This window comes from Pan paniscus, chromosome 8, assembly GCF_029289425.2.
Source record: "Pan paniscus chromosome 8, NHGRI_mPanPan1-v2.0_pri, whole genome shotgun sequence".
NCBI lineage: Eukaryota > Metazoa > Chordata > Mammalia > Primates > Hominidae > Pan > Pan paniscus.
The window spans coordinates 35,778,707-35,850,795 of NC_073257.2; the positions used below are offsets into that span (position 1 = coordinate 35,778,707).

The window sequence follows — 72,089 nt, forward strand, 5'->3', positions numbered from 1 at the left end:
TTCCAGATAATCAAACCAAGGCCCAGAGACTGGTTTGTCCAAAACATCTGTATCTGCTTAGGAGAACACCTAGAAATTGAACCCAGAGCTTATCCCATGCTATTTTTTTCTATCGAACCATTTATTTAAGTCTTCATTCACTGCCTTTAGAGCTTTAAAACTATATTTTATATATATTAGATATTCCAGTTGGTTAGTTTCTAGGAATTCTCTAGATTGAGGTAGAACAAAAATGAGTATCGACATTGAACTTTGGGCAGATGGAAGCAGATAAAGTATTTTCAGTGCAGATTAATTGTGCAAAGCTTATTCCAGTCCCTCATTCTTTCCCAAAGGGTTTTTTGGTAGGGAAAAGCAAATTGGCTTTTGCACTTATCTCCCATTTTTTGGTCATTCTATCTTATCTTTTAGGGATTTTATTATCAAATTTATAGTTTGCAGAGAAGTGTGTTGGATATACAAAGAGTCAAAGTTATAGAATTTTGCCTTTCCTAAAGATTCTCACAATCAAATTCAGGACATCAGATATACACTGTGTCAACTTCATGAAACAGAAAATCCCAGTAACAGTGATTTAAACAAAATATAGATTTATTGGTCTCTCATGTAATTGGAAATCTGAAGGCGGGCAATCCAAGACTAGCATATTGACTCCACACTGTCTTCAGAATCCTGGGCTCCTTCATGTCTTCTACTTCTTTAAAATCAAGATGTGGGTCTCATCTTCATGTATACCAGAAGATTGCCAGTGCTCCAGCCATCATGACTAATTTCCAAGCAGAAAGAAAAGACAGAGCAAAAGTCCAGTGCTGAGCCAGCTCCTCTTTAACTAGTTTTCCTGGTAGCTCCCAGTGATGTCTGCTCCTATCATTGCCCATAACAGCATCATATGATTGCCACCAACTACAAGGGAGCTGACAGATGTAACATTTTAGCTAGGCATATTGCTACTCTTAATAAAATCAAAGATCTGTTTGTAAGTAGAGAGAGTGGATATTGGCCAGGCAAATGATAGTCTCTACCACTCAGTGTACAAAGTAAAAGGGAAAACATAAAGTAGAGTTTTGTTCAGGCTAAGACCATGTGTCCAAGAATGTGAGGTTAATGCATGGCCTTGATGGTTAAGTTGGATTTAGATAAATGGTGGTGAGAAGAGGGGACATTTTAAGACCAGTAAGGGTTTGATCACAGATGAGGTAAAGGTCCTCCTAGCAGGTGTAAAGGAGAATGGTGGTAGGGAGGGAGGGACTTCCTCTGTGCTTAGAATGTCTTTCTGGGAGTGTGAGGATATGTAGAAACGCAAGGATAGATTGGTTATCAGCTCTGTTTACCAATTACCGTTGTCCTCATTAAATCTTCAATAACAACTAACGTTTATTAAAACCAAGTATGTACCAAAGGGTTTGCTAGGTGTTTTAACGTATGTTGTATCTAATCCTTCCAATAACCCCATTTTGGGGATAAGAAAACTGATTGGTCACAGGTTGAATACTTGATCAAGCTCATGCATCTTTTAAATTTAAGATATTCTGACTTGAATGTGTTTTACACCAGACTCCATGATTTTTTTCCCACAATGTCACAATGTTAAGTTAATTTATTAACTTTGCTTGGGATTGGGGGTGAAGGTGGGTGAGTTAAACTGGTATTCCTTGATATTTTCTAAATTCTAAACTTTAGGGGAACTTTACAAACTCTTCAACTAACTAGCAGTGTGATCATAGACAAGGTACTTAACCTCTCTGGATTTGAATTTGTTTACTTATTACTCAGATACAAAACCAGACAGATACTATAAGAGAGGAAGCTTTCAGTCCAACATCCTTCATCAACACAGACACAAAAATTCTAAAAAAATGTAATCCATGATACATAGAACATAACCCAACAATACATGAAACAAATAATAAAACCGACAAAGCAGGCTTTATTGAAGAAATACTAAGTTGGTTTAACGTTTGAAAATCAAGTAACAAACTACAAAAAGAAAATAGGAAAAAGGTATGATTATATCAGTAGCTGCAGAAAAGCATTTGACAAAAATCCAACATCCCTTCCTGATAAAAACTCTCAGTAGACTACAAATAGAAATTTCCTTAATCTGATAGAAAATTTATGAAAAACTTATAGCTAATATCATACTTAATGGTAAAAGGCTGAATACTTTTCCTCTAAGATCAGGAACAAGACAAGGATGTTCACTCTCAACATTTCTATTCAACACTGTGCAGGCTCTAGCCAGTGCAATAAGGCAAGAAAAAGAAATCAAAGACATCTGTATTAAAAAGAAAGAGTAAAACTCTTTCTACACAGATGACATGATTTTTCTATGTAGAAAATCTGATAAAATCCATAAAATGTTACTAGAACTAAGAAATGAGTTTAGAAAGATTACAGAATACAAGATCAATATACAAAATCTACATACTAGCAATCAGAAATTGAAATTGATAAAACAATACCACAGCATCAAAAATATGAAATGCTTTAGGATGAATCTATCAAAAGATGTGCAAAACCTATACAGTGAAAACTACAAAACACTACTAGTAGGTGTTAAGGAAGACCTAAATAAATAGATAGGCATATCTTTATTCATGGGTCAAAAGATTCAATATTGTTATGATATTAATTTCCCCCAAACTTATGGATAGAATCAATGCAATCCCAATCAAAACTTAAGTAAGATCACGTGTAGAAATTGACAGACCGAATCTAAAATTTATGTTGAAATACAAAAGACCTAAAATAGCCCAAACAACCTTAAAAAAGAACAGAGGTACAGTACCAATGCTAGCTGGTTGCAAGTCCAGTCATCAGGATATTGTAATATTGATGTAAAAATAGACAAATTAATTAATGGGACAAAATAGGAAGTCCAGAAATAGACACAACACATTGATAGGAAACTGATTTTTGACACAGATTCAAAAACAGTTCAGTGGAGAAAGAGTAGTCTTTTAAAAATTGGTGCTAGGAGCCAGGCCTGGTGGCTCACGCCTGTAATCCCAGCACTTTGGGAGGCCGAGGCAGGCAGATTACCTGAGATCAGGAGTTCAACACCAGACTGGCCAACATGGTGAAACCCTGTCTCTACTAAAAATACAAAAATTAGCCAGACGTGGTGGCACACGCCTGTAATCCCAGCTACTCAGGAGGCTGAGGCAGAAGAATTGCTTGAGCCTGGAAGATGGAAGTTGCAGTGAGCCAAGATTGTGCCACTGCACTCCAGCCTGGCCGACAGAGACTCTGTCTCAATCAATCAATCAATCAATCAATAAAAATGGTGCTGGAACAACTGGATATAGATATGCAAAAAACAAAACAGATAAACAAAACAAAACAAAAATTTTGGCCGTATATAAAAATTAATTCTAAATGGGTCAGAGACCTAAATGTAAAACCTAGAACTATAAAAATTTTAGAACAAAACATAGGAGAGAATCTTTGTGATCTTGGATTAGGCAAAGATTTCTTAAATATGATACCAAAAAAAAGAACAATCCATTAAAAAATTGATAAATTGGGCTTCATCAAAATTAAAAACTGCTCTTCCCAAGACAATATTAGGAGACAGAAAAGACAAACAAGAGACTGGGGAAAAAAAATCTTTGTAAAGCATATGTTTGATAAAAGATTTGCATCCAAAATATATAAAGTGTTCTAAGCTCAATAATGAAACAACTCAACATTAAATGGGCAAAAGATCTGAACAGACACTTCACCAAGGAAAATACACTCGCTGCAAATAAGCACATGAAAAGATGCTTAACATCATTAACGATTAGAGAATGCATAATAAAGCCACAATGAGCTACCACTACACAGAACCGGAACATCTACAGTTAAAATCTCTGGACTTTCAAGTGTTGGCAAGGATGAAGAACAACTGGAACTCGCATAGACTGCTAGTGGGAAGGTAAAGAAAAAAACCACTTGGGAAAACAGTATAGTAGTTTCTTAAATGGTTACACCTACCTTACGACCTGGGCATTCCACTTCCAGGTATTTACCCCAGAGAAGAAAAACCGTATATGTCTGTACAAAGATTTGCACAGGGATGTTCCTAGCAGCTGTAGTTCTAATCAGGAAAAATTGAAAGCAGCCTAAATCAAGTGCTGACTAAACACACGGTGGTATATCCATAAATGGAATACTGCTCAGGAAGGAAGGAATGATTGTTCCATGCAAAAACACGCAGGCATGTCAAAGTAACTATGTTGAGTGAAAGAAGCCAGACAAAATCAAGTACATATGGGATGATTCCATTTATGGACGACTCTAGAAAATGCAAACTAAAACAGATCAGTGTTTGGGCTGCGGATGAGTGGAGTGGGGATAGGTGGAGGGGGGCAGGGCGAGGGAGGAGCAGGAGTGGGAGGAGCTGGGAGATGCAGAGATGGGTTGGGGAGGGTCTCATGGAAGGGAAGGGAGAGAGGAAGGGAGAGAGGAAGGGGGAGAGGAAGGGGGAGGAAAGGCGAGGGGAAAAGGAGAGGAAGAGGGAGAGGGAGAGAGAGGCAGAGTGGGAGGAAAGAGGGGCGGGGACCTGGGAGGGCCCAGGGCACATAGTGGGAGGAGCAGGAGGGAAGGAGGGAAGGAGGGAGGGGCAGGGGAGGGAGAAGAGGGGGAGGGAGACGAGGGGACTGGCGGTGTGGGCGGAGCGTGGGGAGGGAGGCCGACTAGCGCAGGCGGACGGGAGAGAATGGGGGAGGGGTGGGATGGGGGCAGGGGCAGAGACGGGCAGAAGGCAGAGGGCAGAGGGCGGAGCGGCGCCGGAGCGGGCGTCATGGCGCGGCTCCTCTGGTTGCTCCGGGGCCTGACCCTCGGAACTGCGCCTCGGCGGGCGGTGCGGGGCCAAGCGGGCGGCGGCGGGCCCGGCACCGGGCCGGGACTGGGGGAGGCAGGTAGGACGCGGGTCCCGCAGGCCCCGCCGCCGCCTACGGCTTTCGGCTTCATTTCACCGGCTGCACCCGGGAGCCTAGGGCCGGTCCAGGCCGGGCGCTGCCCTCCTACTAAGCCCTCCTCGGCGCGCCCCTCCCCCCACCCCCCAGCCCGAGGATCTGGGACAGTGGATTGTAAACTTGGTGGCGGCAGGGTGGGGACTGACCCCTGTGAGAATCCAAGGAAATGAACAAATGATCCCCCTAAATGTGCGCATAATTTTTTTTTTCTTGGCTCGGGGAGTGGGGGCATAAGTGGGGCTCGGGGGCCCCTGACCCCTATCGGGGACTCCAGGCGAAGGCCCGCGGCCTGGGCTGTAGCAGCCCGGCCCGCGCGCCCCTGCGAAGGCCCCTAGTATTTTGCATTGCAGCCCTCTTCGTAGTTCCGCGGGCTTCCTTCCAGCATCTGAGAAGCAGGCAGTTCAGACTTGGGGTTCCTGTGGGTGTTTCCTGCCCTGCTGACTTCCCATAAATGTGTCTAAGAGCCAGGGAGACTGGGTTGATCATTTGTTCCTTCTTTAAGGTGACAGCCATTGTTAATGACTGAGACAGAGACCAGGGCGAGCGTGTCTCTCTCTCTCTCTCTCTCTCTCTCTCTCTCTCTGTGTGTGTGTGTGTGTGTGTGTGTGTGTGTGTGTGTGTGTGTGTGTGTTTCTGCTAAATGCTTTTGGATCCTCTCTTGGATCTGGGTACCTGCACATTTCACCAAGCAGGAAGGAGTCACCTCGGGAGACCTGTGCCAGCTACCCCTGTATTTCAGTTCTATTTCAGGGTAACTTACTGCCCCAGGGGATTGGATTCCTGGGCGGTTGCCAGACTGACCCACTCTGAATCCAATTTTATATGTGTTCATTGAAGACATTCAGAGATACCCAACTGATGAAAATGTACCAACTCATTCTGAGCTCTTTTTAGCCCCTGAACTTTTCGAAATGCGATATTGAAAGAATACGTAACTAAATAAAAGCGTTGGCGTTGTGGAATGTTAGCTCATCCGACATGACTTCCAGCTATGGCCTTTCTAATCACTGGTGTCTCTAGTCAGTCTGATGACATTTGTTGTGAGCCTACTGTGTGCCAAGCATTGTATTGCTGAGAACCACAGGTGATAGAAACAGGTCACAGTTACCGACGAGCTCTCTATAACCCCTTGAAAAAGGATGGTGGTTTTAGCGGTAACTACTTCATGGCTGTAATTGCTGCTGTCAGAAGCAGCCTAATGAATTGCCCTGGGATCTGAAGTTCTCCAGCAACAATAAAATTTGGCCAGCCACCAGTAGGTAACAGGAGCTGTGTACCTTATCAGACACCCCTCCTGGGAATCTATTCGAAGGAAATAGTTCAAAAGAAGAACAAAGAGATATATGCAAAGATGCTTTAAGCACTAGTCTCTTACAAAATGGAAACTGGCTGTAACCCAAATCAGTTAAGAAATACTTACGTAAATCATGAAAATTCAATCCAACAAACTGTTAGGCAGCCATTAAAAATGATAAACAGGGAGTAGTTCTGTGGTGAAGGGCTTGGGTATGAATAGATGCAGATTTTGAGTCTTGGCTCTCGGTTACTTCCTGGCTCTGTGTCTGAGCTCAGGCTGCTATTGCAAAACACCGTGGACTGGGTGGCTTCAACAACATTTTCTCACAGTTCTGGAGGCTGGGAAGTCCAAGATCAAGGTGGGAACAGATTTGGTTCCTGATGCAGACCTGCTTCCTGGCTTGCAGTTGACTGCCTTCTCACTCTGCCTTCAGGTGACTGTCTCAGGAAGGACCACTAATCCCTCAAGAGAGCCTCACCTTTATGATCTAATCTAAAACTAATAACCTCCCAAGCCCCACCTCCACATACCATCTCATTGGGAGTTAGGGCTTTAGCATATGGGAGTGGGGAGAGGAGCAGGGAGAACATATAATATTCAGTTTGTAACAATGTCTTTGGACATGTTTCTTGAATTTGGAAAGTTTAAACTTCAGATTTTTTTTCCTTCTGTCAAATAAGGATAATGATAATGGTAGGGTTGTTGTGAAGAATAACTTTTTAATTAAATATTTTGTTACAATGCTTGACACTTAGGCACACAATAAATGTTAGTTATGATTACATAAATAAGTGGAAAGGACAAAAATGTAGCTACATTTAACTTACATCATGGGCTTAGGGAGTGTTGAGAGAGAGGGAGACATTGGGAGGGGGGAAATGAGAAGATATTGAAATGACAGTATTTTTTCCCAGTGCTGCAATTTCTCATATGCTTAGAGTGATTTTTTTTAATCCAGATTGACAAAGAGCAAACTGAAAAAGGAAAGTAAGAAATATTCTGGAGCAAAAAATCTGTTGCTTCAGGAAAATATTCTTTCTAGAGATGACTATGCTAGGAAACTGTCCTGGGCATAGGGTTAAAATAGTCCAGGCATTGGTGGGAGAGACTAGTTCTGCAGATCAGAATGGGCTGGGGATTCTTTTAATACCAGTTTCTAAAGAGTTCCATTAGATTCAACACATTATTTATCAAAATGGAGTGGGCTTATGTGTGACAATTGGCAGTATAGCAACTGTGGCCAGGAAGGTTAGCAAAATCCAAAGGAGGCACCCAGTAGGTGACCATAGGACCAAGAGTGGATTTCCTTAGGGGTGAAAAAATCGAGGCCCACCCCGTGGAACTTCTGACCAACAAGATATATGGCCTGTGCAAATCACAGCACACAGAGAGAAGGGAACTCCAAGGAATTTGAGTTTATTAAGGCATAATTCAAAGTAAAGCTGTGTAGTTATCTCATGCAATAGCAGCAACCGATAAATGTTTTCATAGTGAAGATAGCAAGAGAATGTAGAGGGAATCTGGAAAATGTGTAGCCCCCAAAGGATGAGCACGTGGTGCAGAGGACAGAAAATACCTGCACACACACAGAAAAGGACACAGCCAGTGTTGAAACCTCTCTCTAGCCACGGTAGCCAGAAGACTTGACTCATTCCCAAGGCAGAGACCTTGTCGTGTATCTAATTTACACGTGCCTAAATTGCTGTTTGATAAAACTGCTCAGAATTTACTCATACTGTAATTTTTATTTAAACTTTGGTTGTTTTCTAAAGCCCCAGTGTGTTCATTTGCTAGGGATCCCATAACAAAATATCACAGGCTGGGCAGCTTAAACGATGGAATTCATTTTCATACGGTTCTGGACGCTGGAAGTCCAAGGCCAAGACTTGTCCTGAGATTTGTCCTGAGACCTCTTTCCTTAACTTGGGGATAGTTGCCTTCTTGCTGTGTCCCCAGGCGGCCTTTTCTCTGCTGTCCCTTCCTCTTATGAGGACACCAGTCTTATTGGACCAGGGCCCCCTCTTAATGGCCTCATTTTGACATGATTGCCTCTTTAAAGGCCCTGTCTCTAAATGCAGTCACATTTTAAAGTACTGGGGATTAGGACTTCAACATATGAATTTGGAAGTTGGGGGGCAGGGAGTGTCACAATTCAGCTCATAACATCCAGGTCAAAGAAACCTCTTAAAGTGATATAGCCCACATATAACCTGACCTGGGTGTACCCAACTGAGCGTTCGTCATTTTGCTATCAAAGCAAAGTCTGTCTGCCCTTGACTGAGCCTTCTAGGCTGGCAAATTCTGCAGCTAAATGTTGCATAATTGGTGCTTGAACAAGAACTAGTCTACACATTATTGCCTACCCACTAAAGTTTTCGCACACATTAAAAATAGTGTAAAAGGTCCACATTGATAAGGATTAAAAGAACCATTAAAAATGTCCTTTCCATATTGTACTTAGATGAAGGCTTAATTCTTTTGGTTAGCAATTTAAATACTAGTTATATATTTTAAACTTAAAAAGAAAATATTATGGCGTGGCACTGTGTCACGCACCTGTAGTCTCAGCTACTTGGGAGGCTGAGGAAGGAAAATCGCTTGAGTCCAGGCGTTCAAGGCTGTAGTGTGCTTTGATCATGCGTATGAATAGCCATTGTGCTCCATTCTGGGCAACACAGTGAGACTCGGTCTCTTAAAAAAATTAGGGCAGAGGGAGAAGGTGGTGTCTGAAGAACAGATAGTCACTCTCTAATACGTGTAACAAAATATAGAGGTGTGGGAGAGGGAGCTGGGAACCCAGACCAACTCAAGCCTTAGGTTCAAAGCGAAAGAAGTACATGTTTTAAAGCTCAATTCATGAGAGTCCCACTGACTTTTAGCTCTTCTCTAATTCCCACTTTCCAGTATCAGCTACTATAGTGTACTGCCTGTTGAGTCACACTAAGGACAGTGCTTCCAGGAGACAATAGGGTTTTTTTCTAAGCCCATTCCACTTCCTGCCTGAAAGGAGACAGGAAGATAAAGCCAGCTTCACAGACTGTAAATTCCAACCTTTGTACCTGAAGTTGGTCCTCTTACCTATCCACAGGGATAATGCAAGATCTTTGCCAAAGCTAAGAGGAGGGTGTTTTATCATGATGCGTTTAGTCCTTTCCTTGACAAATGTCAATGATAGCCAGAGATTAGGTGTCACAAATTCCCCCACGGGACCAGAGTTTAGATCTGGGAGGAGGAACCCAGGACATACACTCTTTCTAGCAAAGCTTGTTCTTGCTCTTTTTAGTGCCTCTGGCTAAAGCATTCTCTTTTTAAGTCATTTGAGGTGGCCAAGAAGAGACAGGATCCTGAACAGAAGTGGCAAAAAAACAGACAGGAAGAGGCTTGTATTAGTTTGTTTTCACAGTGCTATAAAGAAATACCAGAGACTGGGTAATTTAGGAAGGAAAGAGGTTTAATTGGCTTACGGTTCCACAGGCTGTACAGGAAGCATGGCTGGGGAGGCCTCGGGAAACTTACAATCATGATGTAAGGTGAAGAGGAAGCAAGCACATAAGCAAGCACATCTTACATGGTCAGAGCAGGAGGAAGAGAGAGAGGTGGAGGTGAACTTTTAAACAACCAGATCTCTCGATAACTCACTATCACGAGAACAGCACCAAAGGGGAAATATGTCCCCATGATTTAATCACCTCCCACCAGGCCCCACCTCCAACAATGAGGATTACAATGTCACATGAGATTTGGGTGGGGACACAGAGCCAAACCATATCAGAGGCAGTCACTTGTTCCACTGTGACAAGATGGAAAAAGGGTAGATGTAGGTATTAGTAAGTGTGATGGTTTGGTAGCAAGAAGGTTTGTGGCTTTTGATTTTGCAAAAGTGAAATCTGTTGAGAGGAAGGGGAGACGTAGTAGATAGAGACCATGGTTTGAGGAAAGTGGAAAAGGTTTTTTGTTTTGTTTTGTTTTGTTTTTAATTTCAATAGCTTTTGGGGGAACAGGTGTTTTGTTACATGAATAAGTTCTTTCTTTAATGGTGATTTATCAGATTTTGGTGTACTCATCACCCGAGCAGTGTACATGGTACCCAATGTGTAGTCTTTTATTCCTCATCCCCCTCACACCCTTTCTTCTCTGAGTCCCCAAAGTCTATTGTATCATTCTTATGCCTTTGCATCCTCATAGCCCAGCTCCCACTTATGAATGAGAATATACGATGTTTGGTTTTTCATTCCTGACTTACTTCACTTAGAATATTAGTCTCCAATTCCATCCAAGTTGCTGTGAATGCCATTATTTTGTTCCTTTTTATGGCTGAGTAGTATTCCATAGTGTATATATATATATATATATATATATATATATATATCATCATTTCTTTATCCACTAGTTGATTGATGGGCATTTGTGTTGGCTCCATATTTTTGCAATTGCAAATTGTGCTACTATAAACGTGTGTGCAAGTATCTTTTTCATATAATGACTTCTTTGCCTCTGGGTAGATACCCAGTAGTGGGATTGCTGGATTAAATGGTATTCTACTTTTAGTTCTTTAAAGAATCTCCACACTGTTTTCCATAGTGGTTGTACTAGTTTACATTCCTGAGAGTGGAAAAGGTTTAAAACACTCATTGCAGAGAAATGGGAAGAGAGCTGACTGGGGAAAGATGGTTCCATGGTTCACTGAAACCCCAGTGAGATGAGTAACTTTGAGTTTATAAGGACAACCCTCTCCCCAGGTGGGGGATTTTCTCCAGTAGTGCTTGATGGTACAGGGGTAGCCATGGAGAAGATAGTTTTTTAAATAAGCTTTTTTATTTTGGAATAATTTTAGATTTATAGACAAGTTATAAAGACAGTACAGAGTTCTCAAAACCCCTCATCCGGATCCCCCTGGTTATCTTCTGACATCATCATAGTACATTTGTCAAAACTGTCTCTGTCTTTCCTTGTTTTTCATGACCTTTACAGTTTTGGGGAGGACTGGTCAGGTTCCTTGTAGAATGTCCCTCAGTCTGGGATTGTTTGATGTTTCTCCTCACAATTAAACTGGGATTATGGGCTATTAGGAAAAATCTCATAGAGATGCAGTTCCTTTCTAGATTCATGTGCTCTTCCCCATCTCTCTCCCCAACACTGAGACACACACGCGCAAACGTACACTCACACACTCACACTTACTTATTTATATTTCTCTTGCTAAACCATTTGAGAGTTGCAGACATCATGACACTTTACTGCTAAATATTTCGGCATGTTTCCTAAGACCAAAGATGTTTTCCTACAAAACTGCAAGACAGTTTTCCTCTCAGGAAATTGAGCACCCTTTTCTAATACACAGTTGATATTCAAATTTCCCACCATATACCAACAATGTCTTTTATAGCTCTTGTTTTTTTTCTGGGATCTAGAATTTAATAAAGGGTCACACATTGGTTTTAGTTGTGGACAGTCCTTCTTTTGGATAATTTCCCTCAATTTTCACTTATGTGATTTTTTCTTCATGAGACACTGGTTGAATGTTTTCGGCAGGAAAACTTTACTGGTGATGTTGTGTCCTTTCCAGGGCATCACATCAGGAAGACAGGATGTCACTTGTCCCACTGTTGGTGATGCTAACTTAGCCTACTTGGTTAAAGTAGTGGCATTTTCTTTTTTGTAATTAATAAACTTTGGGGTTGTATTTTGAGAAGATGTGACTATCTGTTCCCCAGTAGTCTTTCACCCAGGGGTTTTAGAATCCTCTGATGATTTTTACAAAATGGTGATTTTAAAAATTCTATACTTCCTTCTTCATTTATTACTTGACATTCTGCATGATAACTCTGAAGGCCATTGAGCAATAGTAATTATCACATAAATACATTTTGTTTTGTTCCCAAAGTGTCGAATACCCCAAAAATCATGTGTTAACTGAGGTATATTCCATAGGAATTTCAGAGATCTATTTTCATAGCAAAAAGAAACCCCTGTAGTCTTATAAAGAGTATATTTAATAAAAGATACCTCCTAGGGGAGCCCTTGTGTAAAAATAATAACAGTAATAAAAAGAAAGAAGAAAACTTTTAATATATTAAATAGCCTAAAAACCTTTTAGCAAAATGTAAGCAATCAACTATATGTATCACTGGAAATGCAGTATTGTTCAGTATTATAAACTGGAGAGGAGATAAGTCTTTTCTTGCCGAAGGATAATTTAGGACTTTTTTTGTAACCTAAAATGAATTTCAACTGTAACTTCTGACGTGTTTGATATATAGGTGCTGGCATCACGGGCATTCAACGTTTCATCTTCAGTGTCATAGTCAGATTACTAACCCTTTGGGCCTCTGTTTCTCATCTGCAAACTGAAGAGTTGGACACATTATAAAATCCTTTCAGATTCTTAATGTTGGATGATTAAAAACATTTATTATAGGAGTTGGGCTTCCTACTCCCTTTGGCTAAAGAGAGTATTGCTCTAGTTACTTGGTTTACACTCACGTGAATAAATGTAGTAATATAGATGCCAAGGTGAGTAGGAAAGAAGAAAACAAAATATGGACAAAAACCATGAAGCATCATAATAGATTATGGTAGGTCTGTTTCTCTTTCAGGACTATATGCTATGGGAGTTTCTTCTTTTGTTCCATGCAAGAAGATTTTTAAAATAGAGACCTCCCTTGACAAAGAAAATCAGAGATATCCTTATAAACTAGCAAGGGAGAAGAGTTTAATAACCGACTAGCTCACAGTTCTTTTCTGCCCAATGCCTCAACTACTTCTGGCTAGATTCTGACAGCAACTGCTCCTCTAAAAGTCATCAGAGAAGAGAAGATCAGTTTCTACCCTTAGGTACCCGAAGGGAATGTATTCTGCATTCTTTCATATTTCAGCTGCCTCTTTCACTTTTGTGCCCCAGGAAGACTAGAAAACTGGCTCTCTACTTCTTGTTAATTTCTTATTAAATTAAATAGTCAATGAAGGCATTTTGTGCCTGAGCCTTCTGGTCCCCATGAAGAATAAACTCGTGGGAGAGAGAGGAAGGGACTGGATTATTCTGCTGGGTGACAGTACACTTAGGGAAAAAGGCCAAGGAAGAAAAGTCCATCAGGCATTTTTGTTTTAATTTTTAAAATTCCTGTTTAACAATACAGGGTCTCTTGCAACGTGTGAGCTGCCTCTTGCCAAGAGTGAGTGGCAAAAGAAACTAACCCCAGAGCAGTTCTACGTCACAAGAGAAAAGGGAACGGAACCGGTAAGCTAAGCTGGTTTACAGTTTTCTGATTGCATGTGTTGGCAGTGAGGGGGCAGTTGGAATAGGTCCAGCTATGAAACCCAGCTGCCAAGCAACACTCCACAGGCCTGGTCTTCCTCTTCCATTGTGCCCTTCTCGGGGTGTTGATATCCATCGAGTTGTAGAAACCTGAAACTTTTCTCTGGACACAGCATCTCTATTCTGACTCCTAAATAACCTTCCTGTCATTTCACTTCCATGCACCGCTGTCACCTCCCCGTGGGGCCAAGTCACCATCACCTTCTCTGTGCATGGCCATTCTTGCTCCAGCCAACCCATTCTCCACACTGCAGCCAAAGAGTTCTTTGGAAAACACAGATCTGACCATATCACTCCCCAGCTCAAAACCGTTGGTGGCTGCCCAGTGCTTTCAAGGAAAAAGAAAAGTATGAGATGGCTAATAAGGTCCTAACGGCCCCTGGCTCCCACCCCTATCCTCAAATCCAGCCATCTTCCCTCTTGACCCGGTACTTTGGCCACACCACCCTTGAGCTCTCACATGCCCTGGGCTCCCTTCTCTTTTAAGGCCTTTGCACCCAGCTTTCCTTCTTCTCTCCCGTCATCCCTCCCCACACTCTCCACCCATTCATTCAGACCTACCTTGTAGCTCTCGGCCCAAATCTCACTTTCTCTGGCAAACCTTCTCCTAGCCCCCAGCGAGGGTTGCTTCTAGCAGAACTCTTCCTTCATAGCATTTGCCATCACTGCTGTAACCCCTGGCACCTAACGTGGTGGCTGGCCTAGTAGGCATCCGAAAAATCAACTTTTGTGAATGCTGAATGACTGCCGGGTAAGAGGTGGAAACATTATTTAAACTGCATTTGGCAATCTCAGCTTTCATTCATTTTCTGAGAGAACAACCCTCAGTGGTTCCTCATTATAACACCACTTTTTACAGTGCTACATTTATCTCTCTCTCTCTGTGTGTCTATGTGTGTGTGTGTGTGTGTGTGTGTGTGTACAAGTTTCTGGGGTACTTGAGAAAATTTGTTACACATATATAATGCATAGTAATCGAGTCAGGGTATTTAGGGTGTCTGTCACCCGAATACAATACATTTTTGTTAAGTGTCATCCTCCTACTCTGCCATCAAACACTGAGTGTATTCCTTTTCTCTTACTGTATGTTTGTGGACTTTAAGCCACTCCTCTTCATCCTCCCCCTACCCCCTGCTTTCCAGGGTAGGAAACCCCCTTTCCAGGCTCTGTTATCCATTTTTCCACTCTCTACCTCCATGTGTTCAAATTCTTTAGCTCTCACATATAAATGAGAACATAGTGCCGCGTTTCTTAACAAGTGGTCTGTCTTAGACCCAAATATAGCTACTGGAATGTAGCTTTTTTGAATTGAACTTTGTTATTAGATAATTTTACTAGTGAAGCAGATCCCACAGAGTGGACCCCAGCCCTGTGGCTTCAAACATAGTAGAGTATGAATGTTTTTTCCTTTGTCAGCACCTGCAAAACTCATGTCACTACCCACATGCACTGCCATTGTAATCATGGTCTCACCCTCAGTTTTTCCAATGCTAAAGTCATCAGAAGGGCCAGCACATCCCAGTAAAGTCCCCTGAAATGCTGGTATTTTTGAAAACTTCCTGTAGGCGGGATTTTACTAAAGCCCTTGTTGGGAAAGAGACTACATTAGCCATTTGTGTAGATTGCACAAGGGAACCACATGATACTCTGTGAGCAGTTGTATGTATTCCCAGAGTATTCTAAGCCAACCCTAATTCTCAGGTACAGAGCCAGGCAGGGCTTGGTACATAGACAGACCCTAGAGATGAGCTGCCAGATGTTTAGGAAAATAAATCTGTGGGCTTCTCAAACAGATGGTGCAATATACTCTCTGCATTTGGCCATTTGACAAAATGAGCATCATTCATTATTTTAACTAATGTTATAAATCCCTTTCCATGGATCCATTTCCACGTTTAACTTTTTAGAGTATTGCAGAAATGTAAGCCTTCATTAGCTTTGTTCACCTAAGAGAAGAGAAATAAAACATCGAAGGCTTCTCTTTGGTGACTCTAAATTAAAATTCACTCCTGCATGTTTTTTCTTGGGCAACAGTAATATGCTAGCACTCTGCTAGACCAACGAATAAATTTACAGGATGGCTGAGCAATAACTGAAAGTCAAGTATCAATAGAAGGGAGGTTTTGTGCAGGTCATTCTCTGTCTACTCTCCAGATCCACTCTCCGCGGGCTCCCCTGCTCTGAGCTCTAGGAAGAGTGAGCAGCTCCCTTTCCCCCAGCTATTGATTCAGTTTAGCCAGTGGGAGACAACAGTGAGATCAAAAGGTGGGATGGAGAAATCGCTAGGGCCCAGCGTTCTCTCTGTGGGGCTGCAGGATGGCAGTGGCTGTGTTCCTGTACTGCAGGTGGCAGCTCTTGTAGGCAGCCCTCCCCTGCAGGTGCAGCCTCACCAGGTTCTGGTCACTCCCTCTTCCTTTGTCCCACAGGCCTAGTGGAGGCCATGGCTTCTCAGAGTCATTAGCCCAGGGATGCATTGCCCTCACTTGTGGATTTCCATTGGCCCCGTCTGCACCTTTGTAAACAGTCCTGTGTGAAGTTATCTGCAGTCATCCCTCTTGAGTGTGTCATCTGTTTCCAGCAGGTGTGTTGTATTGACAAGATGGAATGGTGAACTGCCATTGGTCCAGCACACCTTGCAATCCCAGGGGAATCTTGAACATCATTCTCTCTCTGACCCTGGCCCCTCCCTGTGCAGCCAGGCATTTCGATTCTCTCTTCTAAGTATTCTTGAATCTCTTCTCTTTCTTTTATTTCCACTGCTCTGCCTGAGCAGGAGCACACTCCAGGCCTGCATGTGTGATGGAGGTCGGATTGCCCTCTGCCTCTGGTGGCATCTTGCCCCATTCCAGCTCATTCTTTACCTGAATGTCAAGCGATCTTTCTAAAAACCAACTCCAATCAGGCGTACACCCAGTTCACAAGTTTCCAGTAGCTTCACATTTCCAGTAGGACACAGTTTAAGCTGTTTGTCGTGATCTAACCAACCCCATCTGGCCTGGTCTCACCTGCCTTCCGGCATCATCTCTCTCCATCCTCCTCTTTGCCCTCTTCTTTCATGTGGGCCTTGCCCAAGGTATTCTGCCTGCCAGAAATACTCTTCCATTTCCTCATTCAATTAACTCTTACTCTTCAAAAGTCAGCTTAGTGTTGGCATTTTTCTATAATAAACAACCATCAGTTGTGCAATTTAGAATAATAATAAAAGGTTAAGAAATAAAAAGACTTCCTCCCATCTCAGATAATATCTGATACAGACAGCCTTTGTGGAAACTCCCCCCTTCGTAGTGAAGGGTACAGCGCTACCCGAACTCCATGCCATCTCTATCATAGCTGTCACCACATGGTATAAATTGTCAGCTCACGTGTGTCTTCCTCCCACTTAGGGAGCAAATTCTTTGAGTGCAGAAACTGTTTTGCTGCCCACCTCTGCAACATTAGCACCCAGCTCAGCCTGGGTTTATATTAGATTATCATGTCAATACTAGAAATGAGATAGAAGCTGCATTTAACCCTAAATAAGTTACAGGACTTGTATAAAATTGGAGAGGGAGGGAAACATCAGGAAGCTAGGCAAGGAGAGAGTCGGTAGATGTCATTTCAGAAACTATGTTGGCTGAGTATTCCTTTTCATTGATTTTTTTTTTTTCTTGAGATGGGGTTTTGCTCTTGTTGCCCAGGCTAGAGTGCAATGGTGCAATCTTGACCCACTGCAACCTCTACCTCCTGGGTTCAAGCGATTCTGCCTCAGCCTCCCGAGTAGCTGGGATTACAGGTGCCTGCCACTACACCCGGCTAATATTTTGATTTTTAGTAGAGATGGGGTTTCACCATGTTGGCCAGGCTGGTCTTGAATTCCTGACCTCAGGTGATCCACCTGCCTTGGCCTCCCAAAGTGCTGGGATTACAGGCATGAGCCACCGCACCTGGCCTTCACTGATGTTTTAATTTTTATTTTGCTTACTGTGATAGCAGTTATCTATCACTTCCTCTGTCCAGCTGCCCCCCTGCAATAATGAAATTATGTTTTGAGTCTTTCCAGGCTGTCTGGATCCTATGAAAAGGCTTTTCTAGATCAGCCTTAGGACTGGCAGTCCTGTTTTGCATGCATTCATCTTCAGCCCAGGTGGGAAGGATGGGAAACTTCCTCTTTTTTTTTTTTTTTTTTTTTTTTGAGATGGAGTCTGGCTCTGTCGCCCAGGCTGGAGTGCAGTGGCACAATCTCGGCTCACTGCAACCTCTGCCTCCCAGGTTCAAGCAATTCTTCTGCCTCAGCCTCCCGAATAGCTGGGATTACAGGCGTGCTCCACCATGCCTGGCATTTTTTTGCATTTTTAGTAGAGATGGGGTTTCATCATGTTGGCCAGGCTGGTCTTGAACTCCTGACTTCAGGTAATCCACCTGCCTCGGCCCCCCAAAGTGCTGGGATTACAGGCATGAGCCACCACACCTGGCCAACTTCCTCTTCTTCACAGCTGCTAACTAGTGCCAGTGTTGGAAGCAGGCATTTGAGGGGACCGGCCATAAAGGACCAGCTCACTACTGTTCGGATTTCTGCAGCTAAGTTTAGGGTTTTAAAGAAGGAAAACATCCAAGTGTACCCAGATGGTAGGCTCAGTAGGTTAATTTGAAATTGTCTTTTATACAGCTCACTGCAAATGTGCTGTTAATACTACCACAGGGAATCTGGATGTTTAAACTGTGAATTTTTTGAGTTGGGAAGCCTGGAGGGATCTGAAGATTTCCTGAGTCAGCTTTGTCACTTGGTGAGCTGTTCTGTGCTCTGGCTTTCCTCTGGCCCATAGGAGGGGACAGTGCCTGCCGCCAGGCCCTGTGATAGCGGATCTTCATGGTCAGCTTGTGCAAGTGTTGTTTTTTCTTTAATTTTCTTTGACAGGGGAGATGACAAAAGAAATTGGGCAAAAATGATCTTTAAAAAAAAGTCATCAGCCGGGTGCAGTGGCTCATGCCTGTAGTCCCAGCATTTTGAGAGGCCGAGGCATGCAGATCACTTGAGGTCAGGAGTTCGAGACCAGCCTGGCTAACACGGTGAAACCCTGTAAAAGTACAAAAATTAGCCAGGCGTGGTGGCGTGCACCTGTAGTCCCAGCTATTCGGGAGGCTGAGACAGGAGAATCACTTGAACCTGGGAGGCAGAGGTTGCAGTGAGCTGAGATCGTGCCATTGCACTCCAGCCTGGGTGACAGTGAGACTTCACCTCAAAAAAAAAAAAAATCAAGTTTGAGAAATAACATTTTAAAAAATATTGACTTGGCTCATTCATTGACTTGTCTCCTTGTTCTCCTCTCAGAATACCTCTGAAAACTTGCAAACCCTGTAACCCACAATGAACGCAGTAATTTCATCTAAGTAGTAACCTGGGCACTGAGGGGGTGGGGAATCTAGCTCATTATTTAACATTTATTAAGTATGCTGTGTCCTAAACATTATGTGAAGCATATTAAAGGCAAAATGCCTGATCTCACTGAACTATGCTTTTTATGTATTTATATTCTGTCTTTAATTGGAGATTTCAAAGTATGTTAGACAGTGGACTAGATTCCTGTTGTATTAACTCTTTTAAAAGGGAGACCGAAATCTCACACAATCACAGAGGACAAGACTCTGTTTTCTTGCTTTTTCACCGACTTTGATGCTCTTGGATGAAAAGTCCTGTATGAATACAAAGATTATCAAAGTCATAATTTGAATATTGGGTGCAATAAAGCCCAGGCTGTAAATACATCTGCAGGCTGCTTCATTGGGTACATTATAATTTTCTCTCTGGCGTTATTTGCACTTCGTCAAATTAGTACAGAAATTCCTTGATTTGGGGACTTACCCAGGATTTAAATCTGCTGTTTCAACTCCTGCCAGTAGTATGAGAAATCTGAACGTGACATATCTAATTTACTTTCAGCCTTTCAGTGGGATCTACCTGAATAACAAGGAAGCAGGAATGTATCATTGCGTGTGCTGCGACAGTCCACTCTTCAGGTAAGATAAAGAATCGAGAGCTACGGAAGGAGACCAAACCTCCAGGTTCTTACTGCTCTGTTTCATTTGAGATCTTGGATAAATAAATACCCATAATACCCATTTTGTTTTTTAAATTGCTCTTCTCATTTTGCATTGTTGCTGTAAGGAGAGCTATTCATATAAGATACTTGCCTGTCTTGACTTTTTTTTTCTAGCATTTAGAGCCATTAACAAGACTTCTTAGCTTATATTCTTCCTTTCTCTATCCTCAAGAAATAGCAAGGAAATAAAACTCAGTGGGCACCTTATGATAAAGCTATTAGAGTTTTTTTTTTTTTTTTTTTTTTTTTAGAGGGAAAGTATTTAAAGAAATCTAAACCATGATTATATTTGCTGGGCCATGTGATTAAAACTCTCTCCCAGGGAAAATGGGTTTATAATTTAATTTAGGAAATGTAGAATTTTATGAGGATAGATTCCCCACAATGCTTGACAGTAGCGAATACCATACCCTCTTCTATATAGCTAAAAGTAAATTTATTTGTCCCTTGATTTCAAAGCCTCTTTTAAGTCAATCAGGATCTGAAATCTCTCAACAAAGGCTTTTTTGTTTAGACATGCAGGAAACAGTCTTAAAAAAAAGTAGATTCGATGGAGAAGAAAGGAAAATATCTTTGAAGTCCTATTTTTCAGAACTTCAAAGATGTTTTCCTTTCTTTTGCATCAACCCTAAATTGGTTTAGAATAAAATATAAATCAAGCCAGCTCTGTGCATCGCCCATTAGGCAGTGCTTCCTTCTGTCCTCTGGGCTTTGAGCAGTCTGGGCCTTCCTGCCCGGCTGGCTGCTGATGTGGGCTGCCTTAGGAAGCCGGACCTGCCTGCAAGGATGAGGAGCGATTAGCATCGATTTTCCTCCGTGCTTACAGATGGGCGGGCCTTTGCCCGGATGCATTCACGTTGGCATGGGGGAAACTAGAAGGAGGTTAATTTTTGCACAGTAAAATGTGGGACTCAGGTTTCTGAGACAATAGTTATTTCTTGACCTTTGGTTGTGTTAAAGAGGAGAGGTAGGATTTTGAGATGGCCCATGAGCTTTCAGCCATAGAACCATGCTGCCAGCGTGTCAAGGGCTCCCTTGTTACCGCAGGCACCAGGCAGTGCTCTATCTCCCTCTCTTCGCACTGTGAATACAGAAGATAAATCATCCTCGCAAGAGCATTCTCTTAAATCACAGTCTTCACTCTTCCCCTTCCTTGATGTTCCGGTTTCTGCATCTGAAAAAGGGGGGGCCTTCTTCCCTTCCTTTCACCTTGCAGGCTTAGTTGTGGTGTCAGAATCCTGGAGCCAGGAGGGTCCTGAGTCCAGAGCAGAAAGCTCTGTCCAGTAGAACTTCCTGTGGTGATGGAGATGTCTGTATCTGGCCATGTGGTAGCCGCTCATCACATAAGCTTGTTAAGCACTCAAGGTGTGGCTAGCATGGCTGAGAAGCTGACTTTTTCAATTTAATTTTAATTAATTTAAACTTAAATTTAATTTTAATTAATTTAAACTTAAAAGGCCACATGTGGCCAGAGGCTACTATATTAGCACAGTGCTAGTTCAAATTAAGGAAGTTAAGTGACCAACCCCAGGTCCTGGAGGTTGTGAAGCAGCCAAGACTAATAGGAAAACCAGCCGATTCTCCAAAAGCCCATTGACCAAGTGGCCAGTTTATGAGACTGCCAATTCACCAACCTGATTTGTTTTTGTGTAACCATTTAGTTGTTTGAGTTGAAAAGTTTCCATTTTGCATTCTTAAAGACTTCTGAGTTTGTAGCTCTTCCCCTTTCCTGTTGCTGCTACTGCAGCCGAAGGAAATAATATATTCCTGAAGATTATTTATGTTCCAGAATATACTATTCTTAAAGATGCACTCATTTATGGGAGAGGCAGTAGAATGGTTAAGATTGCCAAGGTGTATATCCTGGCTCCATTGCTGTGTGACCTTGAGCAAATTTCTTAACCTTTCTGTGTCTGATTTCCTCACCTGTAAAATGAAGATAATAGTACCTAATTCATAAGGTTGTTGGGAGGATAATCTGAGTCATGAATTAATACATGGAAAAGCATAGAGCAATGCCTGACATGACTGACTCAGGCCAGGCACTTGATGCAAGTTAGTAATGATGTTTTTGTTGTTGTTGTTTTGTTTTGTTTTTTGAGATGGAGTCTCGCTCTGTCGCCCAGGCTGGAGTGCAGTGGCGCGATCTCGGCTCACTGCAACCTCTGCCTTCCAGGTTGAAGCGATTCTCCTGCCTTCTGAGTAGCTGGGATTACAGGCGTGGGCCACCATGCCCGGCTAATTTTTTGTATTATTAGTAGAGACGGGGTTTCACCATGTTAGCCAGGATGGTCTTGATCTCCTGACCTCAGGTGATCCACCCGCTTTGGCCTCCCAAAGTGCTGGGATTACAGGCGTGAACCAGTGCACCCGGGCGTAATGATGTGTTCTTAAGCAATAGATCCCTCTTAGGGCTGTATACATGAATGCGCTTTTGATCCTGAGGAATTCTGGAGGATATATTCTAATTAATGAGAACATACAAATGCAGACTATATTCCTGAGACTTCTTCCTGTTCAAGAGGAGTTTTAGAAATATATTCTGGTTTTGCCTCTCATTTTCCTTCTCTTTCTGTCTCTGGTCTCCAGTATCTATAGTAGGAAGCAGAGGTACAGAAAAAATAATTCCTTCAAATGCTTGTGTGGAGTGAAAGTGAAGGGAAAGTTGGTCAACCAAAACTAAGTAGTTCTTTTAACAAGTCAATGCAGGGCTCACTCCTTTGAGCTCCCTGCTCCAGCTCGGCTGCTTCCTGCCTGGGACTTCCCTTCATGCTGAGCTGGCCCTCCTGGGATCTGCTCAGCCCCACTAATACTAATTGAAATTCCACTTATTTTTGGATCCCAGATTTCTCCTGAAACCTTCTCTGATAGCACACACTGTGGGTTTTTTTTTAATCTGCTTCAAATTCCTATTAATTTATCAGTATCACACAATTTAGGACCTAATTATTCACCTATTGGATCAAGTATTTTATTTAGTTAAGGAGATAAACTTGATTAGCTTTCGAGTCCCTTGGCCATCTTATGCTTCTTGGACAAGGCTCATGGAAGTTGTTAAAGGATGAATTGTGTCTCCCAAAAAGACATGTTGACGTCTTAACCCCTGTGAGCTGGGAATGTGACCTTATTTGGAAATAGGGTGGCTGCAGGTATAATTAGTTCAGATAAGATCATATTGGAGTAGGGTCAGCCCTAATTCCAAAATCACTGCTGTCCTTATAAGAAGAAGAGAAGCCCAGACAGAGAGGAGACAGCCATGTGAAAACGGAGGCAGAGATTGGTGATCCGCAGCTACAAACCGAAGACTGCCTACCTTAGAAGGTAGGAAGAGGCAAGGAGGGATTCCCTAGATGCTTCAGAGCCCTGTGGACACGTTGACTTTGGACTTCTATCTTCAAGATTGTGAGAGAGTACCACCCATTTTGTGGTACTTTGTTACAGCCACCTTGGAAACTAATACTTAGATGCTCCATAAGTACGTATTGATTGGTTGATTAATAATATCCATCCTGCTGCTTAGACATCATAGCAATGTTGGGACTATCAGAAGCTGTGGTTACGGGCTGAACGTGGTGACTCATGCCTGTAATCCCAGCACTTTAGGAGGCCAAGGCGGGTGGATCACTGCAGGTCAGGAGTTCGAGACCAGCCTGACCAGTATAGCAAAATCCTGTCTCTACTAAAAATACAAAAACTAGCTGGGCGTGGTAGCACACGCCTGTAATCCCAGCTGCTAGGGAGGCTGAGGCAGGAGAATTGCTTGAACCCAGGAGGTAGAGGTTTCATTGAGCTGAGATTGAGCCACTGCACTCCAGCCTGAGTGACAGAGTGAGACTCCATCTCAAAAAAAAAAAAAAAAAAAAAAAGCTGTGATTATGAAATCACTGTGAAAATGTGAGGGAAGTGGCTGCAACTTCGTGAGCACTTACATGCCAGACACTGGGCTCTAGTACTTTGCAAACAATCCTCACCCTCCAATGAGGAGCTATTAAGACCCCCACTTAACAGACGTGAAAACTGAGGCTTAAAGAATTTAACTAACTTGTTCCAGGCCACTTGTCTAGTAAGTGATAGTGCAGGGATTTGGGCTCCACTGCACTCTTCTTGAGAGTGGGAAGCACCCCAGCAATGAAGGAGCCCTCTGGGCATGCGGCAGGTGCCATGCCCAGGCTCTTCATGTGCATCGTTTCGTCAGACCTCTCGGCAGCTCCCCGTAGTGTTATTATCATTCTCATTTCACGTGAGGAAACTGAGAGCTAGGAAGATGAAATAACTTGTCCAGGGTTCTGCAGCTTACAGGTAGCCAGCCAAAATATGAACCCACAGTTTTGGACTCCAGAGCCCACATTCTTCACTAGCTGAGCTTCCATTAAGCCACACGGGCAGCTCCGTTGACATAGGTGCCATCGCCTTTTGGTGCCTGCTTTCCTTATTACAGGTGTAAGTTTCCCAGAAGACATAACCAGCCTCTGAGAGTGATCCCAGCCAGTGTAACTCATGAGTTCCCTTTCCAGAGCCTTGTTCCCAGCCTCATCCACCAGACTTAGCGTCATTCTCCTCATCATCCTATAATTGTTGGAATGAGTTTGGTGCACAGTTTTGGAGAGCTTCTGCCTCTCCAAATCAGAGACCTTTAATCAAAGGTGTCTGGGTCAAGAACACTTTCCAGAATGTGTTGTCACACTCCTAGGGACTCCAGACTCTCTTTCCTTAACTCGGAATGAAGTGACATTGCCCATCACTGCCACTTCCTCTCCTCCTTCTCCCTTTCTTCTTCTACATGAGCCTATTTGGAATGTGTTTATTAAAATCTATTGTGGGATCACATATTTCATGATCACAAATCTTCTTAAAATAAGAGGAAACAGAGCCTGATACTAGTTCACCTTTTACGTAATATCCTGATGTCGTATGTACCATGAGTAACTAAGTAATATTGTTAAAAACCTTCTGTATGCCCCATTCCCTCAAAGGAATAGAAATTCTTCTAAGAGGTTAGGGTTGTCAGTTATCACCAAGTGCCTGTGCTGTTGGTTTGGGACCTGCAGAACTTCCAGAAATCAAGGAAAACCAAAGCAAATAAAACGAAACAAAGTAAAAATCCCTTAGAGTATATGATTCAGAATGGTTTTAGTTCTTCAAGGGCAAACCTTACAATCTGCTAATCACTTAAATATGTATATTGGAATTTCTGATTGGCTTTAATATTTTGGTTCCCAGTCTTAACTTATATATGTTAGGCCTCTCATATTACTTGGTAAAAATCTCCAGATTCTGCTAATTGCATCAATAAAGGTTTATTGTTTCCCATAAAATGCTTTAATGAGTTTTTATTAGCCTTAGTTTCATTTATTTAAAAAATTTTATTGTATTCATAATTCTCAATCAAAATACCTTTAATGATCACTAGTTGATTTATAATGTTGAGGATGGAAAGACTGGGATTAAAAGATACTTAATGATGTTTTTCCCTGAGCAGAGTGGCCAGATGAATGTTTCTGAACCCCTGGAGGAGGGTTGCAAAGAATCCGACCTGAATATGCAGACATTTCTAGCTGGACCCACAACTGCTCACATTCCATAGATTTCTGGTATTAATAATAAAAAAATATTAAAAAATAGCTACCGACTCAAGTGCCATGTGTCAGGTACTATGCTAAGCGCACACACAGAAAGTGAGGTGATAATGCCATTGCTATTGTTAGCTTAAAACAATCGTACAATCTGTAAATTTAGAAAAGGAGACTTTATTTCTTCTAAAGGGTTACAGCCTTCAAGGTGGCCATCCCACAGGCTGGGAAGCGAGCTCCCAGCCAAGAGCAGATGCAGGCACTTGGAAGGGGGAGCAGCTGGGGTAGGAGCTTTATGCTGAGAGGGTTGGCTAAATATACCTATTTAACAGATCACAGGAGGGGCTATGAAAATTTGTGAAGATGGTCCTGACATACACATATTGAACAAACATGCATGTAACATATGACCTATGTTTATTTGGGGGTAGAAACTTAACATTTAAATGTATTATAATTAGATCCTATACATCAAAAGGTCTTTCAGGATATGAAGGCCCACAAGTGCACAGCCTCTGTAAACCATCCAGAACCAGTTCATGGTCTTTTAATCAGGAGAAAGTTACTAAAATCAGTCTCTTGTGCAATCAAAGCTGTAGTTACGGCTGGTGGAACAGAGGGTCTCAGCTAGTCAGTGTCTGATGGTAGATGAGCTGCAATTGCTTCAACACTGCTTATCTCAAGGCCAGTGATTGTTTAGCTGCTAGAGAAGAAGAAAACCCCTGTGGCAGTTAGAGTTGATTCTTTAAGTGTAGGGGTGCATGACTTCACCCTCGCCTGGCATGGCCTTAGGTCCTGTTTATAATTTGGTATATTATTGCCACAAAGAGGCTGTTCTGCCAGTCTTACGATCTCTATTTAAACATTAATGCTGGTCATTTGTTGTGTCTAAACCACAAAAGGGAGGGGGTATAATGAGGTGTGTCTGACCTCCTGTCCCATCATGACCGGAAACTCGATTTAAAGGTTTTTCTGGAGTCCTCTTGGCCAAGAAGGGCTCTATTCAGTCAGTGGGTGGCTTAGAACTTTATTTTTAGTTTATACTTATCTATAGACTAGGATGCTGAGGCTTCAAAAAAGTAAATGACTTGCCAAGGTGATACAGATGTAACAGACAGATCCCAGATTCACACACAAATCTTTCAGAAGTCAAAGCCCTTCCTCTAATGGCTATACTTGTGGTTCTTAAAGCCTGGTCTGAGGACCCCAGAGATTCCTGGGGGGGACCTTTCTAGGGGCTTTTCCAACCACACTTGAGACCACTTGAGGCCACATCCTCTTATACTCCAATCAAAACAACATAGCAACAGACTGAATTCAGAGGCACATATGAAGATTCAGTTGTCTTTTTTTTAAGCTGGATGTTAAAGAGCCTTGCAAAATTGTAAAACAGTGCAACTCTTCTCATGAAATGTTTGTTTCATTTTGAAAAGTATAATTATTTGCCTTAAATATATGTTATGTTAACATATAATAAATTTATTTCAGGTTGAGCATCTCTACTCTGAAAATTCGAAATCTGAAATGCACCCAAATCTGAAACTGTTTTATTTTTTGAGACAGAGTCTCGCTCTGTTGACTGATCTCCACTCACTGCAACCACTGCTTCTTGGGGTCAAGTTATTCTCCTGCCTCAGCCTCCCAAGTAGCTAGGACTACAGGCATGCACCACCATGCCCAGCTAGTTTTTCTATTTTTAGTAGAGAGGGGGTTTCACCATGTTGGCCAGGCTGGTCTCGAACTCCTGAGCTCAAGTGATCCACCCACTTCCACCTCCTAAAAAGCTGGGATTATAGGCGTGGGCCACCACGCCAGCAAAATTAGAAACTTTTTGAGAACCAACATGCTAGTCAAAGGAAATGCTCACTGGAGTATTGCAGATTAAGGATGCTTAGCCATCAAGTAAAATGCAAAATTCAAAAAGATCTGAAATCCGAAACACTTCTGGTCCTAAGCATTTCAGATAAGGGGCACTCAACCTATATTAAAAAAAATTAATGCACACATATTTTTAAATTCTCATTTATAATGTATAATTTGTTAAATGTTGACATACGTAACTCACAGACAAAAGCTCTCAGCAATCCCTATTAATTTTGGGGACACAGAGGGGACATGAGGGGTGCCGAGACCAAAATGTTTGAGAATTGCTGCATCACACAATTGTTTCTGTGGGAGTTTGTGCTGTCAGCTAGGCTTCCTTCTGTGTTCATAGTCTAGGGATTTGATTCTTTGCTACTTTTTCTTCTTAGATTAGTTTTTTTTTTTGGCTGGGTCTAACATTCAGTTCTTCTCTTTCTTCCTTAGATAGAGAGAGCCATTTCCTTGTCACAGCAATTTTTGAAGTCTATTTTCCCAGGGCCATTTAAGGGAGCTTATCCATGAGAGCACTTAGAGGGTGGGTCTTTGGTGAGTGGATTTGCCTGCTGTCCTTCTCCTTGTGCCAGCATCATGAGTCCCTGGGAGACTTCTGGAGGGTTAGGTTTCACTGCAGTGATTGATGCCAGGTACCCAGGCGTATTAATTAATACTAATCATCACCATCACAGCAAGCATTCAGGGAACTTACCGTGTGCCCAGCACTGTGCTAAGCTTTATATCACACTTCAGTTTCCCCTCAAATCCTCAAAACAGCCCTGTAGGGTAGATATTATTCCCATTTGCTAGGTGAGCAAACTGAGGCTTCAAGAGCTGTGGTTTCACACAGCTAAGAAGTGGCCAGAGGCAGCTTTTGAATCCCTGGTCAGGCTTCTGTGTTGAGATAACCTGAAATTCCTGTTGCCAAGCATGACTTTCTCATCAGACCTTACACTTCTGCGCTGCTCTAAGATGATGATGACTTCCTCCGAGCATTAGTATTTCGTTTTGATTTCTCCCCTTTTGACATTTTCAACACATGGGTTTGATCTGTGTTACCTAATATGCAACACAGTTCACAAAACACCATGTGTTTTTAGATCCTTGTTGGATATCCAGAAAGAAGTCTTTAGCATCAAAGGATCAAGAAGTCCTTCCACTTCGAGAGGCAATGGCTTCGATAGTGAAGGTGCAGTGAGGACGATTCCGGGGGGACTGACTGTCGAATAACTGGGCATGGGATCTGGCAGAGGAGAGTGGGAACGGATCCTGCTGCCTGGAACAACACATCGGGGCACCTCTTGGCATGTTAATGACAGTGTCATTAGCAGCTGTAGTATCGTTTATGTCTTCCACAGTTCTGAGAAAAAGTACTGCTCTGGCACTGGGTGGCCTTCGTTTTCCGAGGCTCACGGTACGTCTGGCTCTGATGAAAGCCACGCAGGGATCCTGAGACGTCTGGATACCTCGTTAGGATCAGCTCGCACAGAGGTTGTCTGCAAGCAGGTGAGGTTTCTCATTTTGTTTTACTTTCCCTGACGCTGCCCCCAATGCCACAAAGAGCTCTCTTGTTCTTGGCAAATCTGGTGTCCTTTTATAGGGGTACTTTTGTCTTCAGAACACGTGGGGTTTCTTTTTTGTTTTGCTTTGTTTTGTTTTGTTTTGTTTTGTTTTGAGACAGTCTCGCTCTGTTTTGCAGGCTAGAGTGCAGTGGCATGATCTCAGCTCACTGCAGCCTCCACCTCCTGAGTTCAAGTGCCTCAGCCTCCCGAGTAGTTGGGATTACAGGTGCCTGCCACCACACCCAGTGAATTTTTGTATTTTTAGTAGAGATGAGGTTTCGCCATGTTGGCCAGGCTGGTCTCAAACTCCTGACCGCAAGTGATCCACCTGCCTCGGCCTCCCAAAGTGCTGGGATTACAGGCGTGGGCCACCACACCCAGCCCAGAACACATGGGGTTTCTACACATGCCAATAACGATCACTCTCTCCCTTCAATCTGGGCACTGCAAAAAAGAGAAAAGGCTTCTCCAGCCTCTCTCTTATGTGGCCTTTCCTGGTTCTAACCTTCCACAGAGATGAGAACAGAGGTAGGATCTTCACCTTCTTTTGAGCGGGGATAAGGAGCAGGAAGTCCTTATCCTGTCAGAGTGACTGGCATCTCATCTTTGACTTACCCAGTGTGACTGGCACCTCCATCTCTCCACCCTCCTTTTGCACCCTGCAGCGTGTCACTGGCCTGCAGAGCAATGCTGCGGGTGACGTCAGCACCTCTGCCTTCTGTGAGCCCCGTAGGAGAGAGTGGCTTAAATCCAGATCACAAATTCATTTTGATATCCTTAGCTGCTCACATTTTCTGACTCATGGGTTTTGTAAAACATTAGAGGCAAGCTGATTAAGATAGTGTGGTTTTGCCTTAAGTAATAAATAATAATAATACACTGGGTACTACAATATTATTCAGTACTTACCCAGGAATTATGTTAATGCTTTACATGTAATATATCAATTAATTGTCCCCACAGCTCTCTTATGTAGGTATGATAATTATCCCCATTTTTAGATGAGTAACTGTAAAGGCCCAAATTTAATAACTTGCTCACATCCTATTGATAAAGTAAAACTATTTACCATGACTGTGTTCTGCTTTCTTTCATTTCTTAATTGAATTCGGATGCAATAGACTTTTTCTCCTAACACAGATGTCAGACTCCGGAGTGGAGTGATTCTGGGGGGGTTCGTCTGTCTGGTTTTACATAAAGAGCTTTGTTTGCATTTGGAGATAACAGAGGCTTCTGTCCTTTGCAGTGTGAAGCTCATCTAGGTCACGTGTTTCCTGATGGACCTGGGCCCAATGGTCAGAGGTTTTGCATCAACAGTGTGGCTTTGAAGTTCAAACCAAGGAAACACTGACCATCTTCAAGAGTCCCGTTCCCTTGCCACCCCTTCATGTGCACCCTCAATTTCCACAATTCACTTGAATGACTTGTTTTATTTGCAATAAAACTGGGCTGAATTTGCTGCTGTCTCCAGCGAGTCATTGCTTCTCTTAATTTATTTACCTGGAATCAACTTAATCCTGTGTGTTAGGCTGTTCTTGTGTTGCTATAAAGAAGTACCTGATCAGGATCTGGGAGAATTTGAAAAAAAAGAAAAACTAGAAAAATAAACAAAATTAAAAAGAAAAAAAAATACCTGAGACTGGGTAACTTATAAAGAAAAGAGGTTTAATTGACTCACAGTTCTGCAGGGTGTACAGAAAGCATGGTGCCAGCATTTGCTCGGATTCTGGGGAGACCTGAGGGAGCTTTTACTCATGGCAGAAGGTGAAGGGGGAGCCGGCGTCTCACATGGCAAAGCAGGAGCAAGAGAGAGTGGTAGGGAGGTGCCACATACTTTTAAACAACCAGATCTCTCAAGAACTCACTCACTGTCACCAGGACAGCATCAAGCCATGAGGGATCCACCCTCATGACCCAGTTACCTCCCAGCAGGGCCCACCTCCAGCACTAGGAATTATACTTCAACTTAAGATTTGGAGAGGGAAAACATCCAAACCATATCACCCAACTCCCACTTGGAGTAGAACTTCACAAAACGACAGAGGGACAGCTGTTTCCATCAAACACTTCCACAGCTTCACCTGAGACAAGGGCATGACTCTGGGAACATCAGGAGGCTGATGGACTATTAAGCCAAACAATTCCTACAAAAATTCCCTGCACCTTCCACTGCGTTTCAGTCCTTGACAGACATAAGTAAGGGATCAAGTGAGAAGAGGAAGGAAAATACAGGATCCAAGGAATCAACAATGCTAGCACTGAAGAGCAGGATTACGGAGGAGCTGTGCTCTGGGAGCATATATGGTGATCAATCAGATGCGTGACTTTTTTTTCAAAATTTTAAATGTCTTGAGCATGCTACTTCCAACCATTCTACCCACAAATAAACTGCAATAGGACTTGGTTAGATTTAAATGATTATGAATAAATGTTCACCTTCATACCTTCTGGTTACAAAGCTAAACTTTAAAATGTCCAAATAAAATATTCACTAAAATTTATGTTTGCTTTTTGGCTAAGTCAATGAACATGCTCTTTTATTAAAAAAAACTCTAGCCAGGCGTGGTGGCTCACACCTGCAATCCCAGCACTTTGGGAGGCCAAGGCAGGCGGATCACCTGAGGTCAGGAGTTTGAGACCAGCCTGACAAACATGGAGAAACTCCATCTCTACTAAAAATACAAAGTTAGCCGGGCATGGTGGCACATGTCTGTAATCCCAGCTACTTGGGAGGCTGAGGCAGGAGAATTGCTTGAACCCAGGAGGTGGAGGTTGCAGTGAGCCAAGATCACACCATTGCACTCCAGCCTGGGCAACAAGAGCAAAACTCCATCTCAAAAAAAAAAAAAAAAAAACAAAAACAAAAACCAAAAAACAAAAAACCTCTAAATTAAAAATGACAAATAAGAATTGGCTCACATGGTAGCAGGCATTTGGTTATACCAAGACTAATAGCAACTCAAGTATTTCACAAATCAAGAGTCTTGAATAATTTGTTACTGAAAGTATATAAATCATTCTCTTTGTGACTTTATGGGCAAAAAGGAAACTTGTTTATACTTTTTTTCTCTTTATGAACTTGTTATATATTATTTTACATTTCTTTTAGTAGCAACCATGGAAATTACAACATGCTTCCTTACTTGTTACCATCATATGTAAATTATTACTTATTTTGAGTTCTCCAGGAATGTTAGCCTTAGAACACTTTATTAACATCCTCTCACATTTTGTTTTACTATTCTCATGTATTTCATTTCACACACATTTTAAAGCCCCCAAACCATTATAATAATATACTAAAATATGTACTAATATGTACTAATAATTAGTATATAATGAATCAGTATAAAATATATAATATACACTAATATGTATACTAATAAATATACACTAATATATAACATACTAATATATAATATGTTTTTAGTATATGTGGTTGATACTCATTTATATTTACCTACATATTTGCCTCTTTTGTTGCTCTTTTATTTCTTCCTGCAATTCTGTGTTTCCCTGTGTGATTATTTTTCTTCTGCCTGAAGAACTTCTTTTTGTTTTTCTTTTTTTGTTTTTTTTTGTGAGATGGAGTCTCACTCTGTCGTCCAGGCTGGAGTGCAGTGGTGCGATCTCGGCTCACTGCAACTTCTGCCACCCCCGAGTTCAAAAGATTCTCCTGCCTCAGCCTCCTGAGAAGCTGGGATTACAGGCGCCTGCCACCGCATTCGGCTAATTTTTGTGTTTTTAGTAGAGACGGGGTTTCACCATCTTGGCCAGGCTGGTCTTGAACTCCTGAGCCTGTGATCCACCCGCCTTGAACTCCCAAAGTGCTGGGATTACAGGCGTGAGTCACCGTGCCTGGCCGAACTTCTTTTATTTTTCCCATTAGTTCATATTTCCTAGTGATGATTTTTTTTCAGTTTTTGTTGGTGAGAAAACGTATTTATTCTCCTTTCATTCTGAGGAATATTTTCCCTGAGTATAGAGTTCTAATTTGGAGAATTAGAATTTTTTCCTCTACAGATAGCCAATTATCCCAGCACTGTTTACTGAAGACTTCCTTGAATTTCCTTGACATTTTTCAAAAAATTAATTTCCATATTAGCATGGGTCTATTTCTGGACTCTCTATTCTGTTCCATTGATATATCTATTCCTATGGCATTTATACCACACTGTATTGATTATTATAGGTTTATAGCAAGTCTTGACATTATTATAGGTTTATAGCAAGTCTTGAAAATCTTATGGCATTTATACCACACTGTATTGAAATTATAGGTTTATAGCAAGTCTTGGCTAGTTGTTTTATGCTAAAACAATTTTGAAAAAAGAACACAATTGGAAAAACATAACCAAAACATGTGCATTTCCATATAAATTTTAGAATTTGCTTGGAAATTTCTACAAAAAGTCTTGCTGGAATTTTGATTGGTATTGCATTGATATATCAATCTGGGGAGAACTGGCATCTTAAAAATATTGAGTGTCCCAGTCCACCAGCCTGGTATGTTTCTCTGTTTATTTAAGTATGCTTTAGTTTTTCTTTAAATATTTTGTTGTTTTTACTATGTGGGTCTTGCACATATTTTGTTAAATTAATGCCAAAATATTTTAATTTTCTTAATACTGTCATAAATTGAATTGTTATTTACATTTTTGTTTTCTATTCTTTCACTATATACAGAAATACAATTAATTTTTGTGTTTTGAACATGTATCCTGCAACTTTACTAAATAGACTTATATTAATCCTTTTAACTTTTTTCTGGATTTCTTAGAGCTTTGTACATACAAAATCATGTCTGCAAATAGGACAGTTTTACTTCTTCTTTCCAATTTGCCTTTTTCTTTTTCTTGCCTTATTCACTATCTGGGTCTTACAATACAAATTTAAATGCAAATAGTGAGAGTGGATATGCCTGCTTTGCTTTGTTTGTGATTTTAGGTAGAAAACATTAAATATTCACCATTGAGTTTAATGTTAGCTGTAGATTTTTTTTATAACCTTAATTGGATGAGGAAGACTTCTATTCCTAGCTGTTGAGAGATTTAGTCATGAAAGAGTGTTGATTTTTATCAAATGTTTTTTTCTGCATCCATTTAAATAATTATATGGTTCTTTTTCTGTTTTCTATTCATAGAGTAGATTATATTGATTGATTTTCTGATGTTAAGCCAACCTTGCATTCTGAGATAAACCCCACTTGGATATGATAGATAGTATTCTTTTTACATGTTATTGGTTCTTATTTGCTATATTTTGTTAGGAACTTTTTGTTTCTATGCTCATGAGTAATATTGCTCTGTAGTTCTATTATCTTGTGATGTATTTGATTTTCTAATAAAGGTAATGTTAGCCCCATAAAACGATCTGGGAAATGCTCCCTCCTCTTTTATATTTTGAAAACGTTGGTGTAAGATTGGCGTCATTTCTTCCTTAAATAACTGGTGGAATTCCCCAGTGAAGTGATCTAGATCGGGAGTTTTCTATGTGGGAAAGTTTTTATTATTAATTTAAATAGGGCTGCCAAATTTTCTTGAGGCAGTTTTGGTAAATTTGCTTTTTAAGCCGGGCAAGGTGGCTCATGCCTGTAATCCCATCACTTTGGGAGGCCGAGGCAGGCGGATCACGAGGTCAGGAGATCGAGACCATCCTGGCTAACACAGTGAAAACCCGTCTCTACTAAAAATACAAAAAAATTAGCCGGGCGTGGTGGCGGGTGCCTGTAATCCTAGCTACTCGGGAGGCTGAGGCAGGAGAATGGCATGAACCCGGGAGGCGGAGCTTGCGGTGAGCCGAGATAGCGCCACTGCACTCCAGCCTGAGTGACAAGAGCAAGACTCCGTCTCAAAAAAAAAAAAAAAAAAAAAAAAAAAAAAAAAAAAAAATTTGCTTTTTAAGTAGTATTTTATCTAGATTGTCAAGCTTATCAGCATGGAATTGTTCACAGTATGCCCTTATTATTCTTTTCATGTCTGAAGGACGTGTAGAAAAACCCCTTCTTTCATTCCTAATATTGGGGATTTGTCTCCTCTGTTTTCTTCACTAGTCTGGCTACAGCTGGTCGGTTTTATTGAATTTATTTCAAAAACGTGGCTTTTGGTTTTATTGATTTTTCTCTACTTCTTTTTTTTTTTTTTTTTTTTTTTGAGATGGAGACTCACTCTGTCGCCCAGGCTGGAGTGCAGTGGCACGATCTCGGCTCACTGCAAGCTACGCCTCCCGGGTTCGTGCCATTTATCTTTTCTATTTTATTGATTTTTATCCTTTATCCTTTCCTTCCTTTTGTTTACTTTGAGCATAACTTGGACTTATTTTTGTAATTTCTTAAGGTGGAAGCTTAGATCACTGAGCTTTATTTTTAGACTTTGCTTCTTTTCCCATGTAGGCATTAAAGCTACATATTTCCCTATATGTTCTGTTTTACCCTACATCCCACAAATTTTGATATGCTTTCATTATCATATGTATATGATATATTATCAACATATTTTCTAATATTACTTGTGACTCTTCTTTGATCTAGTGATTATTCAGAAGTATGTTGAAGTCCAGATATTTGAAATTTTCCTGGTTATCTCATTATTATTGAATTCCAGTTTAATCCTTTGTGGACAGAGAACATAGCCTGCGTGATTTTAAACTATTCAAATTTATTGAGTTGTGTTTTGTGGCCCAAAATATGGCCTATCTTGACAAACACACCAGGTGCACTTGAAGATAATGTGTATTCTGCCATTTTTGGTGAAGTGTTCTATAAATATCAAGTCAAGTTGGTTGATAATATTGTTCAAAACTTCTATGTCTTTACTCATTTTCTGGTCTAATTGTTCTAGTAGCTGCTAGGTAGAGATGTTAATATTTGCAGTGATGTTTGTGGAACTATCTCTTCTGCACTTTCATTCTGTCAGTTACTTGCTTCATGTATTTTTGCTTCATATATTGGATGCATACAAATTTCGACTGTTGTGTTGTCCTTGACAATAAGACTTTTATCATTATGGAGTAATGAAATTATATGATAATACATTTCTTATTGTGATATAATTGACATAACATAAAATTTCATATAATATAAAATTCTCCACTTAAAAATATGCAGTGTACATTTTGGCTTAAGTATATTTTGTCTGATATCAGTATAGCCAGTCTAGCCTTTTGATGTCTACTGTTTGCATGGTGTATTTTTCCACCCATTTTCTTTCAACATATTTGTCAATATATTTGCTGGTTCTTCTCTAATAAACATATAGTTGGGTCTTTTTTTTTTTTTTTTTTTGGTCCGTTTTGACAATCTCTGCCTTTTAATTGCATTGTTTAGTTCATCAACACTTACTGCAATCATTCACATGCTTGCATTTGGGATCTGTCTTATTTTTTATTTTTGTCTCTTCTGTTGTTTTGCCTTTGTTCCTTCTTTTGTGATTTTTCTTTTTGAATTCTTTGAATATTTTTCAGAATTCCTTTTTAATTTTCCTGTTTTCATTTAGCTAGACTTCTTAATTTTTTTTAGTGGTTGTGGAAGGAATACACACACACACACTTAACTTTTCACTGGGTGCTTATAATGATTACTTCACTACTTCACATAAAATATAGAAATCTTGCAATCCTATTAGTCCATGTTCCTTTCTATTTTATGGTTTTTATATGTAGTCATCTATAACATTACAAACCCCACAAGACCATGTTATAATTTTTTAAATGTGGTTTATTAAAATAATTAAGAGGTAAAAGGCAAAAAGAAAAAAAAAACTTGTGTTTAGCCAGGTACTTGCCATTACTCATGCTTTTTATTATTTTCAGAGAATCCAAGTTTCTATATGGTTTTTCTCCAGACTGAATGACTTTCTTTAGTATTTCCTACAGTGCAGGTTTGCTGGTAACTAATTCTGTAACTTTTCTTTTAAATGAAAATGTCTGTTTGTTCGTTTTTTTTTTGAGACAGGGTCTTACTCTGTCACCCAGGCTGGAGTGCGCTGGTGTGATCACAGCTCACTGCAGCCTCAATCTCCCAAACTCAAGTGATCCTCTCCCACTTCAGCCTCGCAAGTAGCTGGGACTACAGGTATGCACCACCACACGTGGCTACATTTTCTATTTTTTGTAGATATGAGATCTTTCTATGTTGCCCTGGTTGGTCTCAAACTCCTGGGTTCAGGCGATCCATCTGCCTTGGCCTCCCAAAGTCCTAGGATTACAGGCATAAGCCACCATGCCTGGCCTATTCTTGAATGTTATTTTCATTGGTTATAGAATCTTGGGTTGACAGGTTTTTTGCTCCACTCTCTTCTGCCTTCCATGATTTTTGAAGAAAAGTTGGATGTTACTAGGATTGTTGCTCCCCGGTACAATCTGTCATTTTCCTCTTGCTGCTTACAAGTTTTGCGTGCTATCTCTGGCTTTTGTCTTTTGTTGTTGTGCTGCTATAACAAAATAACGAAGACTGAGGAACTTATAAAGAACAAAAATGTATTTTCTCACTGTTCTGGAGGCTGGAAAGTCCATGATTGAGGCACTGGCAGTTTTGGCGTCTGGTGAAGGCTTGTCTGTTCCATGGTACATAGTTCAGGAGTCAGTCAGAAACGTGGACACACAAAATGTGGGGATCCCCTCTCTTGCCTTTCCCTTGTAAACTTTCCCCCTCTCTTTTCAATGTTCACAATTTCTTGGCTTCACTTTTCTGGCTTCTCAGACCACAAATGCTGCAGGTTTTTTCCATGTTTGCACCCCCACTTCCACTGTGTGCACCACATGGAATTCACTTAGCCTCAGGCTAAAGTCTGGACAGATGAGAACCAATTTGTTCGGCTCCCCATCATCCTTTCTTCATGCCAGCTCACACTTTTCACTAGAGACTGTCTGCTTCTGTTCACTCAGTACTTCAGAGTTGCTTTTGTATTGAGTCCAGGTTTTGCAGTTGTTTTCTGAGGAGCATAGTCCTCTGGAAGGGTGTTAGTCATTGCTCCTACAAGTGGAACCTAAAAAGCATCATGGCCCCTCTGTCCTAGTGCAGGTGCACACAGGCACATGAACCTCCTCCAGATTCATCCCACAAGAGAGCCATTGAGTTCATGGGACTCACCCTGTGGTCATTTTGCTGGTCCCTGAGGACATTATTGGGATGGATAGACTTCCTAGATGGGGAGATCTCACATGGTTTACCTGACTGTGGAGTAAGGACAACCGTGATAAGAAGGATGAAGTGGAAACCCCTAAAACTATGCCACCTCAGCCAAGAGAGTAAACCAGATGTATGACATCCCACTGGGAATGGCAGAGATTAAATTTGGAAAAAGTTAATTAGGATAAAAAAATGAAATAGTGAAGCCAAGGGGGCACCACTGCTTTTCTTGTCCTGGGTCACAGAGTTATGCTTGGCTTTAAAACTAAGTCTAAAATTTGACCCAGTAGGCACTTAAAAAGCTGCAGACCTAAGCTGGGAATGGTGGCTCACATATGTAATCCCAGCTACTCGTGAGGCTGCAAAGCAGGAGGATCACTTGAGCCTGGGAGTTCAAGTCCAGCCTGGGCAATATAGCAAGACTCTTAAAAAATAAAAAATTAAACAACATAAAATTTAAAAGTGCCTACCTCAGCCTATAGGCTAACTGATGGTTCTGTAAGATGTTCTTCCTATAATTCACAGGCATGTTAGAACCCACCATCAGTCTGTGGGATTTTAAGAAGCCTGTCTAAGAATATCTCAAGATGGGTCTCCAGGGTCATCATGGCTGGATTCTGCCTCTGCATGGGCCTTAAGAGCATGATCCATTTCCCATGATGCAAGAAGGATTTGAACACCTGACATGGCCAGTGACTCAGAGATTCTCAAGTCTATTAACCCACTGATACCACAAGGTGTCCCATGAGACACCAAGGGGGCTTTGGGACTCCAGGAAAAGGTCTTTTTCTCAAGACACCCAGGAGTGAGGAATTCTATAAGAATGGGTAGTCCACACAGGCTTGCTTTGTATGTATGTCTTATTTCCTCCCCTCACAGTCTCTAGCCTTTTCTCCAATTAAAACTCACTGTCTGAGGCCCCTTTGAGTCTAGTTCCAAAGGAGGACAGGAGGCCAGCCTCCACAGCAGAGCCAGTGCAAGGCTTGGTCTGTGCAGCCTTCTGCTTCTTGGTCTCTGCTCATTTTATCCTAAATGGAAGCATCCCGCGTGGCTGCCTCCCCAACACTATCATGGTAGATTTGTGTCTGTAAAGTTATCTAAGATGTGGTTCTGGGGTCTCTGAACACAGTCTGACTCTTCATTCCCTTCCCTCAGAGTTATGAACAAAAGAATAATGCATGCGGCATTTAGATGCTGATTACGGGGTATGGGAGTTGGTAAGAGATGAGGGTGGAGGGAATATTCCTAGCAATTGGTGTATTTGGCTGATTGGTAACTGTTTATAGACTTGTTTCTTTCTAGCATGTACCCCTTGAAATCATTTTCTTTGTAAATGTTGAAAGCCATATGAAAAAAACCCACCACCTTGATTACTCTTCTTTGTACTTCAATCAGCAGCATGTCAGCCTCTGAATAAACTGTAATTCCTTCACTATGCCTGTCGAGGGAAGCATTTAGGCCACATTTAAAAATATATCTTGGTAAAGGTCTCAAGAACAATTAGCAATTAAAATAATCTATTTTCTACCTTTTACTATATAAACACGGCTGCTTGATTGATTTCACAGTCTTAGGTATTGCGCTGCTGGGGAGTCCCGTCTTCCCTAATTTCACAGCTCTTAGACTCATTGGAGGCATCTGAAGTGTTATGAAGCAGCTTTTGATGGTCATTAGTGCATCTTTTTTAATTTGAGACAGGGTCTTACTCTGTGCCCAGGCTGGCATGCAGTGGTGTGATCTCTGGTCACTGCAGCCTTGACCTCCTGAGCTCAGGTGATCCTCCCACCTCAGCCTCCTGAGTAACTGAAACAACAGGCACACGCTTCCAAGCCCAACTACTTTTTTTTTGTATTTTTGTAGAGACAGGTTTTCACCATGTTGCCCAGGCTGGTCTCAAACTCTTGGGTTCAAGCGATCTGCCTACCTTGGCTTCCCAAAGCTCTGGGATTACAGGCATGAACCTTCCATGAATTTTTAATTTGATTTTTGTTTCCAAGTAAATCTCTAAAAGAATACTCATTAAAAATGAATCTTTCAAATCCTTAGTATTTGTATTGCTAACATTTACACTCCAGGATGATTTTCTATTAAAATGTATTTTCAAGTAATTTTGTCCACTTTCTCCATTATTTCGCCTGTTAAACTGATTTAACAAAATCACCATGAAATACCATCTCACACCAGTCAGAATGGATATCACTGAAAATCCAAATAATAACAGATGCTGATGAGGTTGTGGAAAAAAGAAACACTTTTACACTGTTGGTGGGAGTGTAAATTAGTTCAGTTATTGCGGAGAGCAGCATGGCGATTCCTCAAACAACTCAAAACAGAACTACCAGTGGACCCAGCATTCCCATTACTGGGGACATACCCAAAGGCATACAATCATTCTATCATAAAGACACATGCACACGTATGTTCACTGCACACTATTCACACTAGCCAAGACATGGAATCAACCTAAATGCCCATCAATTGTAGACTGGATAAAGAAAATGGTACATGTACACCATGGAATACTATGCAGACATCAAAAGGAATGAGATCATGTACTTGGCAGGAAATGGATACAGTTGGAGGCCACCTCCCGACCTTAACAAACTAATGCAGGAACAGAAAACCAAATATCACATGTTCTCACTTATAAGTGGGAGCTAAATAATGAGAATACATGGACACATAGAGAGGAACAACAGACACTGGGGCCTGTTGGAGGGCAGAGGGTGGAAGGAGGGAGAGGATCAGGAAAAATAACTAATGGGCACTAGGCTTAATAGCTGGGTGACAAAATAATCTGTACAACAAACTGCCATGACTCAAGTTTACCTATAAAACAAACCTCCATGTGTACCTCAGAACTTAAAATAAAAGTTAAAAAAATAAAACACTGGTTTAAGGTCATTTTCTTTGTCTGTTTTTTTTTTTTTTTCCTTTTTAGAGACAAGGTCTCTCTATGTTGTCCAGGCTGAGCTCGAACTCCTGGGGCTCAAGTGATCCTCTCGCCTCAGCCTGCTGAGTATCCCAAGTAGCTGGGACTACAGACTTGCGACTTTTAAGTCATTTTCAATCATGTCCTACAGTCAGCTCATTGTAAATGCATGCCCGTGTGCTAGCGAGACCACTGGCAGTGCCAGTGCAGCAGGACATTCAGTGCTCAGGGGATGCTGTGAGTGCAGCTAAGATGCCAGTGTGATGTATCATGTTCCTGTGTCTGCTTGCTTCATGGATACCCATGTTTTGTTTGATAGAGTGGAAGACGGTCTCAGATCTCCTTCTAGCCCCTTAGATGGGATTTGAACCATCCAAGGAAGGAACTATTTATGAAATTCTTTATAAGATACTGGATAAGGATCAGAAACAGGAAACAGGCTGACTGAGCTTCCAGTTTTTGGAGACTTCCCAAAATAACTAGGAGACATAAGGATGGCTATGTTTCTTTTCAGGCATGTCTACTGTAGTTTGGGCATTAAAAGTTAGCCCATAGAGGTGGCTTACCCCCATAATCCCAGCACTTTGGGAGACTAAGGTGGGAGGATCACTTTAGCTCAGGAGTTCTCACCTGGACAACATAGTGAGACCCCCCATCTGTACAAAGAAATAAAAAATTAGCCAGGAGTGGTGGTTTGTGCCTGTTGTCCTGGCTACTCGGGAGGCTGAAGTGGGAGAATCACTTGAGTCCAGGAGTCAAGACTGCAGTAAGCCATAATCACAACACTGCACTCCAGTGTGGGCAACAGAGCAAGACCCTGTGATTAAAAAAAAAAAAAAAAAGGTAATGGGTTGTAGCCACAGGCTAATCAAGCCTGGATGTAGCTTGTATACCTATGATGATTGTCATGCTAAATTAAAGAGAAAATTATCAAAATAAAACAATTTATACCTCTTTATTCTAATTTCAGTGGTAAAAAGAAAATTACATTTAGCAAATTAAAACTTCATAGAGATATTATTTCTTACCTATGAGATTGCCAAAAGTTCAAAAGTTTGCTAACATACTCCATTGGTCAGATTATAGAGAAATAGATGCTCTTATACATTGCTAATCAGAATACACAATGGCATAGCCCCTATCCAAGGCAATTTGGCAATACCTACCAAAAATATACATTTACACTTGGACCCAGCCATTTTATTTCTAGGAATCAATCCCAAAGATATACTGGCAAAAATAAGCAAAATAGAAGTGCAAGGATATTCATCACAGCACTGTTTGTAAGAGCAAAAGATGGAAATAATCCAAATATCCATCAGTAGGGTACTGGTTAAATAAACTATAGTACAGCCACATAATGGGGTACTATCAAATTATGAAAAGAAATGAAGCCTACCTTGATAGTCTTCTAATAAAAAGGACATTTCTCCAAATAAACTTTCTTTTGTAGATTTGCCTTTGAAACTATGGAAACATTTCACAGAATTTTAAAACAAAGTTAAATTTCAAAAAGCAATCCCCAAACAACCAAAAGCAAAATGAGACAGTGAACCCAATTCTACATCATGTTAGTGGCATGACCACACAGAGAGTAGGAATTTTAAGTAATTTAAAAACATGGTAATTCCACTCTATATCCATAATTGGCTGTTACCTCGGACAAAAAGAACTGTAAAAGAAGAAAAAATTAAACTGTTTTCACTATCTTTTACTTTTGGTAAATAAGTAATTATGTTAGTATCATTGGGAACTGGGACTTGCAGTATGGGTTTTTCCATAAGAAAGAAGAAACTGATGGAAGGTTTCAAAAAGTTAATTTAAAAACCTTACAATTTTCCATTTGAGTTGGAAATACTAGTATGTAATAATATAAAACACATTTTATGTTTTATCTTTAAAAATTATTTCCCAATTCTGTCCATGAAAAGACCTTAAATCAAGGAGCAAGCCAGGGACAGTGAGCAGTTTGTGATCTCTAAATATTTCCCCATGAAAGGAACCAGGGCTCCTTGAAGAAATGGGTTTCTCCAGATCTGGGATGGGAAATGTATAAGATGAGCCTGGGTTATCTAGGCTTCTTACCAGAAAGCAAGGTAGCTATCAAACACTTACCTAAGGCCAGTTGGGGTGGCTCATGCCTGTGATCCCAGTGCTTTAAGGGTTACAGGCTGAGGAGGGCAGATTGCTTGAGGTCAGAAGTGTGAAACCAGCCTGGGCAACAGAGAAAGACCCCATGTCTACAAAATTAAAAAAAAAAAAAAAAAAGAATAGTGGGCATGGCAGCTCATGCCTGTAGTTCCAGCTATGTAAGAGGATTGCACGAGCCCAGGAGTTCAAGGCTGCAGTGAGCTATTGTACCATTGCACTCCAGCCTGGGCAAGAGTGAGACCCTGTCTCAAACAAAACAACCACTTAACTAGAATCGTGTCAAAAGAACTCAGGATCCAACTTGCAAGGGCTCACAGTGACTAAAAATGGGAAAAGTTGGGGATCAATAAGAATAGTATCGACAATATAGTGAATCACTTTAAATATGTTTAAGTCCATTAGTTCATAATAGAAAGAAAACCTTTATTGGCTCACTTTTGAGGCTATTAGATAACCAAATGATTATTTTGAAAATTGGGGCTGGGTGCAGTGACTCATACTTGTAAACCCAGCACTTTGGGAGTATGAGACAGGAGGATCATTTGAGGCCAGGAGTTTGAGATGAGCCTGGGCAATTTAGTGAGACCCCATTGCTAAAAAACTAAAAATAAATAAAAAAAATAGCTGGGTGTGGTGAGGCTCACCTGCTGTACCAGCTATTTGGGAGGCTGAAGCAGGGGGGATAGCTTGAGCCTGGGAGGTTGAGGCTGCAGTAAGCCACGATCACACCACTGCCTTTCAGCCTGGGCAACAGAGCAAGACCTTGCCTTGAAAAAGAAGAAAGAAAGGAAAGAAAGAAAGAAAGAGAGAAAGAGAGAGAAAGAAAGAGAGAGAGAGAAAGAAAGAAAGAAAAAGAAAGAAAGAGGAAAGAAGGGAAAAATTATGGTAAATAAAGGGAAAAATGGAAGCAATTTCTCTTTATACAAGTAATCCACTTAATAAATGGTTTGATCTATCATTCTATATTACCATGTCACAATCCCTACTGAAATAATGGGTCTAGGCAATGATCATCACAAAAAGAGGGGCAAGTAGTTTTACCAAAATATTCCAGCATGAATCTAATCAAGTTCTAGCTAGAGCTGCTGGTCTATCAGAACAAACACAGGGGACAGAGGAACATGTTAAATAATACAACAGGGCTGCAGTTAGGAAAATCCAGACTGATTTCCTCCATAAGTAATTTGTAAGGAGGAGATAGAAACAACCCAAAGATTTTTTAAAGTCTTAGGAAACAGCAACCAATGGCGATGTATGGGACCTTACTTGGATCACTATTTGAAAAAACTATAAAGAGTTTATGAAAGAACTGGAGAAATTTGAACATTACCATATATATAATGATATTAAGAAAATATTGTTATTATGTTGTGTAAAATAGTGTTTTATGGGGTTTTGTTAAATAATTCTTACTGTTTAGAGATGCATGCTGAAATGTTTATAAGTGAAATGACCTGTCTAGGATTTGCTCTAAGTAATTTGCACAGTGATTTAGATTAGACAGCAGAGATAGTGTCTAGATTAGAGGTAGTAATCTAGATCTAGTGATATAGATTGAAGAAGACTGGCCAAATGTTGATGATTTTGAAGCTGGGTGATACATAGGTCAGAAGAGTTCATTATACTAGCAGCAAGAGAAGGGAAATTTCACAAGTGAGCCGCAGTCACCCAACTCTCTGCCTGGGGATGACACAGAGAGCCAGACTCCAAGTAGAGCACAGTGACCTTGCTGAGCTGAGGAGACAGAGATCAGAAACTAGAAGTTGGATCAGCTGAAATGTTTGGAATCTGGATGAAGAGGCATCAGAAAGGAGGGAGCTGTGCAGATGGGGCCCTTGGGAGTTCAGGAGGGTGCCTTCTGGGAATACGTGGCATGGCTGGATGGTACATGCACAGGACGCAGCTCCCCATGGTAGAAGCTACTGTCTACTTACCAGACAGCAACTTCTTCAGGATTGAAGGTGATGCCGATAGCAGAGGGTTAGCAGTGCTGGGGCATTCTGGAATGCCCTGTCTGAGAAATTTCATTACCTCTCAATGCATCTGGCACCAAGCCGAGATCCCAGATAGGCTTTAAGAATAACGACACGCCGACCAGGCGCGGTGGCTCACACCTGTAATCCCAGCACTTTGGGAGGCTGAGACGGGTGGATCATGAGGTCAGGAGATCGAGACCATCCTGGGTAACATGGTGAAACCCCGTCTCTACTAAAAAGAATATAAAAAAGTAGCCGGGCGCAGTCCGGGCGCCTGTAGTCCCAGCTACTCCGGAGGCTGAGGCAGGAGAATGGTATGAACCCTGGAGGCAGAGCTTGCAGCGAGCCGAGATCGCGCCAGTGCACTCTAGCCTGGGTGACAGAGCGAAACTCTGCCTCAAAAAAAAAAAAAAAAAAAAAGAATAAGGCCATGCCCTGTCAAAGCCTAAAGTCAAGCCCCAACATCTCTTCCAAACTTCAGCTCAGTTGGGGAAGGAAATGCGATTTTAGTAAAAAAGAGAACAAAAGAAGAATGGGTGCACTGGACCAATTTTACCTAATGTTTAATTTTGCTGAAGATGGATGTGGGGGATGTTATGAGGACGAGGGGGAGTGTGAGGAAGGAGGAAGAGGAAATAGCACATGGGGAGGCCCAGACATGATGGAAGCTGGTTCCACAGAGCTAAGAAAAGAACTGTTTCATTGGTACCAAACCCAGATTTTCTCCCATTTTTGCATCTCTGAAATTGGACATCTCTTGCAATGAAGTTATTTTACCATTTTAATTGGCAGAATTGTTTTTTCTTAATGTCACATAAAATAATGTTGCATCTTATGGTTGATGATATTTCAGATTTACTGAAATATGGTAGTCGTGTTAGACTCGAGAAAAAGCGTAAGAACTTACAGGAAAAAAGGCTGAAGAACTCAACAGGTGGGCACACCATGCATCTAGTAGTAAAGGGGTTGAATTTTATCTCAAGTGTAATGAGAAGCCATTAAAGGATTTTAATAGTGGACTAGCTTGATCAGATTTGTATATTTTGGAAAATAACTGATATAGTTTGGATATTTGTCCCCTCCAAATCTCATGTTGAAATTCCATCCCCAGAGTCTCAGTCTTGCCACTGCCCAAAGACTGCTGAGCCCCTGTCTGTCCACCGCCACCACCCACTCTGGACACAGAACATCCAGTCATGGATAAAAATGAGCTGGTTCAGAAGGCCAAACTTGCCGAGCAGGCTGAGCGATATGATGACATGGCAGCCTGCATGAAGTCTGTAACTGAGCAAGGAGCTGAATTATCCAATGAGGAAAGGAATCTCCTCTCAGTTGCTTATAAAAATGTTGTAGGAGCCCATAGGTCATCTTGGAGGGTCATCTCAAGTATTGAACAAAAGACGGAAGGAGCTGAGAAAAAACAGCAGATGGCTCGCGAATACAGAGAGAAAATTGAGACAGAGCTAAGAGATATCTGCAGTGATGTACTGTCTCTTTTGGAAAAGTTCTTGATCCCCAGTGCTTCACAAGCAGAGAGCAAAGTCTTCTATTTGAAAATGAAAGGAGATTACTACCGTTACTTGGCTGAGGTTGCTGCTGGGGATGACAAGAAAGGGATTGTGGATCAGTCACAACAAGCGTACCAAGAAGCTTTTGAAATCAGCAAAAAGGAAATGCAACCAACACATCCTATCAGACTGGGTCTGGCCCTTAACTTCTCTGTGTTCTATTATGAGATTCTGAACTCCCCAGAGAAAGCCTGCTCTCTTGCAAAGACAGCTTTTGATGAAGCCATTGCTGAACTTGATACATTAAGTGAAGAGTCATACAAAGACAGCACGCTAATAATGCAATTACTGAGGGACAACCTGACACTGTGGACATCAGATACCCAAGTAGACGAAGGTGAAGCAGGAGAAGGAGTGGAAAATTAACCGGCCTTCCAGCTTTTGTCTGCCTCATTCTAAAATTTACACAGTAGACCATTTGTCATCCATGCTGTCCCACAAATAGTTTTTTGTTTATGACTTATGACAGGTTTATGTTACTTCTATTTGAATTTCTGTATTTCCCATATGGTTTCTATGTTTAATATTAGGGGAGGAGAGGAAGTTAACATTTAGGGAGTTATCTGTTTTCATCTTGAGGTGTTCAATATGGGGACGTGGAATTTTTATACAAGTTATAAATGTTTGGCATAGTACTTTTGGTATATTGTGGCTTCACAAGGGCCAGTGTTAAAACTGCTTCCATGTCTAAGCAAAGAAAACTGCCTACATATTGGTTTGTCCTGGTGGGGAATAAAAGGGATCATTGGTTCCAGTCACAGGTTTAGTAATTGTGGGTACTTTAAGGTATGGAGCACTTACAAGGCTGTGGTAGAAACAGATGCCCCATGGATACCACATGTTAAACCATGTATAATTGTGGAATACTCAATCTCATACCTTTGACCACAGCTGCAGAAGTGTTCTTTTAGACACAGTTGTGACCCATTTTACTCTGTATAAGGGCAGAAATGGTTCACATTCCATTATTTATAAAGTTACCTGCTGTTAGCATTCATTATTTTTGCTACACTCATTTTATTTGTATTTAAATGTTTTAGGCAACCTAAGAACAAATGTAAAAGTAAAGATGCAGTAAAAATGAATTGCTTGGTATTCACTACTTCATGTATATCAAGCACAGCAGTAAAACAAAAACCCATGTATTTAACTTTTTTTAGGTTTTTTGCTTTTGTGATTTTTTTTGATACTTGCCTAACATGCATGTGCTGTAAAAATAGTTAAGAGGGAAATAACTTGAGATGATGGCTAGCTTTGTTTAATGTCTTATGAAATTTTCATGAACAATCCAAGCATAATTGTTAAGAACACACGTATTAAATTCATGGAAGTGGAATAAACGTTTTATGAATGGACTTTTCAACTACTTTCTCTACAGCTTTTCATGTAAATTAGTCTTTTGGTTCTGAAACTTCTCTAAAGGAAATTGTACATTTTTTTGAAGTGTATTCCTTATTCTCTCTTGGCAGCTAATGGGCTTTTACCAAGTTTAAACACAAAGTTTATCATAACAACAAAAATACTACTAATATAACTACTGTTTCCATGTCCCATGATTCCCTCTCTTCCTCCCCACCCTGAAAAAAATGAGTTCCTATTTTTTCTGGGAGAGGGGGAGATTGATTGGAAAAAAATGTAATATGTTCCATTTGAAATATTGGTATATGGCATTTTCTAACTTAGGAAGCCACAGTGTTCTTGGCCCATCATGACATTGGGTAGCATTAACTATAAGTTTTGTGCTTCCAAATAACTTTTTGGTTTTTAACAATTTCTTGATACTCTTATAGCCTGCCTTCAGTGTTGATCCTTTATTCTTTCTATCTGTCAGGTGCACAAGATTACCCTCCTTTTTTAGCCTTCTGTCTTGTCACCAACCATTCCTACTTGGTGGCCATGTACTTGGGAAAAGGCCGCATGATCTTTCTGGCTCCACTCAGTGTCTAAGGCACCCTGCTTCCTTTGCTTGCATTCCCACAGACTATTTCCCTCATCCTATTTACTGCAGCAAATCTCTCCTTAGTTGATGATACTGTGTTTATCTCCCTTTAAAACCCTACCTATCCCGAATGGTCTGTCATTGTCTGCCTTTAATCCTTCCTCTTTCTCTCCCTCTATTCTCTAAATAATGATGGGGCTAAGTTATACCCAAAGCTCACTTTACAAAATATTTCGTCAGTACTTTGCAGAAAACACCAAACAAAAATGCCATTTTAAAAGAGGTGTATTTTTTATTTCAGAATGTAAGCTCCTCAAGAGCAGGGACAATGTTTTCTGTATGTTCTATTGTGCCTAGTACACTGTAAATGCTCAATAAATATGATGATGGGAGGCAGTGAGTCTTGATAAGGGTGAGAAACTGAAATCCCAAACACTGTTTTGTTGCTTGTTTTATTATGACCTCAGATTAAATTGGGAAATATTGGCCCTTTTGGATAATTATCCCAAATATTACATTCAAATAAAAGTGCAATGGAGAGAGAGAAAAAAAAAAGAAATTTCATCCCTAGTTTGGAGATGGGGCCTAGTGAGAGGTGTTTGAGTCATGGGGGTGGAACCCACATGAATGGCTTGGTGTCATCCCTGTAGTAATGAATGAGTTATTGCTCTATGAGTTCCTGGAAGATCTGGTTGTCTAAAAGAGCCTGGAACCCCTTCCCTCTCTCTCTTTCTTTCTTTCATGCCATGGGATGCCTCCTCCCCTTCGCTTTCTACCATGAATAGAAGCTTCCTGAAGTCCTTGCGAGAAGCAGATGCCAGCACCATGCTGCTTATAAAGCCTGCAGAACTGTGAGACAAATAAATCTTTTTTCTTTATAAATTACCCAGGCTCAGGTATCTCTTTATAGCAATGCAAACAGACTAAGACAATAACTCTATCTGTAATGGGAGGGATAGAAAGGAAGAGAGCATGGAGAGAAGATTTAGGAGGTTTTTGGAGTAACCCAGAGGGAGATGATTATCTTCTGGACTGGTGTTGCAAGTATGAGATGGAGAAAGTGGAAATGAGAGAAATTTAGGAGGTAAAATCTTCCAATTCCTGTTGATTGTCTGAATGTGTGGAAGGGGGCAAGGGAGGAGTCACAGTTGATACCCGGACTTCTGAATTAGGCAACCAGATTGGTGGTGGAGCCATTTAAGAAGATAAGGAACAGAGGAGAAGGAGTATTACTACAAGGGGAAGATGGTGATTTCTATTGTGTTTGAGGTTCTTGGGAGACACCAAAGGGAAGATGTCCAATAGACCCTTGAATATATGGATCTGATGCTCAGGAGGCAGATCCAAGCTGATGTTCTAGACATGGGAATCATCAGCCTATAGTTGTAATTGAATAGCTGAAGTTAAGGGAGTGGATGTGGATTGCCTAGGGAGGGTGTACAGTGTGAGGAGAGGTAAGAGCAATGACAAAAGCCTGAAGATCATGAACACTTAAGTGATGGGCAGAGGGGGGCATCCCACAAGGAGAATAAGAAAGACCAGCCAAAGAAGGAGGAGAAAAAGCAGAAGAGTGTGAGGTCATGAAAGCCAAGGATAAAAGAGTGACCAGAGAGGCCATAAATGGTCAATTCTGTGAAATGCTATGGAGAGGTCGGAGGGAGAGACCAGAAATGCCTGCTGCATTTACTTCGTAACTTCTGTTTTTATTAACACAATTGAAAGGAAAAAGACAAAATGGGGAACATTTTTGTAGTATAAATAAGGAGCTCTTATAATTTAGTAATAAAAAGACAAATTCTATGGAGAAATGGACAATAGACATTGACAAGCAATTTTCAAGAGCAGAAATTAAAAATGACCAAAATATATTAGAAAATAGCTTCAGAATCATTACTAATAATGAAATGCTAATTAAAACAATACTGCCTCAATCCCATTTACAATAGCCATACAAGAAACATTTTCTAGGAATACATCTAACTAAGCAGGTGAAAGAGCTCTGCAAGGATAACTACAAAACACTGCTGAAAGAAATCACAGATGACACAAACAAATGAAAAAACATTTCATACTCATGGATTGGAAGAACTAATGTGTTTAAAATGGCCACACTACCCAAAGCAATCTACAGATTCAATGCTATTCCTATCAAACTACCAAGGTCATTTTTCAAAGAATTAGAAAAAACTATTGTAAAATTCATATGGAACAAAAAAAGTCCACATAGCCAAAGCAATCCTATTTAAAAAGAAGCCAGAGGCATCACACTACCAGACTTCAAACTATATTACAAGGCTACAGTGACCAAAACAGCATGGTACTGGTACAAAAACAGACACATAGAAAACCCAGAAATGAAGCCACACATCTACAACCAACCAATCTTTGACAAAATTGACAAAAATAAGCAATGGAGAAAGGCCTCCCTATTCCATAAATTGTGCTGGGATACTTGCTAAACATATACAGAAGAATAAATCTGGATGCCTACCTCTCACCATATACAAAAATTAACTTAAAATGGATTAAATAATTAAATATGAGACCTCAAACTATAAAAATCCTAGAAGAAAACCTAGGAAATACCCTCTGGACGTCAGCCTTGGCAAAGAATTTATAACCAAGTTCTTAAAAACAATAGCAACAAAAACAAAAATTGACAAGTGAGATCTAATTAAACTAAAGAACTTTTGTACAGCAAAAGAAACTATCAACAGAATAAACAGACAACCTACAGAATGGGAGAAAATATTCACAAACAATGCACCCAATAAAGGTCTAATATCCAGAATCTATATGGAACTTAAACAATTCAACAACCAAAAACCAAATAACCCCATTAAAAAATGGGCAAAAGACGTGAACAGACACGTCTCAAAAGAAGACATGCAAGGGAGTGATTAACAGCAGTATCCTTTGGTTCATCACTAATCATCAGAGAAATGCAAATCAAAACCACAATAAGATAGCATCTCATACTAGTCAGAATGGCTATTATTAAAAAGTCAAAAAACAACAGATATTGGTGCGGCTACAGAGGAATGGGAATATTTATACACTGTTGGTAGGAATGTAAATTCAGCCACTGTGGAAAGCAGTTTGGAGATTTCTCCATGAACTTAAAATAGAACTGCCATTCGACCCAGTAATCCCATTACTGGGTATATACCCAAAGGAAAATAAATCACTCTACTAAAAAGACATGCATTTGCATGTTCATTGCAGCACTATTCACAATAGCAATGATGTGCAATCAACCCAGGTTCCCATCAACAGTGGAATGGATAAAGAAAACATGGTACATATACACCATGGAATGCTGCACAGTCAGAGAAAAGAACAAAATCATGTCCTCTGTGGCAACATGGATGGAGCTGCAGGCCATTATCCTAAGCGAATTAATGCAGAGACAGAAAATCAAATATTGTGTGTTCTCACTTATAAATGGGAACTAAACAGTGGGTACTCATGGACAGAAAGATGAGAATAACAGATACTGGGGACACAGGAGGAAGGAGAGAGGGAGGGAGGCCAGGGTAGAAAAACTACCTATTGGGTACTATGCTCACTACCTGGGTGACAGGTTCAATTGCACCCCAAACCTCAGCATTACACATCAAACTGCAAGGATTTTAAAAAGTGAGTGCAATAGTATAGGCCAGGTGTAGACAAGAAGTACCCTATATACTACTGCAGGGATTCAAGGGAACCAGCTCCTAGCAATATTTGTCAATGCCTTTTATATATAGCATATCTTTGCCAGTAATTCCTTAAAAGAATAATCTGAAATATATGCAGAGATGTATATGTAGATAACTTCTATAGCTACTGTTGTGTATAATAGTAAAATATTGGGAAAAGCATGCAAGTCCAGCAATAGAGGACAGGCTAAGAAAAATTGTGGTATATCCATCAGCTTTTAGAGTCGCAGATGAATGACATGATGACATAGGAAAATGTTCAAGGGAAATTGTGAAGTTAAAATAAGGAGGAGGATGGGTTGCAAGCCAGCATGTTTGCTGTAGCTTCAACTTTTGCACACCACTAAATAACGAAAGCTCTGGGTAAGGGCATAGAAAAACACTGAGGGGATTTGCATCACTTTATGAACAGCCATAGCCTCTGGATGGTGACATAGTAAGAGTTTTTCACTTTGCACTATTTGGGTTTTTTTTTTCATTTTTCTTCATCAAATATATTAATTTTGTAATAATTTTTAATACGCACATAGATTAAATGTGAATAAATTAAATGACCACATAGAGTTATTAGCTAAAGCCAGTTAAATTTCAAAAATGATGCCTTGCATTTTAGGGCACTGCCTCTGTGGCCCTTTTAGTTGGCAGTACTTGGACACCAGGATGAGTTATTTTTTTGAGATCACTCTTTGTTCGTGCCAGGAAAATCCTGCTTTCTGTGTTTAAGAAAATGCCTCGCCATCCATCCACCCCCGTAGGAGGGCATGAATGCAGCTTGCCCAGTCAAAAACAAGGAAGGCCAGAACACATCCCACAGAAATTTGCTAATGGATCCATAAAAGATTTTTTTATTGATCTTTATTTTATAGTCCTAAGGTTCTGATTCCATGTGAGCATCACCCCTGGGTACTTTTATAACTTTTTAAATCAACTGCACCCTGTGAGACAAATAACTGAGACCTAGGCTGAAAGCCAGAGGGTTCTGATGGCTTGTTCCTCTTGCAGATGGCAACCAGGGTCCACCTTCCGTGACCTCACTCTGCATATTTGCATGCAGACCACGGGACTCAGCCCATACACCTAGCTCTGGTCACCAGAGGCTGAGACCACCAAGTGGATGCATATCATAATAACCAAATTTGGATGGAGCTTTTTAAACAAATATTTTTGAGGCAATAAGAAATTTACAAGATTCTCCAAATGTTGTAACATCTAGATGACCACCTCTTTTCATTTTTACTTCACATCTCCCCTCAATAACCTGGCTGGGACATGGAAGTTTTGTTTTGTTTTTGTCATTTGGAAGACCTGATCAAACCAGACAGACGAAAGTGGTTTTAAATTATAGGCAGTCCACTGATTTGGGGTTTGAGGATGACCAACTCCTGAAAGTTCCCTAAATCAGGGGGTTTTTTGTTGTTGTTGTTTGTTTGTTTCGAGACAAGGTCGCGCTGTGTCTCACAGGCTGGAGTGCAGTGGTGCCATCATGGCTCACTGCAGCCTCTACCTCCTGGGCTCAAGCGATGCTCCCACCTCAGACTCCCAAGTAGCTGGGACTACAGACATATATCACTATGCTTGGCTAATTTTGTTTTTTTGCACAGACGAAGTTTTGCCATGTTTCCCAGGCTGGTCTTGAACTCAGCTCAAGTGATCCACCTGCCCTGGCCTCCCAAAGTGCTGGGATTACAGGTGTGAGCTACTGTGCCCAGCCTAAATCAGAGTTCTAAAAGCCCATGGATAGTAACAGGTAGAGTGTGAAAGCCTTTGGCTGTCTTTCTCCATCACAGCCCCACTGTCCCTGGTTCAATCTTCAAGCCGGTGACCTCCAACACAGCTCTGCTAAGAATAATAAGGGAGAGAAACAATTTTCTCCCTAGCTCAGGCGGTTACTGAGAACATACTACCTGTCAGGCACCATGCTAAATATTTGGTATACATGATCTCATATAATCCCTACAACCATCCTATGAGATAGATGTTGATAGTCCCATTTTACAGTTAAAGAGTTCAATGACTTGCCCAAGGTTACCCAGCTAGCAGGTCAAGTTAAGATTTCAACCCAGATTTTTCTTTTTCTTTTCTCTATAGAGTTTTGCTCTGTCACCCAGGCTGGAGTACCATGGCTTGATCATAGCTCACTGAAGCCCCAAACTCCTGGGCTCAAGGGATCCTCCTGCCTTAATCTCCTGAGTAGCTAGGACTACAGGCATGCACCACCATGTCTGGCTAATTTATTTTTATTTTTGTAGAAATGGGGTCTCACTATTTTGCCCAGGCTGGTCTTGAATTCTTGGCGTCAAGTGATCCTCCCACCTAGGCCTCCCAAAGTGCTAGGATTATAAGCATGAGGCACCAGGACCAGCCTCAAACCCAGATTTTTCTGACTCCAAAATCTGTGAGGCTTCTTTTTTAGCACTACTTAACTATCATAAGTCTTTTTTTTTTAGATGGAGTCTTGCTCTGTCGCCCAGGCTGGAGTGCAGTGACGTGATCTGGGCTCACTGCAACCTCCGCCTCCTGGGTTCAAGAGATTCTCCTGCCTCAGCCTCCAGAGTAGCTGGGATTACAGGTGCACGCCACCACGCCCAGCTAATTTTTGCATATATATGTATATAAACATAAAATACAAATTAAAAATACAAAATTAAATACAAATATATATAAAATACAAATTATATATATATAAAATACAAATTATATATATATATATATATATATTTTTTTTTTTTTTTTTTAGAGACGGAGTTTTGCCATGTTGGCCAAGCTGGTCTTGAACTGCTGACCTAGGGTGATCCTCCTGCCTCCGCCTCCCAAAGTGCTGGGATTACAGGCATGAACCACCACGCCCAGCCAACTATCATAATTCTTTAGCCCTACTATTATAATCTTTCCCTGTGGAAGCCACAGAGAGACCATCAGAGAGAGAGCCTAATGAAGTTGGCAGCCACGCCCATCCTGTAACCCGTCCTTTCGCTGGGCGGCTGGGTGGGGAGCTGCTGCGGATAGAGCCTGGTTTCAGCGCACTCTGCAGGAACGTGGGTGTCAGCCATTGTGCTGACCCCAGGATGCTGGTCCCAGCTCCCAGAGCTCCACTCATCGTTCTGATGGACCCTCTGTCCCCAACCAGTTATGTGTCGTGGAATCAAACGTCCCAGATCGACACTGCTTCAGTTCCAGCCGTACATACTCAATGGAGGGAAACTGCTGTCCCAGAAAAAAATGACAGAGCCAGCCACGGGGAGGCAAGATGCCTGCCTTTCTCAGCGTCAGATTTGGCTCTGTCACTGTGATCGGCCGTTTTTCTCCTGAGCTGGCCGCTCTCGCTGTGCTGGCCAGGGGACGCAGGATTTCTAGGCCACTTGAAAGATGAAACCCTAACCAAGGAAGCAGCAAGAGGGCGTTTGGGACGTAAAAACCAGCAAGCTCCTAAGAGTGCACAGAGGGTCCCTGACCGCACACAGCTGCTCGGCCCGGGCTACTGTGGAACTGTGCCAGGTCTTACCTGCCTGGGGCAGAAGTGGGTTCTCACCTCTGCACCAGCACTGGGAAGGGCTTCTGTTACTCCCATCCCATCAGCCGTGCACTTCCTGTGCACTTCCCAGGAAAAAAACTGTGTCTGTACACAGCTTCACTCGAAGCCTCCAGAAAGCCTTTCATTGCTGGGTAAAATGCTCAGAGTGAAGTGTGGTTTTTAAGAACAGGATACGATTTTAAATACACACACACACACACACACACGAAACTAGAGAAATAAACCAAGCATATGAATTTCTCTGTGTTCTCTAGCCACATTGGCCTCTTTTGGATCCATAAACGCATTGTGTTCCTTCTTGCTTTTAAGTATGCAGGGGCTCTGCACGAAGCCCCTTCCCTCTTACCCGGTTAAATCCTATCACTCTTTAGGTCTCGGCTTGACGCCACTTCCTTGGGAAAAACCCATGAGCTCCTAAACCAGGTCAGATATTCCTGTTATACACTCTGGGGTCTCAAGTCACGCAGTAGACGTGCAATTCATGAATTTTGTAGTTACTTGCTTAACAGCATTCTTCCCTGCTAGATGATGGGCTGCAAGTGTCTGGATATGGTTTCCCAGCTTCTCCTTAGTGGTGCTCCCTGCCGCTAGGCTCCTGCCACCACCTATGCAGGAATCAATGCAGGTTTGAATAGCAGGTCTCAGGTGTGACTTTAAAAGCCAGGGTGTGAGCTGGCTGTGCCTCAGAGCGACTGGGCTCTGGAGTCTCTGAAAGCAGGGCTGGTCCTCTCCATGGAGGTGATGAGCTCAGTGGAGGCCACCCAAGTCTGTCTTGGTCACTGCTGCTCTCCCAGGACATGCATAGTGCCAGGTTCATGGTAGACGCTCACTAGACGCTCATTGGATGATTGAATGCTTGTTGGATGCATGGCAGCCTTGGTGCTCTACTGCACAAAGTACTTCTGACAATCATAGTTAGGATGACCTTATGTCCCATGCCTAGGAGAGTCCTGATCCACGTTAGCTGTCCTTTCTCTCTCGAGAATGTCCAAGTTTAGATGACAAGTGATTTGGATGCACTAGTAGAAGTATCTGTCAATTCAAATTATTCTTCCTATTAAATAAAAACACCTTAATGAAGAAATTAAAATCCCTTCAAGGTATCCATATTTTTGACCAATTTTTATACTGTCCAGCCGTCAGGTGTTTTAGACCTGTGCTCTAAGCTAGAAACAAAAATAGAAGTTTTTATTTTCTCTTGTCTGCAGAAAGTTGTCACCAGCCTGCTGCTTCCCCATGCATTTTATAAAGGTCACTACTGACTCAACTTTTCTTTTTGCAGGAGAGACTTCGTCATAATTCCATTTTCTTCCCAATATCTTAACCCTTAAGTCCTGAGTGGAAACACTGACCACCACAGAGGGCGGTGATGAAAATACCTCACTCAGGGGTCTAAATTCCTTGTCACTTTGCTCCTAGATTCAACAAAAATTTGCGTATAACTCACTTTTTGTCTTATTACAAAAGTAAAAAATGGAGAGAAGAAAATCTAAATCACCACAATTCCAACCTCTAAAAATAGCCACCGTGTGTCTTTGGAGATCATTTCCCCCCAGGTAAATACACACTTTTTATTATATAAAAATGAAATACTTGGGGGAGTTGAAGAAAATTAGTACAGAGTAATCTAACAAACACATCTGTACTATTCACCAGCAGAATGAATCAATGTGAGATCTGGTGATAATACGGGGGTGTGTATGTTTTTCTGTGTGTGTGCATGAAATGCTGCAGGGGAAGGTGGCATCTCCTTGGTTCCTCTCCCAGATGTTCCAGTCTCTTTCCTCCTTCGCCAGGAGCAACCAATAACATGAATTCATATATATCCTTCTAGGCCCTGCGTGTGTGTGCGTGCATGTGCGTGTGTGTGCGTGCATGTGCATGCGTGTGTGCGTGCATGTGCGTGTGCGTGTGTGCGTGCCCGTGCATGTGTGCGCATGCATGTGTGTGTTCGTGTGTGTGCACGTGCGTGTGCGTGTGTGTGCGTGCATGTGTGCGTGTGTCTGCGTGTGCGCACGTGTGCAGTGTGCATGTTTATATAATTTACACAATGGTAATTACTATGCATACTGATTTGCAGCCACTGATTTTACTTCTTGGTTTTTTGTTTGTTTTTTTGAGACGAAGTCTCACCCTGTTGCCCAGGCAGGAGTGCCGGGGCATGATTTCTGCTCACTGCAACCTCTGCCTCCCGGGTTCAAGTGATTTTCCTGCCTCTGTCTCCCCAGTAGCTGGAAGTACAGCCGAACGCAACCACGCCTGGCTAATTTTTGTATTTTTAGTAGAGATGGGGGTTTCACCATATTGGTCAGGCTGATCTCAGACTCCTGACCTTAGGTGATCCAACCACCTCGGTCTCCCAAAAGTGCTGGGATTACAGGCGTGAGCCACCGCGCTGGGCCCACTGATTTTACTTCTACTCTACATGTCTGTAATATCTTCATGTTGATATATGTAGCACGGACTGATTGGTTTAAACAGCTGTGTGGCATTCTGTTGCGTCAATATATACAATTTGATTTCTTCTTTTATTGTTAAAATGTTGACAGTTCCCAGTATTTTACTATTACAAGCAATGCTGCAAAGAAACTCCTCTACAAGTTTCCTTATGCACTTCTTAAGGGCTTTTCAAGATGTGTATTTAGAACTGGAATTGCTGGGTTGAAGGGTATACATGTTTCAAGATTGACAAGTTGACTTCTGAAGTAGTTTTTGCCCATATACACTCACTCCAGCAGCATCTAAAAGTTCCCACTTCTGGCCGGGCCCAGTGGCTCACGCCTGTAATTCCAGCACTTTGGGAGGCCAAGGCAGGCGGATCACAAAGTCAAAAGATGGAGACCAACCTGGCCAACATGGTGAAACCCTGTGTCTACTAAAAATACAAAAATTAGCCAAGCGTGGTGGCATGTGCCTGTAGTCTCAGCTACTCGGGAGGCTGAGGCAGGAGAATTGCTTGAACCCAGGAGGCAGAGATTGCAGTGAGCTGAGATTGCGCCACTGCACTCCAGCCTGGTGACATAGGGAGACTCCATCTCAAAAAAAAAAAAAAAAAAGTTCCCACTTCCACATATCTTCATCATCCCTTGGTATTGCTAGACTGTTCACATTTATGAACCAAATAGGGGAGAAATTGCATTTCACTTTTCTTTTTCCTCACCTTTTCCATGGTTGCATATAGGTTTAAGCCACACACTGTTTTGTAACTGCTTTCCACAGTGTGTTTTCAACGTCTTCTCACATAATTATTCTTCCCTGTAATCTGTTTTTTTTGTTTTTTTTGTTTTTTTTTTTTTTGAGACTGAGTCTCACCCTGTTGCCCAGGCTGGCAGGCTGGTGTACAGTGGCGTGATCTTGACTCACTGCAATCTCCACCTCCCAGGTTCAAGCAATTCTCCTGCCTCAGCCTCCTGAGTAGCTGGGACTACAGGTGCGCTCCACCACGCCAAACTAATTTTTGGATTTTCAGTAGAGACGGTGTTTCGCCATGTTGGCCAGGCTGGTCTCGAATTCCTGATCTCAGGTGACCCACCCATGTTGGCCTCCCAAAGTGCTGGGATTACAGGCGTGAGCCACCGTGCCCAGCCCGCCCCTATAATCTGAAGGCATATTCTTTTGTATGGCTATGCTGCTGTTTAACAAATGCCTTGCCATTGAACATTTCCATTTATGCTTCTGGGAGTTTGACATCGGTGATACTACAGTGGTGAAGAGGATTGACTTTACATTCAGACAAAAACTGGCTTTTTTGTCTGGGGCCACACCACTTGCCAGCTGTGCAGCCTTAGACAGGTCCCTTAGGGACCTGCCTCTGCAGGCAGCAGCTGTCTGAATCCTGGTTCTGCTACTTATGGACTGTGTGACATTAGGAAAGGGCTTTAACTTCTCTGTGGCTCAGTTTCCTTGTGTGTAAAATCAGAGATGACAGTAGCCCCTGAAACCTACCCCAGAGGGTTATTGGAAAGAGTCTAGAATACAATGGATGACTTTTGCACAGCATCTGGCACATAATAATATCTAGGACTCATTCTATGCCTACTATTCAAGTTGAAATAAAATATAATTTGGACGTCAAACAGGATCTTTCTGGTCCATTTCTATTTTCTCAGATGGAGAAAATGAAGCTCAGAGGAGTTAGGGATCGGCTGAGGTCCCACAGCTAGTTCCTGTCAGCTTGAGGAGTGGGAACCAAATAAAAGCGGCCACTAGTGTGCCTTCTCTGGTGCTTTGAGCCACATTGTGATATGGAAAGCAAGAATTCGTAAACAGGAATGGCTTACATTCCTTCGGCATGCTTTCACTCCACAGAGTCCCACGACAGTTCGTCCCAGTGGACGGTCTCGCAGCAAGTGATAGGCTCCAGTCACTGCTCTGCATGCGAATTTGCTCCAGGCCATGATAAGGTAGGTGTTACCCTAAGGTTCGGGGATTTTGCAGATGTCAGAGCCTTGGGGTGCAAAGCTCTGTTTGCTCTGCTCACTGCTGAGAAACAGAAGCTTGTCCACCAGGAGAGCCTGTCATCATTTTCCTTTAGGGACCTGATCCATTACTGTGGCCACCACTAAATCAAAAGCTCTAATTGTCTGTCAGAGAGTCTTCAGGGGGTGATGGAGGGTGGGCATGGTTAGGAGGTGCAAGTTGCCTGGCAGCACGTAACCCTTTCTGACCCGCGCATCTTTTTGCTGTTCACACGATTTGTCATCTTGCCTAGAGCCGGTTGGGGCACACCTAACCTTGGTGCCTGCTTGGCCTTGGCCCAGCCCAATAGCAGGTGCAGACATTAAGGAGTTTCCTGTGGCTGGGCACTGCCAGCAGCCTGGATGGACGAGAACTTGAGCTGGAGGGCTTCATTTTCCATGAGACTCTCTCCCATTTCTTTTGCTTATTCTGTTCCATTTTGGAATGACTCCTGGATTTTTTGTCACTGAGATGAATAACAAATACATTTCCCCAGAAGCAATAAATACAGTTTTCCATTGAGGATAAATCACCTGGGTTTCCAGAAGATTATCCAATGTAGGAATACAGCCAACAAGATTTCTGGAGATTCTTCTTGATCCTATCTCACTAATGTTAGAATATCTAGGAACGTGTTCTAAAAACCTGTAAACCACTAGACTTGTTCATCACTGGCAGCCCTTTTCTTTATGGTTACAATAATAAAAAGTACTAGGACTCATATTTTGATAAACTTTTTAAAAAAGTTTCCCTTTTTCAAGACCCTTTGGAAGAAAATTGGTTGTAGGCTGGGTGTGGTGGCTCATGCCTGTAATCCCAGCACTTTGGGAGTCTGAGGTGGGTAGATTGCTTGAAGCCAGGAGTTCAAGACAAGACTAGGTAACATGGCAAAACCCTGTCTCTACTAAAAATACAAAAATTAGCCAGGTGTGGTGGCATGCGCCTGTAATCCCAGCTTCTTCGGAGGCTGAGGCACAAGAATTTCTTGAACCTGGGAGGCAGAGGTTGCAGTGAGCTGAGATTGCACCACTGCACTCCAGCCTGGGTGACAGAGCAAGACTCAGTCTTAAACTCAAAAAGAAAAAAAAAAAAGAAAATAGGTTGTAAAAAAAACCCCATATATCTACACATACACTTAGATATTATATAAAATATTATATATAATATATGATATATATTGTATATATTATATATAATATATGATAGATATTATATATATTATGTATAATATGTGATAGATATTATATATCATATAATATATAATATATGATAGATATTATATATAATATATGATAGATATTCTATATATTATATATAATATATGATAGATATTATATATATCATATATAATATATGATAGATATTATATATAATATATGATATTGTAGATATTATATGTAATATATGATAGATATTATATGTAATATATGATAGATATTATATGTAATATGATAGATATTATATGTAATATATGAGATATTATATATAATATATGATAGATATTACATATATGATAGATATTATATGTAATATATGATAGATATTATATGTAATATATGATAGATATATGTAATATATGACAGATATTATATGTAGTATATGACAGATATTATATGTAATATATGACAGATATTATATATAATATAGTATATGATAGATATTATATATAATATAGTATATGATAGATATTATATAATATAGTATATGATAGATATTATATATAATATAGTATATGATAGATATTATATATAATATAGTATATGATAGATATTATATAATATAGTATATGATAGATATTATATATAATATAATATATGATAGATATTATATATAATATATGATAGATATTATATAATATATGATATATGATATATATTATATGTAATATGTAATATATGATAGATATTATATATTATATATAATATATGATAGATATTATATATAATATATGATAGATATTATATATTATATAATGTATGATAGATATTATATAATATATATAATGTATGATAGATATTATATATAATATATAATGTATGATAGATATTATATATTATATATAATGTATGATAGATATTATATATAATATATAATGTATGATAGATATTATATAGAATATATATAATATATGATAGATATTATATAGAATATATATAATATATGATAGATATTATATAGAATATATAATATATGATAGATATTATATAGAATATATATAATATATGATAGATATTATATAGAATATATAATATATGATAGATATTATATAGAATATATAATATATGATAGATATTATATAGAATATATAATATATGATAGATATTATATATTGTATATAATATATGATAGATATTATATATTGTATATAATATATGATAGATATTATATATTGTATATAATATATGATAGATATTATATATTGTATATAATATATGATAGATATTATATATTGTATATGATAGATATTATACGTAATATATGATAGATATTATACGTAATATATGATAGAGATTATACGTAATATGATAGATATTATATATAATATAGTATATGATAGATATTATATATAATATAGTATATGATAGATACTATATAATATAGTATATGATAGATATTATATATAATATAGTATATGATAGATATTATATATAATATAATATATGATAGATATATCTATCTATGATATATATCTATATATATCTATTGCTATATATATCATATATAGATATATCTATATATGATAGATATGACATGATTGTATATCTACAAAACCCCATTGTCTCAGCCCAAAATCTCCTTAAGCTGATAAGCAACTTCAGCAAAGTCTCAGGATACAAAATCAATGTGCAAAAATCACAAGCATTCCTATACACCAACAACAGACAAACAGAGAGCCAAATCATGAGTGAACTCCCATTCACAATTGCTTCAAAGAGAATAAAATACCTAGGAATCCAACTTACAAGGGATGTGAAGGACCTCTTCAAGGAGAACTACAAACCGCTGCTCAAGGAAATAAAAGAGGATACAAACAAATGGAAGAACATTCCATGCTCATGGGTAGGAAGAATCAATATCGTGAAAATGGCCATACTGCCCAAGGTAATTTACAGATTCAATGCCATCCCCATCAAGCTACCAATGCCTTTCTTCACAGAATTGGAAAAAACTACTTTAAAGTTCATATGGAACCAAAAAAGAGCCCGCATCGCCAAGTCAATCCTAAGCCAAAAGAACAAAGCTGGAGGCATCACACTACCTGACTTCAAACTATACTACAAGGCTGCAGTAACCAAAACAGCATGGTACTGGTACCAAAACAGAGATATAGATCAATGGAACAGAACAGAGCCCTCAGAAATAACACCGCATATCTACAACTATCTGATCTTTGACAAACCTGAGAAAAACAAGCAATGGGGAAAGGATTCCCTATTTAATAAATGGTGCTGGGAAAACTGGCTAGCCATATGTAGAAAGCTGAAACTGGATCCCTTCCTTACACCTTATACAAAAATTAATTCAAGATGGATTAAAGACTTAAACGTTAGACCTAAAACCATAAAAACCCTAGAAGAAAACCTAGGCATTACCATTCAGGACATAGGCATGGGCAAGGACTTCATGTCTAAAACACCAAAAGCAATGGCAACAAAAGACAAAATTGACAAATGGGATCTAAGTAAACTAAAGAGCTTCTGCACAGCAAAAGAAACTACCATCAGAGTGAACAGGCAACCTACAAAATGGGAGAAAATTTTCCCAACCTACTCATCTGACAAAGGGCTAATATCCAGAATCTACAAAGAACTCAAACAAATTTACAAGAAAAAAACAAACAACCCCATCAAAAAGTGGGCGAAGGACATGAACAGACACTTCTCAAAAGAAGACATTTATGCAGCCAAAAAACACATGAAAAAATGCTCACCATCACTGGCCATCAGAGAAATGCAAATCAAAACCACAATGAGATACCATCTCACACCAGTTAGAATGGCAATCATTAAAAAGTCAGGAAACAACAAGTGCTGGAGAGGATGTGGAGAAATAGGAACACTTTTACACTGTTGGTGGGACTGTAAACTAGTTCAACCATTGTGGAAGTCAGTGTGGCAATTCCTCAGGGATCTAGAACTAGAAATACCATTTGACCCAGCCATCCCATTACTGGGTATATACCCAAAGGACTATAAATCATGCTGCTATAAAGACACATGCACACGTATGTTTATTGCGGCATTATTCACAATAGCAAAGACTTGGAACCAACCCAAATGTCCAACAATGATAGACTGGATTAAGAAAATGTGGCACATAGACACCATGGACTACTATGCAGCCATAAAAAATGATGAGTTCATGTCCTTTGTAGGGACATGGATGAAATTGGAAACCATCATTCTCAGTAAACTATCGCAAGAACAAAAAACCAAATACCGCATATTCTCACTCATAGGTGGGAATTGAACAATGAGATCACATGGACACAGGAAGGGGAACATCACATCTGGGGACTGTTGTGGGGTGGGGGGAGGGGGGAGGGATAGCATTGGGAGATATACCTAATGCTAGATGACGAGTTAGTGGGTGCAGCACACCAGCATGGCACATGTATACATATGTAACTAACCAGCACAATGTGCACATGTACCCTAAAACTTAACGTATAATAATAAAAAAATAAATAAATAAATAAGATATTATATATAATATAATATATGATAGATATTATATATAATATATGATAGATATTATATATAATATGATATATGATAGATATTATATATATGATATATGATAGATATTATATATAATATGATATATGATAGATATATAATATGATATATGATAGATATTATATGTAATATGATATATGATAGATATTATATATAATATGATATATGATAGATATTATATATAATATGATATATATAATGGATATTTTATATACTTTTTTTTTTTACTTAAAATATCTCCCTCACCCCCTTCTTTTCTCTTAGGGCCCTTCCCTCTGTTGGATTTGAGATCAACTTCACAGTTCAGAGTTGATCGCTAAAAATACATTAAAAGGGGAAACAGCTGAATATGTCTAAGTTTTTGATAATTTTTTAAAACAGTCCCATTAAAGGTTGCATTGGAGAGAAAAGAAGCAGTAGAGGGGGAAAGACTGAAGGTTGAGGAAAGATGGGAGTGGGTGGGCCAGAGTCAGGCTTGGGGAGGCCGAAGCCGGGGTCAGGGACTGGCCTTGGAGAGGAACAGAGGTTTATTCTCCTGAGCTGGGAGGGAAGGAGCGAGGTGAGGATGTGGAACTGATGAATGTGTTGGCAAGGAGGTAGGAAGTTAAGCCAACTAACTCAATCGCCTCAAGTTTCACCCTGTTGAGGTTGAGGCAGATTCTTGAGAAGCAGTGAAAGCAGGTCTGTTCTGTAGCTGATGGAAGGAAAGAGGACAGGGGTTCCAGAGGCGTGCAAACGGCTTTGTTCATTACAACAGAAGTTCCTATTACAAATCTCACCCTAGCCAGGCACGGTGTCTCATGCCTGTAATTGCAGCACTTTGGGAGGGCAAAGCAAGTAGATTGTTTGAGCCCTTGAATTCGAGACCAGCCTGAGCAATGTGTTGAAACCCCATCTCTACAAAAAATACACAGAATTTGCCGGGTGTGGTGGCGCGCACCTGTAGTCCCAGCTACTTGGGAGGCTGAGAGATGGGAGGATTGCTTGAGCTCAGGAGATTGAGGCTGCAGTGAGCTATAATCACACCACTGCACTCCAGCCTGGGTGACAGAGAGAGACCCTGTCTCACAAAAACAAACAAACAAACAAAAAATCTCACCCTCACAGTCCCATAAATTACAGGCGTGTGTGGAAATTGGCATGACCACCTTGGGGAAGTATTAGGGTTGCCACAAATCCTTTTTTCCTTCTCCTATTTGGAATTAGGCAGAGTCTAATTCTCATTCCTGTGAATCTGAGCTGGCCTAGGTGACTGGTGTGACAAGCAGAACGTGGCGGAGGTGACGCTGCAAGCCTTCTGAGGCTCGGTCAGCAGCAGCCTTGTGGCTTCCCCCTCCATCTTCTTGAACACTTGCTCCAGGGGGAGCCAGCTATGCTGTAAGGTGCCCCACCATCCTGAGATGGCCACGCTGGAGAGGCTTCATGGAGGACGATCTCGGCAGTTCCAGCTGAGCCCAGCCTCACAGCTGTCCCCGCTGAGGCACCAGGTGTGTGGGTGAAGCCATCTGGTACCCTCCAGATCACTTGATAGCCAAATACTTAAATGATCTTAGTCTGAGCCAAGGGGAGAGAGGAACTGCTCAGCTGAGCCTGCCTGAATTTGTAGCCCACAGAATAGATGTAATAAAATGGTGGTGGTTTTAAACCACAGAATGTTGGGGTGATTTGTTAGGTAGCAATAGACCACCAGAACAAGTACCAGCCACCAAAGCTGAATGTACCCAGATCCTAGGACCTATGCATCCTACTTCTGGATAAATATCTCACAAATATTTGTCTCTATGTGCACCAAGACACAACAAGAAAGGTCATAGCAGCGTCATATTCATAATGGCACCAAACTGGAATCAACGTAAAAAAAAAAAACCAAGATGAGAACGATCCATCTGCTGGGCTAGACTGCATGGAACAGGAAAGTCGCAGAGGGTAGGAACGAGAGAAATCTGGAGGGGCCTTTGTGACCTAATTAGGAGCATTCCCAATCACACGGCTGTGCAGTGCTGATGATGACGCCCACCTTCACCACTTCCTCCACCCACACTGCACGTGTGAGCCGGCCCTTCTCCAGAGCCAACCCCATTTTCCTCCTATGTATTTGTTCTGGTCAATACAAGCTTACAGCGTGCCAGGCACTGTGCCTGTTGAAAAGAAAGAGAGAGAGGATGGAAGGAAGGAAAGAAGAAGGAAAAGGAGGGAAGGAGAAGGGAGGAAAGAAAGGAAAGGAGAAGAAAAGAAAGGAAGGGAGAGGGAAAGAAAGGAAAGGAGAAGGAAAGAGAGGGAGGGAAGAAAGGGAGAAGGAGCGGGAGGCAGGAAGGAAGGAATTAAGGAAGACAGGAAGGAAGGAAATAAGGAAGACAGGAAGGAAGGAAATAAGGAAGAGAGGAAGGGAGGGAGGATGGAAGGAAGAGAAAAAACAAAAAGAGAGGAAAGGAGGGAGGAAGAAAAATAGAAAGGAAGCAGGGAGGGATGAGGGGAGAGAAAGAAAGGGAAAGAAACCAACTAGCTATTAAAATATCTTTCATTTAGGAATCACAGGCCTGTGAACAATTCAATACAGCAAAACAGCAGTGCTGTGCAGGTCTGCGCACTTCTTTTGTGTGGATCAAAGGATTTTGCCTTTAATGCACAACCTGTCTTCTCCACCAGACTAGAAAGGAAACTCCTTACCACTAGGGACTTTTTACTGATCTTAACTTCCTGCAGTGTCCAGCACAAGGCCTTGTGCATGATAGGTACTTTCAAAACATTTTTAAAAATGGAAGAACTACATTAAACGTGAGCGACCAACTCTCAGGTGGTTGGGTTTGCGAGGTCACCCACGAGATGACCTTGAGCTGATGCGAATGGTCCATCTTGCTGCAGTCAGCAGAACTCAGCCTCTGAACGCCCTCACTGCACCGCCACACTAAGCACACTAGAGTCAAGGACTATGGGCAGCCAAGTGCGTCCAAAAACAAATGCCCCTGCCTGACGGCCCATGACTCTGTCATCATAATGAGCGGTGAGCTCCAGGCACGGGATGGTCCCGTGTAATTAATTATGCAGCGTCGTAAAAAGGCAGGCAGGAAATGTCCTCTGGTCAACCGGGGAGGGCAGAGTCCTGGGGGCTGAAGAGGGTCCCGCAGGTGGAAATAAGCACCCAGGAGCTTTGGGGGATCTTGCTACACTTGCTTCTGTTGTCCCGGGGGTGGGCTCCCTAGACACCTGAGAGCCACAGCATTCTTGTGTCAGGACAGGGCTGAGCTGCAAAGCCCCTGTCGCCTCCCACAGCAAGGGCAGGTAAACCTCAGTGATCCATACCCCACCGACCAGCTGTAGTTTAGAAATTTCACACACACGCGCGCACACACACACACACAGAGTTGGAATGCAAAGTATGCATTAACTTAATGTGGTTTTAAAATTATTAAATATCCCTTATCAACCAACTAGAAATGTGCAACTAATATTAGTGGTGGGAGGAGGGTTCTCGAATTCTAAACGGTAGATTCTTTGAGGTGTCTAAACTAAGACAAAAAATTTCACATGTGTGACTCATCCAAACCATTAGAGGGCGACCTTCACCTTTACAAGTCTTTTGAGCAATTGTGGGGGGTGGTGGGGGAAGGCAAGATCCTGACATGTATTGAATGGACTTTGTGTTGTAGACTAAGGCACTATGGAAGAAAAATGGTAGCTACCAAAATTAATATACAAATATTGCTAAAATGCCATATCTATTTTGCATAGAGTGGAACTGAATCAATTGTATCTCTTGAATTTTGCTTTAGCTCTGCCTAAATTGACCTAAAGTCCTCAGTCAATTCCTTCATCCTTGGAATTTAGCCAAGGATTTGTGTTAACAGACTGTTTCGTTGCATTTTTCTATTTTCCAAATAAGTGAGTTGATGTGCGACAGGATTGTTTATGAGGGGGGATGAGTAATTCTGCAAGAGCCCACCAGAGGGAGCCAAATGACTGCTTTAGAACCATTCATTCACTGCTGCTTTGCTTTTCCTCTTTGGGAAGCTGCTTAATCAAACCCATTGAACACCCTTCCCTCCCCTCCCACCACCCGAGACACTTAAAAAATTAGAAGTAATCCTAGCACCAGAAATGCACATTCCGTATTTTCTTAGCCCACAGACTATGAACAAACAAATAATACTGCTGTGGCGAGGTATTTTAACAGTGTGAAAATTCCCCACTTAATAGGGAATAGAATAATTAAAGAGATCTTGGCTTAGGAAAAAAAGTGAAACGGCGGACACACAGTGAGAAAAAAATCCGGTCAAGTACAGTGACCTGCCAGGGGATGGGAGAGAATTCGAGAACCAATTAGGATTCTAAACAACTTACCCAACTGAACAGATCACTTTTCTCCTATTTTCAAAGAACATTTCAAGCATCTGCTTTCAAAGGAGCCTTGACAGTGACTGTTTCTTCTTTTATTTTTTATTTTTTATTTTTTATTTTTTGAGACGGAGTCTGGCTCTGTCGCCCAGGCTGGAGTGCAGTGGCGCGATCTCGACTCACTGCAAGCTCCGCCTCCCGGGTTCACGCCATTCTCCTGCCTCAGCCTCCCGAGTAGCTGGGACTGCGAGTAGCTGGGACCACGAGTAGCTGGGACCACAGGCGCCTGCCAACACGCCCGGCTAATTTTTTTGTATTTTTAGTAGAGACGGGGTTTCACCATGTTAGCCAGGCTGGTCTCGATCTCCTGACCTCGTGATTCGCCCACCTCGGCCTCCCAAAGTGCTGGGATTACAGGCGTGAGACACTGCGCCCGACTGTTTCTTCTTATGCTGTGATGGGGGTTAGCTCTGCTAGGAAGTGTCTAGACGAACACATCCTCCCTGGTTCTGTGCTGCTTCAGACCTATGAGACCATCTGTTCAGATCAACAGCATTTGCCCACTGGCATTTGCCATTATTGGCATTCTGAAGGCCAGGATCTGCTGGGAAAATGGTGTATCTGAATTTCAGCCACGTTCTTAAAATATCCATCCTTGGCTGGGCGCCGTGGCTCAAGCCTGTATTCCCAGCACTTTTGCAGGCTGAGGCCAGGAGTTCGAGACCAGCCTGACCAATATGGTGAAACCCTGTCTCTACTGAAGATACAAAAATTAGCTGGGCGTGGTGGTGCGTGCCTGTAATCCCAGTTACTCGGGAGGTAACTGGGATTGAGGTGGGAGAATCACTTGAACCTGGGAGGTGGAGGTTGCAGTGAGCCGAGATCGTGCCACTGCACTACAGCCTGGGTGACAGAGTGAGACCCTGTCTCAAAAAAAAGAAAAAAGAAAAAAAATCCAACCTCTTTCTTGACACTCTTACCTTTCTACCCACAACCTGAGGGGCTAATACATCTTTCCTCTTATGTGGCACACACTTTGTAATATATTATAGCTCCAATTCAATTCCATAGTTATTTTTAATCTGACTTTCCTATTAAACTGTCAGTTCCTTGAGAAAAGAATTTTGTCTTAATACTCTCCCTAGCCCCAGAACCCAGCAGGATGCAATGCACACACTAGGAGTAATTCAATGTTATGGATAAATGATATCTTTATGAACAAGGTGTAAAATAATAAATAAGAACTAAGAGACAGCAGGTATTTACATGGTGCCAGTCTCGGTCTAAGCACTAGATGTGTTCACTCATTTCATCTGCAGAAATGCCCTGTGAAACAGGGGATAGGCACTACAAGTGTCTACATTTTTAAATTGGCAAAACTAAGGTGATGGATGAGGAGGATTAAGTAACTTGCCCAGGGACACGAGTAGTAGAAGCTGAGACTGGGGTTTGAACCCCAGGAGCCTGATGCCAGAGCCTATGCACACAACCGTAAGACCATAAAGAGCCACACCAGAGAATGGAGACAGGATGGTTATGCAGGTCACAACCTGCTTAATGACTATACTCAAAGTGTGCTGATTAATTCACAACCAATAAAATCTTGACTAGAGTAACATGTTACTTCCCTCAATGTGTTAGGTAGGGCAAAAAGCTGAGCTACTGGAACAAGAGAACACCCCTTCCAAATATAATGGCTTAAAGACCAAAAAGCACGCGTTTTTCACTCATGTAATAGTCTGGGGTGTGTGTTCTGTGTCAGTGAGCAGCTCTGCTCCATGTGGTCATCCAGGGACTTGAGATCTTCCATCGTGGAGCTCTGCCATCCCTGAGGGCCTTTCCTCTGTGTGGCTGGGGCTGGGCCATACTGTGTCCTGGCTGCACCCAGCAGGAAGGCAAAAGAGACATGGGGAAGGCACACTCACTGTCTTGACGCCTCATCTTTGGGGAGAACTTAGTCATGTAGCCACATTTAACTGCTGGGAAATGAGGTCTTGCTGACTGGAATATTATTTGGCAAAAAAGGAGGAATAAAGTACTGATACATCCACAGTGTGGGTGAACCTAGAAAACATTAAGCCAGTGAAAGAAGCCAGTCACATAGGACCACACACTGCATGATTCTTATTATATGAAATGTCGAGAGGAGGCAAATCTACAGAGCTAGAAAGTAGATTAGTGATTGTCAGGAGCTGGGGGGATGAGGAGATTGGGGGTGACAGCCAAGGTGTGGGGTTTCTTTTGAGGGTAATAAAAATGTTCTAAACATGATTGTGGTGATGGATATAATATATTGCGAATCTACTAAATATACAAAGTCATTAAATTTACACTTCAACTAGGTGAGTTGTATGATGTGCTAATTACACCTCAATATAGCTGTTGAAAAGTCATCATCAGCTAGAACAATAGGCTCAAATCAACCCGAAGAAATGTATCATAACTCCAGGGAAGAGCCAGCGGTGTCAGCGAAACTCCATTTCACAAGAGCAGGATGGGAGAGACAGGGCTGAGCAGACCCCAGTGAACTGCAGAAGGATTTTGGCATGTCATAAGCTCAGGGCAAGCTGCTGAAAGAGTTAAAGTCACTGAATTCAAGATTGTTCTCTCGCAGTTTAACTTCCAGGGGCTGTCAAGAGCTTTACAGAGTCAATAAACCTCCAAACTCACTATTAGGAAAAATAAACATGAAAAATTGACATCTTAACGCAGTGACTGCCAAGGATTCAGTGTCAGAAGAGTCCAGCTGGCCTCAGATTTTTTGACTCAGGGCTTCTGCTCTCAGGCCTGGCTGTGACTTTTTTCTTTTTTTTTTTTTTTTTTTTTTTTGAGACAGAGTGAGACTCTGTCGCCCAGGCTGGAGTGCAGTGGCACGATCTTGGTTCACTGCAACCTCTGCCTCCCAGGTTCAAGCGATTCTCGTGCCTCAGATTCCCAAGTAGCTGGGATTACAGGCATGTACCACAACACCTGGCTAATTTTTGTATTTTTAGTA

At 41.2% G+C, this 72,089-nt stretch overlaps 2 protein-coding genes across 2 annotated transcripts; both read left to right on the top strand.

The window, feature by feature from the left end:
- The first annotated feature begins 4,719 nt into the window (after window positions 1-4,719).
- MSRB2 (methionine sulfoxide reductase B2) lies at window positions 4,720-30,098 on the top strand. Its single transcript, XM_034930111.3, has 5 exons — window positions 4,720-4,904; window positions 13,395-13,495; window positions 19,491-19,567; window positions 28,436-28,583; window positions 29,886-30,098. Exons 1-5 carry the CDS (start codon window positions 4,787-4,789, stop codon window positions 29,988-29,990), a joined length of 549 nt encoding a protein of 182 aa, XP_034786002.2. The 5' UTR covers window positions 4,720-4,786; the 3' UTR covers window positions 29,991-30,098.
- Window positions 30,099-45,947: 15,849 nt separating this feature from the next.
- LOC117977099 (14-3-3 protein zeta/delta) lies at window positions 45,948-48,870 on the top strand. The gene has a single exon (XM_034946638.3). The coding sequence runs from the start codon at window positions 46,022-46,024 to the stop codon at window positions 46,757-46,759; it is 738 nt and encodes a 245-aa protein (XP_034802529.2). The 5' UTR covers window positions 45,948-46,021; the 3' UTR covers window positions 46,760-48,870.
- The last annotated feature ends 23,219 nt before the right edge of the window (window positions 48,871-72,089 follow it).

Excerpts from the sequence above, each read along its gene's own strand:
- MSRB2 (XM_034930111.3), top strand. The coding sequence starts at position 4,787 with ATGGCGCGGCTCCTCTGGTTGCTCCGGGGCCTGACCCTCGGAACTGCG. Across the intron at positions 4,905-13,394 it reads GCCGGGACTGGGGGAGGCAG|GGTCTCTTGCAACGTGTGAG; the intron begins GTAGGACGCGGG and ends TTAACAATACAG. Across the intron at positions 19,568-28,435 it reads TGCGACAGTCCACTCTTCAG|TTCTGAGAAAAAGTACTGCT; the intron begins GTAAGATAAAGA and ends TGTCTTCCACAG.
- LOC117977099 (XM_034946638.3), top strand. The coding sequence starts at position 46,022 with ATGGATAAAAATGAGCTGGTTCAGAAGGCCAAACTTGCCGAGCAGGCT.